General features: G+C 39.3%; 2 protein-coding genes across 2 annotated transcripts; one reads left to right on the plus strand and one right to left on the minus strand.

The window, feature by feature from the left end:
* The first annotated feature begins 28,755 nt into the window (after positions 1-28,755).
* On the plus strand, positions 28,756-30,315 carry LOC113728811 (uncharacterized). The gene has a single exon (XM_027253173.2). It carries the CDS (start codon positions 28,756-28,758, stop codon positions 30,313-30,315), a length of 1,560 nt encoding a protein of 519 aa, XP_027108974.2.
* Positions 30,316-69,255: 38,940 nt separating this feature from the next.
* Positions 69,256-71,904, minus strand: LOC113722276 (uncharacterized). Its single transcript, XM_027245681.2, has 2 exons — positions 71,114-71,904; positions 69,256-70,441 (listed from the first exon to the last, which is right to left on the minus strand). Exons 1-2 carry the CDS (start codon positions 71,902-71,904, stop codon positions 69,256-69,258), a joined length of 1,977 nt encoding a protein of 658 aa, XP_027101482.2.
* Positions 71,905-72,089: the final 185 nt, after the last annotated feature.

Here is a 72,089-nt window from a genome sequence, read left to right on the forward strand (position 1 = left end):
TAAAACCCCAAAAACATCTAGGGAGTTGGTGGCAAAAGCTGCAATAGGAAAACGCAGGAATGGTTTCAATGTTTGCAACTGTTTTTTTATATTTGTTCCAGTAGCTGTCTTCCTTGCATTTCTGTGTAGTCCTGAGGGGTTGTTTAATAGCTTGTTTGAAAGATTTTGGGATGTGTTAACATTAAGTGAGATTTTGGTTGCTGTTTTCCTTTTCACAAAGCATGCATATGTTTGAGAACTTAAGGATAGGGAGCCGTCAGTTTTCTTTATCTTATTTTGGTTTGTCTCATTGGAAATCTGGTCGAAGCTTTAAGCAAATGATCATGGCACTCCATTGCGGTTTTTCATCTTCTTCCTCTCCCCCTTCTCCCAAGTTGTTGTGTTCAAGTTGAGTTGTTGAATCCATTGGGCTGCTTTGTACGAGTGCATCTGGGCTAAATGAAAAAGGTTGCAGAAAGAATGGTGGCTGGAAAATTTGCATAAGCATAAGCTTCATAACGTTGCATGAACTTGCATGAAAACTTTCTGAAAATTGTACTTTGGCCCCCAAGTCTCCCTTGTTTCACTATGACCCAACCAATTGAATAATTTCCTCAATTTGGTCCTTGGCAGTTTGAATTTTACAATTTTTCATTGCTTGTTTGCTTCAATTAATTACCATGCTTTGTTTAAATTGCACTTAATTCATGATTTTAAGGGCTTTATGATCAAGTGAGCTTGTGTTTGCATATTTTCTTTAATACTTGTTAATTAAAGTGATGCCTTGACCTTTTCTTTTATTTTGGAGGGTAAATAAGTAATTTCACTCCATTAGGGCTCCAACTCAAGGGAGGTACACCTGATCCCTTATTTCTCACTTTATTTGACCCTATGTGTCTATGTGATTTATATGCTTAATTGCATGCCTTTTGAATTTTTTCATTTTATTTATATATTTATTTATCCACTTTATTTGTTTTAGTTTTATATAGTTATTTTCAATTTCGATCATTTGAAAGGCACTTGAATGCCAAAGTTGTAATAGTTAGGTTATTATTTCATTCCGTTTCCCCTCTTAGATTGTAGTAGGCTTCCCCCGAATGTAATAGTTAGGGCTTTATTTGCTTTGTTTGCCTTATGTGTGTTTTGCATGTCTATGTGCTATATGTTACCGCTTTCTTAGGGTCTTGCATCTAGATATCATGCTTATGTGTTATGTGTTATATGTGATTTTTGTGTTTACATGCTTTTATTAGGTCTTACATGATTTATTTGATTGTAACCGATGTGTGACGACACCACACTAGTCCAATGCTAGTTGTGGTCAATTTCTCGAATCCACACTAGTCCAACGCTAGTTGTGGCGCTTTGTTCCGACTTTTCTCACTAGTCCAATGCTAGTGGGAAATTGTAGACATGGGCTAGTCCAACGCTAGACTCTTAGGAGTCCCTCTAGCGCTAGATCATGTTTGTATGATTACATTACACTTCATTCATGTTTTTCCATTTTTTAGGATCTTTACCATTTTCACATAATATTTCCCCCTAATAAAATATCCCTTACCCCTATGTATATATAACATTTAGATTTGCATCTCATTTAGGAAATTAGGGGGGTAGATTAGTGCATTTTTGCCTGATTAGACTAGAGATAACCCCTTGAATATGGGATATGAACGAGTTTGACTTTTTAGCCTTAGCATGCTCGTATTCTCTCTATTCAAGGGAAAATTGAGTCACGAGCATTAGTTTCCCCGCACCCATCATGATGCATCCCTTTAGGTCATGCACATTTGTATATTATTATTTTCTTTACTTTTTCTTTCTTTCGAGTCTCATGACTTGCATTATTTGTGACTTCTTCGAATAGTCTTTATTGGGCATCACAATTAATGTGATTGGCACCATTCGAGCTTTGAAGAGAAATTGCGACCCTCCGATACCCTCTTAGGTCTAGGGTATGCATTCATATAGTACATCCAAATGTGTTAAATCTTTAGGTTAAAAAATAAGAAAATCTTTGACTAAATCGCGCAACTAGCCTTGGCTAGGTTGAAAGGGTGCCTTGGATTCTTATCCTTGCCTTCCCTTTCTTCAAATGTGACTCCCGAATCTTTTTCTCTGATTTTCGTAGACTTGGAGTCATTTAAAAAGGGAGGACACCTCAGGCCCTAGAGAATTCTAGAAGAGGATAGGTGGAGGGTGGAAATGAAAGAGGAAGGACGTGAGATGTGGAGCAGCGTCGGATGAAGCGTTTTTGAAAAAACAAGGCTGGCCGCAAGAAGCAAAAGGGAGAGATACCGAAAAGGAAACGGAAAAGGGGTTCGAAAGAAGAGAGAGAGAGAGCTGAGGTTCTATGAGGGGGAGAGAAGAAAAAGCTAGGTTTGCAGAAAAGAGGCGGCTTTGAGGGCAGGAGAGTGAAACAGAGACGAAAAGAAAGAAAAACGGAGAGGTCTGAAGTTTGAGAGAGAAAAACAGTGCGGCGGCTAAGTAGTAGAAGAAAAGCAAAAGGAGGAAAGCAAGGAATAGAGGAAAAGATCCGGGCGACAGAGGAACTTAGGAGATTCAAGGTTTCCGCTGGGAGTTTCTTCATCAGGCTGGTGTTAAGGGTTCTCAAGGTAATCTCGTTTTGTTATCCTCCTTCGCTTACACATTCTCTTTCTCTGCAACCAGAAAGTTCCGCTACTTGATGTTCTTGTTCTTATGATCTGTCTTTATTCTTTCGGTTCTTTCATTTTCATGCGCTAATTGATACAGAAAGTGGTTTCATGTCATGGCATCTAGGTTGTACGTTATTGTGGACCTTAAGACTGTTTGGGTAGAAACTATCTCTGGTTTTTTTTAGCTAAACAACAAACCCATTCCATTTGTAAAAGCTTTATGAACGAATCTGGTTTTGTAATTGTTTTCTCCAACGCAGATCGTCTTTCTTCTGTTAGTTTAATATTGCACTTGGATGATGGATTTAGGGACGATCTATAAGTTTTTTTATCTGATGAGTCTGTGGGATGTTGATGTCTATGGCTGGGGTTCGCATGCCCAAACAAACAGCTCACAAAATGGTATGAGGTGCCGGGCAAATCTGTTCTGAGGTCCCCTTGATTGCTGTTCTATTTTTCTTTTTCCTTTTTCTTTGCATTTAAGTTGCATGCTTAATCGGATGTTTGGCAAGAGGTTTAGGAAAGCTAATTTTCATTGTGATGGCCCTGTAGTTGGGAAACATTCAATCCAAATTTTGTTAGAAAAATGCTTTTGTTTGCGCTGGTTTGGATGCGCTGGTTTCTTTGGTTGTTGCCGTCATTTTTGTTGGTCCTTTTACTCCAGCTTTGCTATCTCTTGTATCTGGCAATGGTTTAGGGTGCTCATATCTAATGGTTTTTTTGTGTTGTAAGCTGAAAACAATGTTTGATGAACCTGTATGCCTGACTTTAGGATGTTTGGGCGCTTAGAGTTGTGCATAAAAATCTGCTGCAACAAGCTGAAAGCTCTCGGCTTGTTGCAGCGGCTTGGACCAAATTCTGTTTCCCTTTTGCTGGGAAGTTTTGAGCTATGCATCTTGTGTTTTCTGGTTTCGTTTGCTTTGGTTAAGAGCAATGCATATTAAATGGGACTAGATTTAGGTTCTGTCAATTGCACACCTTGGCTATTTTTCGTTGCTTTGATTTCATTTCCTCCTGTTTGTGGTTTTGTCCAAAAAGTTGCATTTCATCTTCATGATTTGCTGCTTTCCTTTCTTCCCGCAACAGCCCACACAAGCTGGTTTGGGTCATTTTTGCTAGCTAAATCTGATGTCCAAATAATTACTGATAAGGTTGCATGCTTTGATCCGAAGCTACAAAGGTTTTGGTGTGAATGTTTCACGGTTTGAGGCTGCACAAATAAGAAGAAAACATTGCAGAAGCATAAGCCTCGTAACCTTGCATGAACTTGCATGAAAATTTTCTGAAAATTGCATTTTTGCCCACATATTCCTCCTCATGCTACTAAGGCCCTATTGTGTGCCAATTTATTTCATTTGAGTCCTAGAGTAATTGCAACTTGAACCATTACTCGACCTTTTCTTTACTCTTGGACCCTTGAAGTTCCCAAATAGTTTAATTGGACTTGAAAAGATTTGGTCAATGATTACTTTTGGGATTGATTGGTAATTTTCCTTCTTTGTAATTATGCGTTATTTGATTATTTTTTAAGTTGCAATTGAGGAAGGATTCGATGATTTAGTGGATTCAAATTATCTTATTTACATTTTACCGTTAAATTGGTGCATTAATCCCTTGCTTTGATGGTTTTAGCCCAAGTTATCTCTTTTTCTGGTGACTTTAGCCCAAGTAAAGTCTTGTTCACTTTACTAGCATCACAAACGGGGAGGTATAACTTCTTTTATCTTTTTTGTCTCTCCCCTATGTGATCCAACGTGCTAAGTGAGAATTGCATGTCTACTTTACTTTCCTTGCTTTTCCTTAATTCCTTTCATTTATTTCATTTACTTTTACTTTTTCATTCTTTATTTATGGGGTATGTGTACACCTCTTGGCTTGTAATAGATAGGGCTGTGGAAAGCATTCTTATTCACTTTTCCTCTTCCCCATTTGTTTTAGTTAGCAAATGTAATAGGTTCATTAGCTTGATTGTTTGTTTTGTTGCTACGTGTTAATTTGCTTTATTAGACTCTTGCATTTAGTCGAGCATGCTAAGTGCTATGTGCTACGTGTTTATAGATGATGTGCATGTCTACCTGTTTTCTATAGTCGTAGATGAATATGATGGATGAATGCACGTCACCACACTAGTCCAACGCTAGTTGTGGCTCATTATCCCGTTTTCCACTAGTCCAACGCTAGTAGGAATTCATAGATATGGGCTAGTCCAACGCTAGACCCTTAGGGATCTCCCTCGTTAGTTCATAATCGCATGTATCACTACATTTCATGCATTTTTCTTAGTTTTCTAGTGTCGCGCCCCACTTTTTGAATGTGGAAATGTGTGATGTGATGTTTGTGTAATATGTGAACGTGTGCAAAATGAAAAGTAAAAGGCCATGGGACTTAGAATGCGACGGTTTGGCCAAGTGAAGTTCAAAAGGGTTTTTTGTATCAAAAATGGAGTCGCCACTTGGTATAGAGTTAGGGTGTACCAAGTCACCCCAAAATGACTTTTTGTTTTTGAATAAAAAAGTAAATAAACCCTTTTTGAGAACTTTTGGGTCTACGTAACCAAAAGAGGGATCGGGGGTCACATTTGACGAAGGGGAAGGCAAGGATAAAAATCCAAGGCACCCCTTCGCCCTAGCCAAGGCTAGTTGCGTGACTTGAACCAATTTTTCCTAATTTTTCTACCCAAGGTATGTATCGCGTATTGGATATGTCTATATGAATGCAAAAACCTAGACCTAGGGGGATTGGGGGAAATTTCTCTTCAAAGGTCGAGTGGTGCCAATCACATTAATTGTGAAGCCCAATAATGATCCTTTTGGAGAGGTCACACCTAAACCTAAATGACGTGAAAAATGAGTGGAATGCATGCCATGTGAAAGTGTGAGTTTGTATGAAGTGAGAAAAATGATAAAAGTAATAAGATAAGAGTGAAGGTGTGCAAATGTAGATGAAAGTACTCGTGTGCGAGTGAAGATAAAAATGTTCGTGTGCAAGTGAAGATAAAAGGGTTCGTGTGCAAGTGGAGACAAAAAAGTGTTCGTGTGCAAGTGAAGGTGATAAAAAGGTGCATGTGTGCAAATGAGACAAAAGTGAAAGTGTAATGATAGAGTGGATTGAGAATGCATGAGCCTAGGGAATTCATGCATATTGGGTACGGGGAGACCTAAATCGTGACTTGATTTTCCCTTTGATTAGAAGGCGAAACTAGCGTGCTAAGGCTATCGAGTAGCCACACTCGCTCGTTTCCTTTATCGGAAGGGGACTCTCACGCAAATGTACCCTATAACTAGTATGAGATGCAAAAATCCTAAAATGAGGGGAAAAGGGGCTCGAGGAGCATGCCAGATGATAAAACTAGGAAAAATGCATGATATGTAGTGAACAAGCAAATGATGTGCTAACGAGGGGAAATCCCTAAGAGTCTAGCGTTGGACTAGCCCATTCTATGAATTCCGACTAGCGTTGGACTAGCGGAAACGTACATTCATCCATTTCATTCATTCATGGCTATGAAAGCAAGTAGACATGCCAAAACACTCATAAACACATAGCACATAACATTTAGCATGCTCGACTAGATGCAAGAGCCTAATAAAGCAATTAAACATGTGGCAACAAAAACAAGCAACCAAGGGGAAGGGGAAGTGGACCAGATGCTCTTCGAGCCCTATCTATTACAAGCCAAGAGGTGTACACATACCCCATAAAAACATAAAGGGAAAGGGGAAATGGACCAGATGCTCTCCGAGCCCTATCTATTACAAGCCAAGAGGTGTACACATACCCCATAAAACTTAAATAAAAGTAAAAAAACAAGCAAATGCATGCAAGGAGGTAAGGAAAGCGATATAGACATGCATATTCACATAACACGTAGGAGCACGTAGGGTCAAATGAAGTGCAAATGAGGGATAGAGTGTACCTCCCTTGAATTGACGCCCCAATGAAGTGAAATTATTCAATTACCCTCCAAAATAATAAAAGGGTCAAGGCACCACTTTATTTAAGAAAAATTAAAAGAAATGGGCAAAACAAAGCGCACTTAGCCATAAAGTCCCTAAAGTCATAACTTAAGTGCAATTTAAACTAAGCATAGTAGTTAATTGAAACAAACAAGCAATGAAGTTGCACAAATTAAAATTAACAAGGACCAAAATGATGAAATTCTCTAATTGATTGGGTCATAGTGAAATAAAAGGGGACTTGGGGGGCTAAAGTGCAAATTTTAAAAGTTATTTCATGCATGCAATGCAATGTATCGCAGGAAGACAGATTTCTGCAACAATTCTTATACTCTCAACTTCAAAAACCTTGCCCGTACATTCACACAATCATCTCAAACTAAAACCTAACCTCATGTTCTTGTTAAACTTATCATTCATAAAAGGAAATGGCAGAAAACAAAGTGAGGAAGATTTTCATGCAAACAAGAATGCAGACTAGGCTCTCGGCAAAACAGATTTCATTTCCATTTTTCTGCTGCAAATTCAAATTCCAAACACAAAGTTCCATTCACAGGTTCAATTTTGAGGAGAACTTCACCTACCAAACATCAAACTCTAGACCAAACAAACGAGTATAGAATCTTAACACCTAAACAAGCAAAAAACATAAAGGAACCTCATGCCAAAGATGCAAAGAAACTCATGCATTTCTGCAATTTTCTGGTCAATGTTGCTTCTGCAACTTAAAGAAAACAGCCAGCTGCATTTTTGTCCACAAACTTCGACCATCAAATGCAATCTTTTGGCAAACAAAGTTCATGCAAAACCTTCTAATCATCTCCAATCAAGAACCTTTAACACTCCAACGAATAAACAAAAACTGAAACCATTGCCTATGAATGAAAATTTTCAGCAAACCGAGAGTGAAACTTGCTGAAATTTTCTATTGCAGCAACTCCCTTGCTCAGCCTAAACGAATTCAGGTAGGACAAACCAAATGCAAGAATCTAGAGGCACAAACTTGGGGAAGGGAGAGGGAAAGGACAAAACACCACTAAATGATATGAACACTTGCTGCAAAATTTCAGTCACGACCTTCCTGTTTCGCGAGGGAACGTGAACTAGTGACTTTTGTTCAGGAATTCTCACTCAAACAAATTCAAAACACAACTACCGAAATTATACTAACCAACAAAGCATTCTGCCAACAAACAAAGCATTCAGACGATTACCGTGCTAATCAACAAGGAATCCGCATCCAGTTTTAGAAGAGGCAAACAAGAATGGGGTTTAAAGCTACCTCCTTTACTGCCTTTTTGGAAACGAATCACCGTGGGGGATGCTGGGGTTAGCAAGATCCACCGAACCCAGGTCACAAAGTTCAGTACAGGGCTGTAAAGCCCGAAGCTTTGGCCCCGAAGTCTCCTCCCTTGCTGTCGGCTGCTTCCTTTCAGTTGTTTTCAGTTCTTCCTCCAAAGCTTTCCTCTGGTTCCTTTCTTTTCTTATCCCAGAATCTCCCTCGCTCTCGCTTCTAATGGATGGTCCCCTTGCTCTCTCTTGGACACTTTCTGCCTTCTCCTACTGGTTTTTCTTTTGGCCGTTCCTCCCCCTAATCTCCTCTCTCCCGTATCTTCCAAGAACTTCTCTGTTTTTTTCTTTTTGTTTCCAGCCGTCAGCTTGCTCTCTCCCTCTATCTCTCCCGTCGCCCCTTCTCACAGCCGACCCTCTCAACTCCCCAGACTCCCTTAGTTTCTGCCTTCTCAATCCCGCTTCCCTCTCTTTCTCTCGCTGTTTCCTTTCTATCCCTCAGCTGTTACCCTTAGCTTTTCTTTCGCTGTTTTTTCTTTTCTCTCCCGTCAGCCCCCCCTTGCGGCTGCTGCTGCCTTTTTCTTTTATATCCACTTCCAAATCTCCTAAACCCTTCCTTGAATGGTCAGGATGAAAGCCAGCCTCTGCCTTCATCTTGCCCTTCAATGGCACGTACGAAGCTAACCCTTTGCAAACTGCCAAAAATGCAGCTTGCAGGCCGCGATCCTTTTTTTTTTTTTTTTTTTTTGGTTTTCAAGAAAATTAATTGATTAACATAACTAATTTAACAAAATACATAATAATAAAAGAAAAACTAATGAAGAAAGCTAAATTAAAATGAAATGCTAACGCTAATTATTCTTGTTTTCTTTTCTTTTCTTTTTCTCTTGTTTTTTTTTCAAATTAATAGATGAAATGGTAAAATAAAGTAAAAAAAACAGTAATTTAATTAATCGTCAAGTGAAAATGAATAAACTAAAAATAAAAAGCGGCAAAACCGCTATTTTCTACTTTTCGCTTTCATTTTATTTTCCACTTTCATTTTTTGTTCTTTGCTTCTTTTTCTTCTTTTTCTTTTCTTTTTCAAGAAAGCCTTGAATAAAACAAAAATGATTGAAACATATTTTTGATGTTTTTCCTTTTCTTTTTCCTAAAAAGTCTATGCTAATTTTAAACTTAAAAGCTAAAACTAAAAATTAAAACTAAAAGTAAACAACGAATGCAAGCAATCTAAAATGAAAATCATGAAATAGATGCCACATAAAATTATTCAAAATTTGGTGTCTACATCTAGCATTTGGCATGCCCCTCCAACCCTTTCCCTTTCATTTTAGGCTTTTTGCATCTCCATGCTAGTTATAGGGTACATTTGCTTGAGAGTTACCCCTTAAATATGGGATATAGACGAGTGTGGCTTTTTTAAGCCTTAGCACGCTTGTATTCTCTCTATCAAAGGGAAAATTAAAATCACAAAGTTAGGGGTCATTCCCGTACCCGACTTGATGCATTCCTCTAGGTTCATACACTCTTATTTTTATCATATCACTTTCTCACCTTCTTTATCCACATTCTCTCACTACTTATATTTTTTCTCAATCCACATGCCATGTTTGGACATTTTACTTCTTTCCCTATCACTTATTTATTTTTTACCTCACAAATTGCACCCAATTGCACTTATATGCATTTACTACTATTATACCATATTTTCATCCACTTGCACACAAACACCTTTATTTTCTCAATTGGCACACATGCACTTTTCTTACATTTGCACATATGCACTTTTCTTACATTTGCACACTTGCACTTACATTAGTATTTTTATTTTTATTTTATTTTGCATTCTTCTTACATTTTCACACTTGCACTCATATTTGGGTCTTCATTTGCATTACCCGTGACCTCTATGAGAGTTTTCCTTATTGGCCATCACAACTCATGTGATTGGGACCAAAAAGTCTCATAAGAGACATTTTAGATTTAGGATTTTTTTTCATATCCATTAGTCACATCCAACATGCAAACACATATTTTGGGTAGAAGAATTAGGAAAAGAAGGACTAAGTCACGCAACTAGCTTTGGCTAGGGTAAGGGAGTGCCTTAGGCTTTGCGTTTGCCTTCTCCCTTATCAAATGTGACCCCTGATCCCTTTCTTTGGTTACGTAGACCTAAAAAATTCTTTAAAAAGGGTTTGTTTACTTTTCTTTCCAAAAAAAATCACTTTTTGGGTGACTTGGTACACCCTAACTCTATACCAAGTGGCGACTCCTTTTCTATCTAAAACCCTTTGTTTGGCCAAACCGTCGCATTTCACAATCCCACGGCCTTTTATTTTCATTTTCACACACGTTCACATACATATCCCACACACTACTTTCACAGCTCAAAAAGTGGGGCGCGACAACTTGGCGACTCCACTGGGGAGCTCCTAAGTGGGTCCAAGCATTTGATTTAGCCATTCTTTTCCGTTTTCTACCCTTGTTATGCATAGCATTTGGATATTAGGGTTGCACTTTCCATTTTAGGACCTTTTGCCTCGCGCGCGTATCAAACTACTCCCTCACTCACGTATGTATGATTGGTTGCTTGGATGTATGTTTTACTTGTTTTATCTCGCACTTTGCATTGAATTTGGGGGGGGGGTGTGTCACCTTTAGAGCCTCGCGTTGGGTCTCAACCCTTTCCCTCAAAATAGGGAACACTTCATACGTGCACGTTTATTTACTGTTATCCCATTTTCTTTTATTTTCGTGGGCTCTTTCCCACACCGCCTTGCAGGACTAGGAATGGTTTCTCTAGGTATGTGGATGGTGTGCTCTGCGCCCATAGCAGTACCTAGGGGATCGCTCGAGCCACCGACCGAGGGTCTTGGGATTGATGACCCATTCCCTTAGGTCTGAAGGCTTGGGGACCTTTTTAAACCTTATCGAGTCTAGTTGCATTAGTGAGCCCCAACCTCATGCATCCATGTTAGAGTTTTCCTAGGTTAGAGTCAATCTCACCCTTTTTAAGCACATTAGGCACGAGGAAAGGGGTTCCACCCCTTTTACTTGCTTTTATTGTATTTCTTTTCTTAATTGCTCCCAATATGTTATGTGTACTATCAATTGCACTAACCATTTCGTTGTTTTTTTTTGCTTGCATTCATGTGCCTTAGCAATAAGAGGCCTCTTTGGCTCTCTTTTAGTGACTTACCCACTAGATAACTCACATGTTTAAATTTCAGTTATTACACTTAATTTTCAATAAGTACATTTCATTTTTAGACCTTTTCCCCCCGATGCATTATTTATGTCCTCTAGGCCATATTTGTCACATATTTACATCGCTTTAATAAATGGCATCATGCATTAAACCTTAGAAGGAACGCCATTTAGGCAATTCCATGTTAGGGATAAGCCAACCCTATAATCCCATGGGTATTTAACCCTATTTTTGGGATCTGCACGTTTACCTTTTTTGCAAAATAACCTAAGGGGTAAAATCCCAAGGTAACGGTATCTAAGTGAATTCCCCATCCAGATGACGCAGTGTCGAATGCTCAACCAAGTCCCCCGAGAGCTGAATCAGTGGAAGAATAACCTATCTTATGAGATTGGAGGGCTATTCCAATATGTGGGGCATCTACCAAGCCTTGTCGACATAATACCCAATGTGTCTGCTAACTAAGTATTGATCAATTATTGGGATCCGGATGCCTCAGTTTTCCGGTTTGGAATGTGCGAACTCACCCCAACCCTAGAAGAGTTAGAGGGATTGTTGCAAGTACCGGGAAAAGGCAGTCCTATGATATACCCGAGCGGGGGAACGAGAGAGCAGTTTTGCAGATTTTTGGGATTGAGGAACAATAGCTTAGACCAACACCCCGACGCTAGATCTTGTCCACTGAGGTTTTTATATGACCGGTTTGGGGAAAAGGAGTCCTTTGAGCGCCATCAGATCGATTTCTTAATAACAAGGGGGCAATGGGAAGAGAAGCGTGTGCAAGCTTTTGGTTTGATTTTGATCAACTTATTGCTATTCCCTCAAAGACATGGAAAGGTGACATTTGCAACAATCAACATGATTCAAAGTCTTTTTTTAGGAATTCGTGGAACGACACCAACTTTGATACCCATTGTCATAGCGGACATCTTCTCAGTCCTTACCAATTGCCAAAGGAAAGGGGGTTTCTTCTATGCTTCAAATTTAATACTTCAAATGTAGATCATGGAACATTTGGCGAAGAGATCACTTATGTGACGCCCCCACTTCTCCCTAAGGAGAACCAAAGGGTATCCGCGGGACGCCTGCCCAGCTCTCGCCAGGACTCAAGCAATTTCCGTTCAAGCTTAATACAATACTAGACGTTACGCGAGTGCGATAAAGTACGCACCCGCCCTTATTTTTTTAAAATTCCCAACAATTACCACAATTAAGCAAGTATCAAGAATTCACACACTTGACACTCACCGAGCAATTCAATAGGGATTATTCTTTGGAGATTCAAGTGTCCACAGTGAGATCCTCTTGAAGGTCTCCTTGTGCACCTGGCAATTAATAGAGGATAATCACACAAATAACCCACTTATCAAGGAAGATTGTACTCTAGTACAATCTAAAGATTATTTCACAAAAGGAACCTCAATTACACGCAAATCGAGGTTCAACTAGCCTTTTATTATGTACAATATTATTTGAGTTTTTATCACGAAAAGTGAGGGCAAAACGTTTGAATAATACTAAGAGAATTAAGAATTTTGAAAAAACTCCTTTGCCTTGAAAATTGAGAAATTTTAGTTTTATCCTAAATCTTTGAAAAATCGTAACTCGCTCGGCATAAGTCAAGAATTGGAAAACTTTATACCGTTGGAAACCTCTTAGAAAGTACTATAAGTTCCTAGAAGATACTTTTCCATGAATCAAAGTGGAAAGTGTTCAAAAATGAGCTTGAAGATGCAGGATTGGTTTACAAGGCAGAATTAAGTTGGATTTCGGCCAACTTTGAAAATTCGGCACGATTCACACGTTGCAAACCAGCCTCTGAAATTTGTCACTCAATTAGAGTTGCAAGCGAGGTTTATAAAAAAATAAGCGGATAAAGAATCGGAGTTTCGAGTACCGAGATACGGTAGCTCAAAGTTGGGGAAATTCAAGACTGGAGAAGAATTTCCAGATTTGAACCTCTAACTTTAGTAATTTAATTGGGTATCGAAACGAACTTGGATTGGTACCAAAATTGGCAGTATTTTATTCCCATATGAAAGGTACCGCTCTATCAAATTTCAGGGAAAAATACCTTCGGAAAGATAGTTAATTAGTCAACCAAAGTTCAGGAAAAATTCTAAGGCAATCTGCCTTTTGACTTTCATTTCCCAATTTCCAATCGTTTAACCAAGAAAGCTATCCAACCAGGGTTCATTGGTGAAATAAAGGTCTAAGATACATCCATGATACCTTTGGTAATGGTTTAGCACCAAAATTTCAAGTAATAAGATCACTCCCAAGTTTTTGTCCCAAATCAGTCCAAATATTACGTTTTTCCAAAATAGGGCAGTCCTCTTGTTTTAGTCACAACTCAATCAATTTAACTCGGAATCGAGCATGGCTTATGCCGTTGGAAAATAAATTCATAGAGCTAAAATACCACAGAAGAAATCGTTTCACAATTCGGCACCCATCTGGTTCAAAATCGGGCATCAAGTTGCTGCCTGAACACTTCATTCCAGATAAACGGAGCAACAGGACAGCGAACTTAAAACATTTGGTTTGGCTTGCTCACAAAGAATCAGAACGTGCATTATATACCAAATTAAAGCCAGGAATGTCTAGTTTCAAACGCCACCAACGGTACTTGATTTCGACATCCGAGGACAGAGTTATGGCCGAAATGCTACTGCTCAACAGGGTTACCCGAAAATGATTTTCCAGCTTGCCTAGTTCACGAATAAATTCATTTGCCCATCCAAACGTTAATGTTTTCCAACGAAAATTTTTACACATATAGTATAACATATAAACATCAGGTTCATGCCAATAAATCACCAAAAATTAGCCTTGTCGTGGCCAAACAAAACAGGGGTAGTTTCGGAAATTTCTTGTCATGACCTCAACTTTGAGTTTCCAACAATAATACTCCATGAATCCATCATTATAACCATTAAACTACCATTAAATCCAACATTAATCCTCTAATCAGCAACAACAACCCAAGTGTGGGAATACAAAGAGCCCACTTTCACATTTTACAACCATATCAAGCCATCCATACACATGCACTAGCTTAAAGATGCATTTCTACCATCATAATCCAAGTTTAAGGTGTAGGATGAAGTTATACCTCCTTAGTGCCTTAACCCAGAAATTTTCGGCCCTCAAGAGCTCCAAGAAACCGTGAAAACGCAGCCCTTTAGTTAGCTAAATCCAACCTCCAAGTAGTTTGCTAGATGATCTTCAAGTTTGGTGAAGATTGGTTGAGGTTTTGGGTTGATTTGATGAAGGAAATTGTGAAGCAAGAGAGTGAGAGAGAGAGGGAAGGCTGGTCAGCACTCTTGGTGAGAGAAGAGAGAGTGAATTTTGATCCAAGTTAGCTTCCAAGAGAAGATTAAATGAGTGGTGTAAATTCACTCCAAAGTCAACTCTCATTAGGGCTTGTTTGGCACGTTTTAGGCTCGATTTCTCGCGCGTTTGGTTCACTAGTGCACTAAACCTCCAATGCATATATATTCATGTAAATATTATTCACTCTTAATTGTCCCGAAATAAGGGTCTAAAGTCCCTCAAATAAAGTTGCGCGTGTGAAAACGCGTACCGTCAATTTTAACGCTATAACGCGAATCTTCCGAGAATTTCTTATAACGATTGCACTACTAACTATCACTTGAGTATTTATTCATAAGATTACCTATTTTAGGACCATAGTACAAGTCTCCAATATTCCAAGCTTATTGTGCTACTACGCGGATAAAATCTCCAAGCACTATTCACTATTTTTACTAAACGTACTCCAGGAAATTAATTCTTGAAACAAGTCACTTTAAAAATATAACGAAGCTATATTTCCACGTAATTAGGTTCAATAGGTCTAGAAAATAATACTCGGAATAAATGAACAAGTAAATAATTAAATAAGCTCAAATTAGGGTTTTAATAGGAGTTTTACGAGTCCTCACATGAGTCGAGTATTAACTCCTCAAATCTTCAATAAATTTGTATCCATGCGTCTTTTGGAAAACTATCCACGCGTGAGTAGTATATGCTCACTTAGAACTTATTCACCTTTAACTCTCGATTAACTTTTCTTAATCTGCTATTGTCCGTTCTTAATTTCCCCAGGATAATCATACTCTCGAATACAATATCACCTTGAAACACTCGTGTTCATTATTTCTCACTCAAACAATCCTCCGAAAATTGAAGTTGTTAACGGGACGTTTTAAAAGCATAATGAAGACATTATTCCATACGAATGGATTTAAAATGGTCGTAATAAATTATTTGGGAAAAACAGGTGGATTAATACTTAATTAAACCATTAATATTCGATAAAAATAAGAAATTTTTCGGGTCCTCACATCCTCCCCTCCTTAACAGAATTTCATCCTCGAAATTCACACCTGAGAAAATATCATTCCCTTCATGGTTAAGTCTATCTGATCGATCACCAACGTACGTTTTTCGAACTTACACTTGACAATTTCCATTCATTCGACTAGCAGTCAAACCTTGATTTTTTTTCTTCAATAGGTATTTTAACTTCCAAGTCATAGAGCAACTTAATCGGCCTCATGTCTACCTCATATAGGCAATATCTTCACTTCTTTAAGGCAAATATTGTAGTTATTTACTCCCAATCAGGAGGTGGCTACTTCCTCTCGTAATATTTTAACTTCCTAGAGGCATATACAATCACCTTATCATGTTTTATTAATATACATTCTAAACCATCCTTTGAATCATCTGTGTAAATCACAAAATTACCTCCTACACATGTACACCGATTAACATTCTGCATCTCAAGATTTTCCCTTACATATAGAACCTCAAATGGTTTGCCAAGTCTTGCACTCTTACAAAAGTCCTTGATAACCAAAGGAAGTATTCGGCTAATTCCGAGAATTCCAAACTTCAATATGCTTTTCTGGTCGTTTCCTCTTATACAATCTTTCATTTTAGTTGAGTCAATAATAATTCCTTCCTTAGATACTGTATAACCTAGAAAGGCTATTTCCTTCCAATCGAACTCACATTTGTCGAACTTAACGAAAGTTGGTGCATTCTCGGGGTTTGTAACACATCTCCAAGTATCTTTCATGATCTTCTCAAACCTTAGAGTATACCGATATATCATCAATAAATGCCACCACAGATTAATCCAATTACGATCTAAAACCCCAATGCATTCAGGTCATAGTTGCTACTAGTGCATTGGTCAACCCAATGGCGTAATTGAAAGTTCAAAGTGTCTCTATCTTGAATTGGAAGTGATTTTAAACACATCAGTTTTTAGAGTCCTCAACTGGTAATAACTCTACTTCAAATTCAACTGAAATAATATCACGGCTCCTTGCCATTGGTCGAAATTTCCGACTATGTGAGACAATGGAGCATTTGCTCTTAGTGGACACATCGTTCAAGTCTCGTTATTGTATATATATATATATATATACCCTCAAGCTTCCATTCCAAATGTGATATCCGACTCCTCAATCATTATGCTCGGAAATCTACCAAAGATTTTCTTTCATTAACCCAAGTCTCACAGTATTAATATATCAAATTGGTAACCAAACATTGGATTCCAACTTCAACATCAAGCTCTCGATTTGGTCACGATCCCTAGTCGCCTCCAGACCTTAGGGTGGTCTATATTCTCAAGCACAATCTCGACTATGTCTAATACCGTTCGTGTCTTATTATAAGTCTAAAAGTGTGGGCAAGATTTTGAATATACATGTAAGTCGTAAAACAAATCAAAAGCGGAATAAAGTTTCATATGTCATAAGGATCATAATAGGTACATCAAGTGGGAATAGATTTATCAAATCATTTCAAAAGGAAAAGGGGAAACAATAAGGTCGTAACAAAACGTGCCAAATTGCCAAGATACAAAACAAAAGACTTTTTCCCTTTTTCCACAAGGTGAAATGTCCAAAAGTGCTAGTCTATTCTAGGGTACTACAACCCCTATCCCTTGAGTGCAGTCAAAGCATCCTCACTCGCAAAACTTCCACTACTAGAACCCCCTTCATAACCATTAGTACTAATTACTTCCATCTGGCACTTGATTGCTTTATAGCAGCCTAGCTGGCTGCTGAGTATTTCCTCTTTTTGATAGGGTTACCAGGGCAATTCGAAAACTTATGCTCGGTACTACCGCACTTAAAACATTTTCCTTGCTTTCTCCAGCACCCGGCTTCAGTGTGGTTAATCTTGCCACAGTATCCACAAGTTACATGAGAAGTGACGGCCTGACTAGTTTGAGAATTTCCTTTGTGTTTCTTCTCCAGTTCTACGTTCTGGCGTAGCAACTCAGTTTTCTCTGCATATTCTTGTTTCCACCGTCCTTCCCAGTACTCAACTAGTTTTCTTTGAAATTCTACCTCATTTCGAAGAATATCCATTTCCTTACGCATTTCTTCCAAGGTTGCCATCTCACCGGTTGGTTTAAGTCAAATGCTAGCCTGCCAGGTAGATCAGAGGATCAAAATAAGTAACTATTCATAATGGAAGCTCAAGTCATAGTACTCTTTCATTCTTTTGCTTATAGGTCACCCCGAAATATAAATCTTAGCTATTCTCTGCCGAACATGGATGAGTTCTTAAGTCTCCATAAAATCACTACCATTAATTCAAATTACAACCAGATACGGGGACTTTATTCCTTGATATAAAATTTTCCATGTCTTACTTCAATCTTCGATACTTGTCTATGAAGTGGTTTGAAAAGGGATCAAAATCTCGTAGTCCCATTAGTGCCTTATAGTATCCTTTCAAATCAATCTTACTGTTTCAAGGTTAGGTCCCTCGGGAAACCAAGATAGACGACCTTCAAGAATTATTTCATTTTCACACCTCTCCTGGTTCTTAGGTTGGCTTATTGGTCCAGAGCTTTGGTATTTAACCAACCGTTCTAGGATATCAATCGTATGGTCAATGGTGGGAGCTATGTAGGTGTTTTCCTTCATTTCTAGGATTTCGGTTCAATCCAGTAATCATTCCCTAATTATCCCCTGGAGCTTGGGGTGACATAATCCTTCGCACTGGGCTCTTTTTTTTTTTTTTTTTGGGCCACTCATAACTTTAACAGCCATCTAAACATGGCATAAAATGAATGCACATAAACGAAGTTTGAAAAGTGAGACTTTGATCAAGCTAAACAAATACGAGAATAAAAGGGAAGACGCTAAGATAATCGCAAATACGTACAACCCCCAATCATGGATTTGAAATCATAAAACAGTAAAGTCAAACATGTCGTGAGAAATGTTTAATTGCCTCAAAAGGTAGGAAACATATTGAAACAAGACACAAAATACAACGGCCTTTAAGCGAGCGTCACCCTGTCTATCTTTGGTAAAACTATCAAAATAGTTTAAATCACTAAATTTGTGATTGGCAGAATCCAAAAGTCTTCACTACCTCCGTAGGATCAATTTCATTTTCAGCACTAGGAGTTTTAGATCTCATGTCCCTTATCGAATATCTTGTCATTCTCCACTCATTCGACCAAGGTAACACACCCAGCCACCGACTCATCCATCCTGTCTTTAATTTCGAGCACTACTCTAACAAGTTGGTTTTTAGCTTTTGAAGCTTCTCACTAGGAGCCTTTGTCTTCCTCGCTCCTTAAATATCTCAATCTCCACTTCAGGAATCCTAGTAGTCTAGACATCCGCAATCGCCATCGGTTCTCGATTATCCCCTTGAATCACCCTATTTTCCTCAAATAGCCACTTCCGATGATCGGCCACTATAAACACTCCATTAATTGGGCATGAGTAAGTCCTTTGGAAATAACATATCGTACTAGTTCGGCGAGTTGGATTACACTTCCAACGAGCCCTCCCCTAGGCCCTTCACGGCCATGGTTACCATAATGCATCTCCAAGACGGTGCAATGCCACCATTACTTTCCGCAACTTACAATTAAGATTAAAAGCTTAAATGGGACCAAATACACCAAATAAACTGGATTTGATCATCCCATACTATCCCACATGTATCACACAAGATCAAGACTCCTTATCATCGACTAATTCAAACCTAAGTTCTAGTTTTCGTTCCCACGAGCAGTCACTTAACTTTCCAACCAGTTCCACAGTCCGGCATCTTAAACTTTTAGGCCTAGGACACACTATAAAGATCTGAAGCCTAGGCTCTGATACCAACTGTGACGCCCCCACTTCTCCCTAAGGCGAACCAAAGGGTATCCGCGGGATGCCTGCCCAGCTCTCGCCAGGACTCAAGCAATTTCCGTTCAAGCTTAATACAATACTAGACGTTACGATTAAATATCATAAATACAATCAGTGCGTAAGCATTCAAGCTTATCAATATTCAACATCTACCCAATCAATACATCGGAATCTCGAAATACATCAATATTCAAAATATATATATATATCAATCTCAAGTCTAGCCCCAAAGTGCAACGGAAACCCTAAAAACAAGAGTACGCCAAGAGGGGTTTCTCCAACATTTCTCCAAGTCCAAACCTGTTAAGGAAAACAAATCTACAGGGTGAGCAAAACGCTCGTGAGGCCAAGAACACACATGCAAGCACATTGTTCAAATAGCAATCCCAAATTTATTGCATAAAACCGTGATGTTTCAATAATCAACCATTCGAACAGGAAAAGTAATCAGAAACAATTCAAGGATATAGTAGCTCTCAGGAGCTAAGTTCCACTCGCTCTGCCGATGTCATTCGTATACCTTCCCGCGTTGACCCTCCTGTCAACCGGGTCGGTATTTCCATTTCCGTAGATCACCACTTACTTCCCTCCGTCCACCGTACACCTCCAGGGCCCACAAGTAATTTATAAGGCGATACTCTACGAGTATGCCAAGCAAGACCTCACATTAGGTCGAGCTTATATATCTCATGGCTCGCCTAGCTTCCCGACCAAGCCCATTGCCGGCTCGAGTCCAAGGTTGACCTATGAGTTTGGGCGTCCCCCATTCATTTGAAAGTCGAGGAGGTTCACTCCAACGACATATGTAATCATAACATAACATTTCATTTCATTCATTCATTCAATACATTTCATTCATTTAATACACTTCAATCATTCATTTGAAATTAGAACGAGTGCGATAAAGTACGCACCCGCCCTTATTTTTTTAAAATTCCCAACAATTACCACAATTAAGCAAGTATCAAGAATTCACACACTTGACACTCACCGAGCAATTCAATAGGGATTATTCTTTGGAGATTCAAGTGTCCACAGTGAGATCCTCTTGAAGGTCTCCTTGTGCACCTGGCAATTAATAGAGGATAATCACACAAATAACCCACTTATCAAGGAAGATTGTACTCTAGTACAATCTAAAGATTATTTCACAAAAGGAACCTCAATTACACGCAAATCGAGGTTCAACTAGCCTTTTATTATGTACAATATTATTTGAGTTTTTATCACGAAAAGCGAGGGCAAAACGTTTGAATAATACTAAGAGAATTAAGAATTTTCGAAAAACTCCTTTGCCTTGAAAATTGAGAAATTTTAGTTTTATCCTAAATGTTTGAAAAATCGTAACTCGCTCGGCATAAGTCAAGAATTGGAAAACTTTATACCGTTGGAAACCTCTTAGAAAGTACTATAAGTTCCTAGAAGACACTTTTCCATGAATCAAAGTGGAAAGTGTTCAAAAATGAGCTTGAAGATGCAGGATTGGTTTACAAGGCAGAATTAAGTTGGATTTCGGCCAACTTTGAAAATTCGGCACGATTCACACGTTGCAAACCAGCCTCTGAAATTTGTCACTCAATTAGAGTTGCAAGAGAGGTTTATCACAAAACAAGCAGATCAAGAATCGGAGTTTCGAGTACCGAGATACGGTAGCTCAAAGTTGGGGAAATTCAAGACTGGAGAAGAATTTCCAGATTTGAACCTCTAACTTTAGTAATTTAATTGGGTATCGAAACGAACTTGGATTGGTACCAAAATTGGCAGTATTTTATTCCCATATGAAAGGTACCTCTCTATCAAATTTCAGGGAAAAATACCTTCGGAAAGATAGTTAATTAGTCAACCAAAGTTCAGGAAAAATTCTAAGGCAATCTGCCTTTTGACTTTCATTTCCCAATTTCCCAATTTCCAAGTTTTTGTCCCAAATCAGTCCAAATATTACGTTTTTCCAAAACAGGGCAGTCCTCTTGTTTTAGTCACAACTCAATCAATTTAACTCGGAATTGAGCATGGCTTATGCCGTTGGAAAATAAATTCATAGGGTTAAAATACCACAGAAGAAATCGTTCCAAAATTCAGCACCTATCTGGTTCAAAATCGGGCATCAAGTTGCTGCCTGAACACTTCATTCCAGATGAACGGAGCAACAGGACAGCGAACTTAAAACATTTGGTTTGGCTTGATCACAAAGAATCAGAACTTACATTATATACCAAATTAAAGCCAGGAATGTCTAGTTTCAAACGCCACCAACGGCACTTGATTTCGACATCCGAGGACAGAGTTATGGCCGAAATGCTACCGCTGGACAGGGTTACCCGAAAATGATTTTCCAGCTTGCCTAGTTCACGAATAAATTCATTTGCCCATCCAAACGTTAATGTTTTCCAACGAAAATTTTTACACATATAGTATAACATATAAAAATCAGGTTCATGCCAATAAATCACCAAAAATTGGCCTTGTAGTGGCCAAACAAAACAGGGGTAGTTTCGGAAATTTCTTGTCATGACCTCAACTTTGAGTTTCCAACAATAATACTCCATGAATCCATCATTATAACCATTAAACTACCATTAAATCCAACATTAATCCTCTAATCAGCAACAACAACCCAAGTGTGGGAATACAAAGAGCCCACTTTCACATTTTACAACCATATCAAGCCATCCATACACATGCACTAGCTTAAAGATGCATTTCTACCATCATAATCCAAGTTTAAGGTGTAGGATGAAGTTATACCTCCTTAGTGCCTTAACCCAGAAATTTTCGGCCCTCAAGAGCTCCAAGAAACCGTGAAAACGCAGCCCTTTAGTTAGCTAAATCCAACCTCCAAGTAGTTTGCTAGATGATCTTCAAGTTTGGTGAAGATTGGTTGAGGTTTTGGGTTGATTTGATGAAGGAAATTGTGAAGCAAGAGAGTGAGAGAGAGAGGGAAGGCTGGTCGGCACTCTTGGTGAGAGAAGAGAGAGTGAATTTTGATCCAAGTTAGCTTCCAAGAGAAGATTAAATGAGTGGTGTAAATTCACTCCAAAGTCAACTCTCATTAGGGCTTGTTTGGCACGTTTTAGGCTCGATTTCTCGCGCGTTTGGTTCACTAGTGCACTAAACCTCCAATGCATATATATTCATGTAAATATTATTCACTCTTAATTGTCCCGAAATAAGGGTATAAAGTCCCTCAAATAAAGTTGCGCGTGTGAAAACGCGTACCGTCAATTTTAACGCTATAACGCGAATCTTCCGAGAATTTCTTATAACGATTGCACTACTAACTATCACTTGAGTATTTATTCATAAGATTACCTATTTTAGGACCATAGTACAAGTCTCCAATATTCCAAGTTTATTGTGCTACTACGCGGATAAAATCTCCAAGCACTATTCACTATTTTTACTAAACGTACTCCAGGAAATTAATTCTTGAAACAAGTCACTTTAAAAATATAACGAAGCTATATTTCCACGTAATTAGGTTCAATAGGTCTAGAAAATAATACTCAGAATAAATGAACAAGTAAATAATTAAATAAGCTCAAATTAGGGTTTTAATAGGAGTTTTACGAGTCCTCACATGAGTCGAGTATTAACTCCTCAAATCTCCAATAAATTTGTATCCATGCGTCTTTTGGAAAACTATCCACGCGTGAGTAGTATATGCTCACTTAGAACTTATTCACCTTTAACTCTCGATTAACTTTTCTTAATCTGCTATTGTCCGTTCTTAATTTCCCCAGGATAATCATACTCTCGAATACAATATCACCTTGAAACACTCGTGTTCATTATTTCTCACTCAAACAATCCTCCGAAAATTGAAGTTGTTGACGGGACGTTTTAAAAGCATAATGAAGACATTATTCCATACGAATGGATTTAAAATGGTCGTAATAAATTATTTGGGAAAAACAGGTGGATTAATACTTAATTAAACCATTAATATTCGATAAAAATAAGAAATTTTTCGGGTCCTCACAACTTAACCCTTTGGGTTCTTGTCTCTTAGTTGAGAATTGGATTGATTCACATCGAGAGAGAGTCAGCCGCTACTACCGCGTGATGTCGTCAAGCCAGTTTATTGAGGAGTTTGTGACGCCCCGAAAAAAAAAAAAGAGTTTGAGAACCCGGAAATTTTCTAAATTTCTAGGGTTTATTGCTTTATTAGAAAAATTCTCCACATAAAGTTTATGAGCAAAGACAGTTTTAAAATGATTTTTCTAGTATCGGTTAGTTTTTGACAAATTAAGAGCGTATTTTGGACGTGGGACCCGCTAGTGCGGTAAATGCATTATATTTTTGACAACTTGTTGGAATTTTGTATTAAGTGATATTATTTTACAAAGTGTTAAGATATTTGTATTGGAGAGACAAAAAGATAAGTTTTAAACCTAAAGGTGACAAGTGTCACCATAAGATTAAGTCTTGGACTTTGACTACACTATTCACTACTTTACCAAATAAATAAAAAAATTGCCAAAAATCATCCTTATTTCTAAAGCTTCATAGCCAGCTCTCTCTCAAAGGAAAAGAAAGAAAAACTCTCAATTTCTTCCTTCTATTTCTTGCTCAATCTTCAAATCCAACCAATAAAACTCCAAATCATTCCATAAAATCCCTTTGCTAAGTGGTCTTGAGGTGTTTTGTGGAGTTGTTTGGAAAGCTAAGGTGACTAGTTGCTCTATCTCTTGTATTGCTAAGGTGAGTTGTGAAGGACCCCTCTCCTTCCTCTAATGATGTTCAATTCATGATTGGTGGTGGTATGAGATGCAATATTATGGATTATTTCTTGATTTGTGGTTGAAGTGATGAAGTTTTATTATTTTTGGGGATTTTTCTGTTTTAATATAAGCATGGTTGTATGGCTATCTATGATGATTGGAAATGGTATATAATGATTCTAGAAGGTGGAAAAAGTGGACAATTGCAATCAATTTCTGTTTTGGAAGAAATTTCAGAAAATTAGGTTTTGTGAATGAACATTCTGCCCGAATTTTTAGCTCCTAGTTATAGGCCGAATTGGCCTTGGCTCAAAACATAAAAGTTGTAGGGAATGACATTTTAGAGGTGCCTACAAAATTTCAGGTCAATCGGAGTAGCATAGATTGAGAAAAGTTGAAATTACTATTGCTATTCTGGTTTTACCCGAATGTAAGAATTGCACCTGTAATTGGTTGTTTTGGTCAGGATTGCTTCCGAATTAGTTGTTGAGGCCTGCTGATGAAATTTAGCCCTGTTTCTTAGATATCAGCTGGTTTTGGAATTTCTGGATTTGGACTTGGAGAGCCTGAGTTATGATGTTTCCGCTAGAATGCGTTCTGTGAAGATATTTTTGTGATTCTGGTGTAGTTTCTTGTGTTTTTGACCTGGTTACACTCGAAACTAGGTTGAGTGACCTTCTGAAATATTGTAGCCCTATCTCTTAGCTTCGAAACAGTGGGTCTTGCACCTTCATCCGATGATCGTAGTGCCTTTGGTACCATTACCGCAAAATGACGTCAAAACATGTTTTTCTGGTTTTAACTTAACTTTCATTTCCGGACTTTTTCCTAGCTTGACTTGTCTTTGTACTACTTGGAGCTTGCTGAATGGCTATTGGATGAACTTGTTGTTGTGTGTGTACCTTTGGGACTGGCTGAGGAAATAATGAAGCCATGATGGCTGGAAAAGTAAGCAAATTTAGGGGAAGTGCTGTCCGAACTTTTAAAGAAGTTGTTTGCATTGAATTTGTGATCTAAGACTTGGATTTGAGCAAGGCAATGATGTATGATGGATGGTTTCTGAGCCATGGAGGTGAGTGACCTCAAACTATTTCTGAAGTTATTTATGAACCGTTTCCTGCATTATTTACTTTTGAGCTGTTTCCAAAGTTACTTTTGTACCGTTTTCTTGCATTATTTACCTTTAAACTATTTCCAAAGTTACTTTTGAACTGTTTTCTTGCATATCATGCGTGCTTGCATGTGAGTGTTCCTTATTTGCTATATTTTCTTGACTTCATGGCTTGTATTATTGATTGATAACGTGTTAAGTGCTTTGAATGATTTCCAAAACGAGCTTTCTAGGCGAGTGTGTACTTTATCGTACTCGGCCTAAATAACTGTGCAATTTTCAAGGATTTAATTATTGAAATGCTAGTTGCGCATGAATGTAAGCCATTTGGCTGAATTGGCCACTACCCTTTGTTACCGATCGACTCGAGCCAGAAGCGGACTCGGTCGGGCGATATGGTGACCCTGGGTGAATTTGGTATACTCGAGTATTACCTTGTAGTCCGGCTACGTCCGGATAGGTGGAATCCGGCCAATGGTCGGATGGGTGGAGTGCAGTCAACGTCCGGAAAAGGGGATGAACGAACAAAAGGATGAACGAGAGATTCTACTTACAAAACAATGTATTTTCAAACGATTGGAGGAATAAGGGGAAATGTCAAGGGAACGAACGAACAAACGAATAACTCCATGTGAGCTCGTATCCTTTTAATGAATGTTACTATCGCTTTCCATTGTAGATGTTTCTTGAATTATTGATACTCCATTTTAATGTATTGTAAATGTTCATTTGATTTATGACATCATTGAAATGAACTATTGTGAAACCGATTTAATTACTGATTTTAATGGTTACTCGCTGAGCTTCTAGCTCACCCCAAAAATATTTTATTCCCCTCCACAGGGCTCATGGCGAAGGAAGGAATTGTAGTACTTGTTCACGTGACTGGATGGCATATATCTTGTATAATTTGGATTTGGAATCATTTTATGTATAGTTGAGAATTGTTTCCGCTTCGCTTATGACATGTAAATATTGGAGATTTATATTGTAATATTTGAGGTTTATTCTTGTAATTCATTTGAGAACTGTAGTGAACGACTGAGTCCCGGCGAGAGCTGGGCAGGCGGTCCGCCGAACCCTTTGGTTCGCCCTAGGTAGAGGTGGGGCCGTCACAGAGTTCAACAATTTGACACCAGAAAAAGTGCAGTGGGTTCTAGATTGGACCAGGGTTAGAGACCCAGCTTTTAGGACCACTCAACATGACTTCATCCCTCTAGCTGGAGTTAATGGTCTAGTCGCCTATATTCCACAAAGGGTTATGAGACAGTTTGGATACCCGCAAAGCATTTCTACAGTACAAGGGGTTGAAGATCTCAGATTAGGTACGGTGACCGAGAGTCGAAATATGGTATTAGAGGCTTGGGGAAATTTGCAAGGTCTTAAGAATTTGCAGTTGGAATTGGTAAACAAGATGGCACCTGCAGTTATGCCTGGGTACAATGAATGGATCAAACAAAGGGTGGAACATGATAGGGCAAGGCAACAATCAGCATCAGCCAGTCCCGGAGAACAAATGGAGAAGTTAAGGAAAGAATTAGAGGAATCTCAATCCCAGCTTATATTGGCCAACAGAGTTTTAGAAGATACCCAAGTGCAGTTGAGGAGGGAGAAGAAGAAGAATGAGAAACTAGAGGAAGCCATAGACGCCCTTGATAGGATTAGGGAAGGAGCTCGTAAGCTCAGTTTAGGGAGCTCTAGAGAGTCACAAAGTACAAGTCTCTTGAGACATAGGGATTTTGTAAACATGGTTACTAAGACCATTGACGAGATTGTAAAGAAAGATTGAACTCTTCCACATTTTATGAGAAGCTTTCCATTTCAAAGTTCTAAATTCACTTACAGGTTTGGAAATGGGATTTTACCCCGAAGGCTTGCATCATGCTAGGCCTACCCTTGGCACAAAAAGGGTCCCCCCATAGGACATGCATCTGAATTGTTTGAACAATTACTAACTCATGTCTTTTTCTTTTTCTCTTTTGAATAAGTTGCAGAAATCTAGTAACGATTGGTTTATCTAAAGATGTCTTTTGCATCCTCAGGGTAAAGTTTCAAAATAGCTTCTCGGAAAAGCCCCATTATTACGCGATCTCGAAGTAAAGCCCAAAGGAATCGTGTAGACATGAGTACTCAGCCAGAATCATCTGATAAGACCGCTGCAACTATCCAACCGGAAGCCACAAGTCCCGGGGTTCAGTTGACTGAATTACTCACCAAATTTGGGGAAATGGCATCTGAAATGGCCGCCCAAAAGAAGTTGATCGACGAGCTCATTAGTAGCGGAGTGCAGCCCGAGCCTGCGCCCGTCAAACAACCGGAATCCGAACCATTTGTCATTCCTCTAATTCAAACCACTTTTGAGGGAGTTTTCAACCCGCAGTATACTTATACTCAAAATCCTCCGTTCTATCCTCCCTATGGGCAAGGATTTTAGCCTCAAGGTGGTCCAAACATGCCTCTGGATCCACAAGCTTTTTATCAGACTACCGCAGAGCCTGTTGTGCCAGAGCACACTGTTCAAACCAAGCCAGAAGTGGGAGAGTCGTCTGCCCTGGTAGATATGAAGTTACTTAAACGGTTGGATCGTTTCGATGAGTTCATCAGGAAAAGCCAAGGTTTAAGCAAACAAGGGGTGTTAGACTACGATGATCTGTGCCTGTTTCCAAATGTACAGCTGCCCGTAGGGTTCAAGACCCCGAAGTTCAATAAATATGATGGTACAGGCAACCCTAAGACACACTTGCGTTTGTTTGCCAACAAGTTGGACAGACCAGTGGATGATGAAAATTTGCCATTAAGGTTATTTCCAAAGAGTCTAGAAGGAGACGCCCTGGATTGGTATTCCAACTTAAAGCCAGAGGAGGTGAAGACTTGGCTTGATCTATCCAACGCCTTCATCAGACAATACAAATATAACTGCGAGCTAGCACCGACCAGAACTACTTTGGAAGGCACAAAGAGGCGACCATCTGAAGATCATAAGACATACGCCAAAAGATGGAGAAAGATAGTTGCCAAGGTTGAGCCTCCGATGACCGAAGATGAAATTGTTCGCACTTTCATAAAGGCGCATGATCCTCCACACTTTGAAGAAATCTTCCGTATGACCGGATGTTCATTTGCTGCGATTGTGAATAAACTCGAAGAGTATGATGATTTTGTGAGATCCGGAAAAAATTGTTAACGTCTCTGCCTTAAAATCACAAGTAGAAGCTTTGCAAGGGCAAGGGAGTAGTGGAAAGAAGCCGCAGTTTAAAAAGAAAGAGGGGGATGCAACTTTTATCTGGAACCAGAACCCTTCACCCAAACCCCGATACCAACACAATCTAACCTACCAACCACATTACCCTTATTATTCAAACCTGCAACATGTATATACTACCAATATCCACCACCCTCGACCTCGCCCAAGCTATCCTAACCCACCTTTAGCTCCTTTTCAAATTTCTCAACCAAATCCACCCTAAAACCGACCTCGCCCTCCATATAACCCAAGATTTCCTCCCCCAAATAGACCTGTTTATAGCCATCCTCAACCTCCTGAACCTTCCAACCAAGCCCGTAGCCGTACATTTACCGATTTAGGCAGGCCTCTAGACCAATTGTATGACCAGTTGAAGGCCGTCGGAAAAATTGGTATGGTACCCCCTCCGACCTATCCATATGGCATATTCGCTGGGTATAACCCACAAGCCGTCTGTGCTTATCATTCAGGGGCACCCGAACATTCAACTGTTGATTGCAAGGCTCTTAAGCATAGAATTCAAGATATGATTGAAGCTGGAGAGATTGTAATCAGGAAAAGGGAGGCACAAGGGCCGAATATAAATAGGAACCCCTTGCCGGAACACACTAATACCATTGGGGTCATTCCGGACGACGCAGAGTATGAGGAGCAAGTCCAAAAATTGGCAAGGGAAGCTGAGGTGTTTGGGGTCACAGACCAACCATTTGTAATAGAGGTGCCGTTTAAGGAAGATAAAAGGCCTTTTATTTTGAATTTCACTCCAGCTGAGAGCGAGGCTTTGGAGCCAGTGGTCATCGAATTCCCAGAGCAGGAGCCTGTTCTAAGTTTGCAGCGAGTGCCATGGAACTACGATGAACCTGTCATACAAATTGGAAAAAAATCAGTTGCCAAAGAAGAGGTGTCAGTGGTCACTAGATCAGGGAGAATTGCAAGTCTGTTTGGAGCTACCGTTCCGATTCAAACAAATAACCCCAAGCTGCCCGCTAAACCAATAATTACTGAGAAGGAAGCCTTGAATTTTCTTAAAAGGCTCCAAAGAAGCGAATATAATGTAGTCGAGAAGCTAAGCAAGTCGCCCACCCAAATATCCATGTTGAATCTGCTCTTTTCTTCGGATATGCATAGGGATGCGTTGCTCGAAGTGTTGACTAAAGCTCAAATCCCTAAGGACATTTCGGTTGTTAATTTCTCACATATAGTTGGGAGTGTGTTATTTACAAAACAAATCACTTTCTCTGATGATGAATTACCGGCAGAAGGCATTGGACATAACAAAGCTCTGTACATAGCTGTGAGGTGCAACGGAAAAATGTTGCTAAAGGTGTTGATTGACAATGGATCTGCGCTTAATATCTGTCCTTGGAGTACCTTGGAAAAGCTAGGGTTGCAAGATATCAAGCTAAGGCCTTCAGGGACCATAGTTAGAGGTTTTGATGGAGCACAAAGAGAACCTATAGGAGAAGTGGATTTAGTAGTCGAGATGGGGCCCGCACAGTTTCAAATAGCCTGCCAAGTTATGCACTTTTCTAATATTTACAATTTTTTGCTTGGAAGGCCGTGGATTCATAAGTCCGGGGTTGTGCCTTTTTCATTGCATCAATTGTTGAAATTCATAGTAAATGACAAATTGATAACTATCTTTGCCGAGGAGGATTGCCTCGTAATTGCTGATTCTGGGTCCGAAGAAGTTGGTAGCCGAAACGCCACAGTGACCCCACATTGCACAGCTGATATCGTCTCCGTAAGTTGGATAACAAAAGAGGAACGAGCTCTGTCAAAGGCCAGTGTCATGATGGCTAAGGAAATGATCCGCGGAGGATATGAGTTTGACAAATGGCTGGGACGTGATCTACAAGGAATTCTGAAACCAGTGAAAATTGTGGAGAAAAATGATTCATACGGTTTGGGTTTCCGACCAACCGCTAAAGACATCAAAGAAATGAAGGAATGAAAGAAAGCAGAGAAAGAAGGCAGGCAAAAGGCCTTTGATATTCCACCACTGCATTATACTTTTCCACGACCAACCGAGGTGATCACGTCAGAGATTAACCCAGTTGACGAAATTGAAACTAGTTTGGCCCAATTGTTCGTTGGGGCAACATTTGAAGACAGTTTCCCAGATGAGGCCGAGTTTCCCGACATCCCTGAAAGATCAATTTCCAATTGGACAGCCGAGTTTTTGCCCATTCAGAAGGAGTTTCGGTAAAACTAAAGCGGTTTGTCATTCATGCGAATTCATGAGAATATTTCTGCATTTGTAAATAGCTAATGAAAGCATCTTTATCTTTGACTAAAATTTGCACATGTAAATATTGTTTCCGCTTGCTTTCTTTTTGTTTTCGCTTTCAATCAAAGGTTTTATGAAAATTCACAAGTGGTTCTTGTCATGTTGTTTTGTTTATTCGTTTGTCATATTGTATATTCATTTGTTTGTTGTATGTTTGTTTGCTTATTATCCCACATTCGTTAATTCTTTCAGATGGCCAAAAATAAAACTATTTGACCCTTTGGATATCACTATTCTGGAATTCAATAATGGCAATCTCTATATCACTCACGACTTAGAGGTCTGGGAATCTGAGCTTCAAAGCGAGAGTGATAATGAGGAGGTATTCGATTCTTTTGCAAAGGACTTTGAACAATATGAGGAGAAATCAAAATCGAACCTGGAAGAAACAGAAAAGGTTAACATTGGCACTAAAGATGAAGTTAAGGAGGTGCAAATTAGTATTCATTTGAATGAGAGGCAGAAAAAGGAGATGCTTGAATTCTTGACTGTGTTCTAGGATGTATTTGCATGGTCCTATGATGATATGACTGGTATTTCAACTGATGTGATAGTGCATAAGTTGCCCACAGACCCTACTTTTCCACCCGTAAAGCAAAAATCACGAAAATTCAAACCAGATATGAGAATTGAAAAACAGCTCAAAACCAACATTATCATTGTTTTCCATTACCCTATTTGGCTTTCGAATCCAGTCCCTGTTCCAAAAAAGAATGGAGAGGTGCGAGTTTGTGTTGATTATAGAGACCTCAATAAGGCCAGTCCTAAAGATGATTTTCCTCTGCCAAATATTCACATTCTCCTGGACAATACCGCTGGGCATAAGATTGAATCTTTTTGTGATTGCTTCGCTGGATACCAACAGATTTTGATCGCAGAAGAGGATAGAGAGAAGACTGCTTTTATCACCCCTTGGGGCACATTTTGCTACCGAGTGATGCCCTTTGGTTTAAAGAATGCCGGAGCTACGTATCAAAAGACCATGACCACCCTGTTTCATGATATGATCTACCGGGAGATGGAGGTCTACGTGGATGACATCATAATCAAGTCTAAAAGGGCAGAGAACCATTTGATTGATTTGAAGAAGCTGTTCGAAAGGTTGCGAAAGTACAATTTGTAACTAAATCCGGCAAAGTGCGCCTTTGGGGCACCAGCTGGTAAGTTGTTGGGTTTCATTGTTAGTAAAAGAGGCATAGAGATAGATCCAGCGAAAATTAAAGCAATTCGAGATATGCCAGTGTCGAAAACTCAGAAGGACGTGAAAAGTTTCTTAGGAAAGATCAATTTTATTGGGAGATTCATTGCCCAACTAACTGCCACATGCGAGCCGTTGTTCAAATTGTTGAGAAAGAATGTGCCATTGTATTGGAGTAAAGAATGCCAACAAGCTTTTGATAAGATCAAGGATTATTTGTTACATCCGCCAGTTTTGGTGCCACCCAAGCCGGGTCGACCATTAATCATGTACTTATCTGTGCTTGAAGAAACAGTTGGTTGTGTCCTCGGGCAGCATGATGACTCCGGAAGGAAGGAGCAAGCCATTTACTATCTAAGCAAAAAGTTCACGCAGTATGAGGCTAATTATTCATTCATTGAGAAAAGCTGCTGTGCATTGGCCTGGGCAGTTCAAAAGCTGAGACACTACCTGTTGAGCCATACCACTTATCTTATTTCCCGATCTGATCCTTTGAAGTATCTCTTGGAGAAGCCGATGCTAACTGGACGTCTGGCTAAATGGCAGATAATTCTCTCAGAGTTCGATATTTTTTTCACTTCACAAAAGGCTGTCAAGGGGCAAGCTATAGCGGATCATTTGGCAGAAAATCCAAAGGATGATGATTATCAACCACTTCATACTTATCTCCCTGATGAGAAAGTCTTATTTGTAGGTGCCACAGACGATATAAGTGAGCAAAGCCCTGAATTGTGGCTTTTCTTCGATGGAGCTTCGAATTCTCTCGGAGCTGGAATTGGAGCTGTTTTGGTTTCACCCGAAGGGAAGCACTACCCTGTCGCTGCCAAATTGCAATTTGCTTGCACAAACAACATGGCTGAATATGAAGCCTGCATTTTTGGTCTCAAAATAGCTTTAGAAATGAAAATCAAAGAGTTGATAGCTTTCAGTGATTCAGATTTGCTCGTGCACCAAACCTTGAAGCAGTGGATAACCAAAGATTCAAAAATTCTGCCCTACCATTGTAGTCTGCTCACTCTGGCCAAGCAATTTCAAAATTTGGAGTTCAGACATCTCCCGCGAGTCCGAAACGCATTTGCTGATGCTTTGGCCACCTTAGCTTCTATGATCCAATATCCAGATAAATTGAGGATCGAACCAATCCAGATTCAACTTCAACACAAGCCTGCCCATTGTTGGGTTGTAGACAAGTCTCTGACAATATTCCTTGGTATAATGATATTAAGGAGTTTCTCAAAACTGGGTCTTACCCTCTGCATGCTAGTACAAAGGACAGGAGTTTTCTGCGTAGAATGGCTTCAAAATTTTTCTTAAGTGGAGAAGTTTTGTACAAAAGAACCTCAGATTTGAACCTTTTAAAGTGCATTGATGAAGACGGAGCTCAATACATGATGAAAGAAGTGCATAGTGGCGTTTGTGGACCTCGCATGAATGGCCATTTGCTAGCAAAGAAAATCATGAGAACCGGATACTTCTGGTTTACTATAGAGCGTGATTGTATAGATTTTGTCCGGAGATGTATAAAATGTCAAATGCACGGTGACGTTATACGCGCTCCACCCACTGAATTGCATAGCATAACCGCCCCATGGCCCTGTTCAATGTGGGGTATGGACGTGATTGGTACAATTGATCCTCCTGCTTCAAATGGACATCGATTTATATTGGTGGCAATTGAGTACTTTACTAAATGGGTTAAAACGGAGTCATTCAAACATATAACGAAGAAGATAGTTGCCAATTTCTTGAGAGATCACATCATCTGTCGCTTTGGAGTACCCGAAACGCTTATTACAGACAATGCTAAGAATCTGAACAATGACTTGGTAGATGGACTATGTGAGCAGTTCAAGATCAGACACCACAACTCTGCCATTTATAGGCCTCAGATGAATGGAGCTGTAGAAGCCGCAAACAAGAATTTGAAGAAGATTATCCGCAAAATGACTGAAAGGCATCGCGATTGGCATGAAAAGTTGCCTTATGCATTAATGGCGTATCGGACTTCTATCCGGACATCGACCGGGGCAACACCATATTCACTCATGTATGGAATGGAAGCTGTATTACCAGCTGAAGTTGAAATTCCTTCGCTACGAATCCTCGTGGAAGCTAAATTGGAGGCGGCTGATTGGATGAAGCAGCGCCATGAGCAATTGACTTTGATCGATGAAAAGCGGCTCAATGCTATCTGTCATGGTCAGTGCTATCAGAAACGTGTGGCCCGGGCTTACAACAAAAAAGTCCATCGGCGTGCATTCGAAGAAGGCGACAAAGTACTAAAGCGGATTTTGCCAATGCAAGATGAAGCTAAAGGCAAATTTGCTCCAAATTGGCAAGGGCCGTTCATTGTCCAAAAGGTATTACCTAGCGGAGCACTTATTTTGGCAGAAATGGATGGACAAACATTCCCTCAACCATCAACTCAGACATGTGCAAGAAGTTTTTCATTTGATCATGCAAATTTTCTTTAGAAATTCATGCAAACGGCAAAATGCAAGTCAGACCATCTTCTTTTACATTTAAAACATTTTATCTCTACTTGTCCCCTTTGAGCCATCAGAATTGACAAATTTTCTCTTGATAACCCCTGAGAATTGCAAACCCCACACTGGGGCAAATTTAGTTTTTTTAAAAAAAATGCAAAAGTGAGGAAAATGCAATGAAGAAAATGCAAAGAGAGAATATTCGATCAAACTGAGGCAAATTTTCCTCAGTTTCGTTCAAAATTGAAGACGATTTCAAAGTAGTGCAATCTCAAGTCATTTCACACCTCGCTTCAAAATTTGCTTTCAAGCCTCAACTTTTCTTGAAAAACACCCCACCTGACCTCATTACAAAGCCCAAAGTCCTGGCTTTCGTCACTTGTTGTATTTCTATTAGGAAATTTGTTAATCAACTGGCAAGTGATGCCCATAATGCCTTCGCCTAATCTCACAAGGGAAGTGCATTTTACTGATGCCAGAAATCTTTAACTCATATTTCTGAGTCGATCATGGTCGAGATATTTCATTGTTCTTTAGGTGAAAACCCGAAAGGGCGCCTCAAAATAAAAAAAAAAAGGAAAAGAAAAGAAAAAGAAATGGAAAAAAAAGAAAAAAAAAAGAGAAAGAAAAGGAAAAGAAAAGAAAAAGAAAAGAAAAGAAAAGAAAAGGAAAAAAAGAAGAAGAAAAGATCAAACAAAAACAAAAAGGGTGGGGGCAACCTTGGTGAAAACCCGAAAGGGCGCCAAGGCAGGTTTTCTCAACAGATGAGCACGAGAAGGAACAGCTGGTGACCTGGTTCATTTTGTGAGAACTCGCAAAAAAAAAGCCCTTTTATTTGGAATTATTATTTATTAAAGCCCTACTACCCAATTATTCTCTAATAAGTGCAAATGAACCTAGAAAGTAGGGTTTCACTCTTTGTTTTCAAGATTGGAGCAAATTAGGGTTTTCGCGATTTTCGCCGAATGATTTTTCGGTACGGAGCAAGGACCAAATTTGGTGATTAAAAGTGACTTTTAAGTGAGAAATAATATGTAATTAGGAGCAATGATATAAGGTTACTGAATAGGAAGTAAAAACCCTAGTATACGTGATTTAAGAAAAATCGGCTCGAACAGACGGGTACCGTTTGTTACCGGGTAAACACATCACTTGACCCATACTTTATTACCTTAATCTTCTCATTTTATTTCAGCTAATTAACCCTCAAAATATCTCATACACCAGCCACAATATTTGACCAAGAAAACAAGAGAAAAGAAAAAATTTTGACTACCAATCAACTTGTGACACTTGTCACCTTTGACCCAAATCAATTCATATCCTTTTAACCTTCTTTGAAGCTTCAATTGCACTTCATTTCAGCCTCTATTTCTGCCATATGAACCGTGAGAAAGAGAGGGAAAAGCCAAGAGAAAGAAATCATAATCCATCTTGAGTTTGGTCCACTTAAGTGAGAAAACAAGAAATCTAAACCGATTAATCAATAGTTTGAGAGCTTGGGAAGCTTAAGGAACCAGAAATTTCAAGAGGAGGTGAAGTATTACTCTTGCAAGCCCTTTTATTGAGGTATAAGGTCTGACCCATGGCTTTGGTTCTTTTATTTTTGTTTAAGATGTTATATAGCTCGTGTTTTGGTTAGATTAGTAGCTATACAAGTTGTTGTGATGATTTTGGGGTGATGTATATGACTTTGGGTTTGACTGATTTCCTTCTTATACTTGTTGTAGAAGTGGTATATGATGTATATAGGCTTGTATAAGAGGTTGTGGTAGTGATTGAATCAAGAAAATGAAGAGATTGCCCTTGAAATCCCAAATTTCCAGATTTCTGGAAAATATGACTTCCATTCTGTCTGGTTTTATTGCACCATGTTAGAGACCGAATTGGCCTTAGGTCAAAATATAAAATTTGTAGATTATGGTATTTTATAGCTGCCTACAAAATTTCAGCTCAATCGGAGCAATGTAGCTTGTGGAAAGATGAAAATACCCTCGCTGATCTAGGTCACTTCCAGAGTTCCGCGTGGGCAGTTAGTCTATTTGATTGCATTTATTCATTATAATCCGTTTAGATTTAGCCTTTCACCAAAACATGAGAGTTTTATTGCCCTGTCTTAGCTTTGTAACGCCACCAAGAACGTCTTAAACGGACCTCGGTAGACTGAGATATGGTCACTTGAATACAGTATGGTTGATTAGCCGAATAGTTGAAACCAGGTTATATGGATTGGGCATTTGATCAGGTTCCACTGGAAATTATACTAAGTACTCTTCATGAAAGTTGTAGGCCTTTGTCTTAGTTTCGAAATGGTATAAGCTGCGTATCAATCTGATAAACGTAGCCTCGGATGTGTTATTTCCGCAAAACCCATTAAAACTGTCTTTTGATAAGTTTCATTTCCGCACATGATATTAGCTTAATCTTTGCTCTTGTATTGTTTTGAGCCTATGGAATGGCTAATGAACTGAAATTATGTTAGGGATTATGTTGGGTTGGATTGAGTAAGAATTTAAGCCTAAATGGCTGGAAATTGGGTAAACACAAAGGGCATGCTGCCCAAATTTACGCTCGAGGACTAAAAGACTATACTTATACTTTGTACTAGTAGTTATTCGGATTTTCTTTGATTTACTTAAACTTTGGAGGGGTTTAACTGTAATATTTTCTCTTGGCTATTATTAGGGTTTCTTGGCAATTGAGAGTGTTATTTGGGAGGATACTTTGGACATTATTTTGCTTAAATAGGTGAGTGTTCTATATACTCTTTGTTTCTATGACTATGAGGATTGTTGTGACTATGTGATTATTTGTGAACATTTGATTAAATGTTAATTATTTTCTACGATTTCTAAAATAAACTTTTGCTAGGTGAGTGTGTACTTTATCGCACTCGACTTAAATAAATATGAGATTCTTGGTGTTTAAATGTTGAAATATTAGTTGCGCATGAATGTAAGCCTTTTGGCTGAACTGGGCCCTTGCCTTTGTTACCGATCGACTCGAGCCAGAAGCGGACTCGGTCGGGCGATTTGGTGAACTGGGTGTGTCGCGCCCCATTTTTTGATAAATGAATAAATGGTTTAAAAAATATATTTTTGTGATTGGAAAATGACTTGTGATTTAAAAGAAAAAATGGGTCTAAATGGGGGGTTGAAAATGCGACGATTTGACCCAAAATTATAGTTTAAAAAGGGTTTTTGAAATAAAAATTGGAGTCGCCACTTGGTAATGAGTTAAGGTGTACCAAGTCACCAAAAAATGAATTTTTAAAGAAAAAATAGGAAAAAAGTAGTAAGAAACCCCTTTTAAACGACTCCTAATCCACGTAAACCAAAGAAAAAGGTTCGGGAGTCACATTTGACAAAGGGGAAGGCAAGGATAAAATCCAAGGCACCCCTTTGACCTAGCCAAGGCTAGTTGCATGATTTAATCAAATATTTTCTTGTTTTAATCAAAGAATTTATTACATTTGGATGCACTACATGAATGCAAACCCTAGACCTAGGGGTATTGGGGGAAATTTCTCTTCAAAGGTTGAGTGGTGCCAATCACATTAATTGTGAAGCCCAATAACGATCCTTTGAAGAAGTCACGAATAATGCGAGTGGGATGCAAATGAATGGAATGCATGTATGCAATGTGAGGACATGAGTTTGAAAAAGTAATAAAAGGCAATAATATGTAAGTGAAAATGTGCATGTGAGTGGGCAAAGTACGGTATGTGAAATGATAATATGAAGTGCATGTGTGCAAATGATGATAAAAGTGTTCGTGTGCAAGTGAAGAAACATAAAGGTGCACGTGTGCAAAATGGGAGGAAAGATGAAAGTGTAATGATAGAGTGGATTTAGAATGCATGAGCCTAGGGAATTCATGCATATTAGGTACGGGGAGACCTAAATCGTGACTCAATTTGCCCTTTTATAGAGGGAATACAAGCGTGCTAAGGCTTAGAAAAAGCCACACTTGTCTATATCCCATATTTAAGGGAACTCTCAAGCAAATGAACCCTATAACTAGCATGAAATGCAAAAATCCTAAAATGGAGGGAAAAGGGGTTCGAGGGGCATGCAAAATGATAAAACTAAAAAAATGCATGAAATGAAGTGAAACATGCAAACATGTACTAATGAGGGGAAATCCCTAAGGGTCTAGCGTTGGACTAGCCCATTCTATGAATTGCGACTAGCGTTGGACTAGCGGAAACGTACATTCATCCATCACATTCATTCATGGCTATGAAAAGCGAGTAGACATGCCAAACACATAGCACATAACACTTAGCATGCATATCTAAATGCCAAAACCTAAGAAAACGATTAAACATATAGCACATAGACATGCAAGACACATAAGGTGATTAAGGCCCTAACTATTACATTTGCTAGCTAGGCACAAGTCTTCAACAGCTCTTCATCGAATGCTCCTCCAAACCCTATCTATTACAAGCCAAGAGGTGTACACATACCCCATTAAAGAAAAAAAACTTAATAAAGCAAAAGTAAATGAAAGGAATGAAAGGAATTAAGGAAACGTAAAGAAAGCGAAGTAGACATGCAATTCACTTAGCACATTGGATCACATAGGAGAGATAAAAAAAGGGGTAAAAGAAATTATACCTCCCTTGGAATAGTGCCTTAAATGGAGTGAAATCACTTATTTATTTTCCAAAATAAAAGAAATGGTCAATGTACCAATTTATTTGAAGAAATTAAAGAAAATAGGCAAACACGAGCTCATTCGGTCATAAAGCCCCTAAAGTCATGACTTAAGTGCAATTGACAAAGCATGGTAGTTAATTGAAGCAAAACAATCAATGAAATTGCAAAACTAAAGCTGCCAGGGACCAAATTGAAGACATTATTCAATCGGTTGGGTCATAGTGGAATAAAGGAAGACTTGTAGGGTTAAAATGCAAACTACAAAACCTTTTGCATGCATGCAACGAAAGAAACATTCATCTGCAATTTTTCAACCATTTTCTGCAATTCTTGTGTTCATCCTAATGCAATCTTTCCATCCAAACTAAGCTAATATTTTTAACCCAACATCGCAGCCTTGATTCCAAAAACAACAAATTCACAAATATCAACATCCAAAACAAACCAAAAGAGACAAAGAGAAATGTAAGAATGGGAGCATGCGATTTTCTGAAAAAATTTCCTGCTATTGCTACCATGAACAAATGAATCAACATTTTTGATCAACGACACAAGCACAATCCATCTAAAATGATACAACGTGAACTGAACATTTAAAAAAAATCAGCAGCAAATGGCCAAGCATAGAATCTGAATATTCATTTGTTTCTAGGTCCCCAACAAGAAAAATCTAGACCCATCTTTGTTAGAAAACGTTTGCAACATCTTAAACAATCAGTAAATAAAAACAAGATCATCAAATGAGCAACCCAAGAGAGAAAAACCGATTTTTCCTGTACTGCTGTATCGAGTCGAGCCTTAAGTTTGTTGCAGCGAATTTTGTGCTCGACGCTTAGTTTAAGGCAAACTGAAGCCCAGGTGATAGGATCGGCAAGTGTTTTCATACTGTTTTGGTAGAAAGTTCTGGAGTTTAAACACCAAACCAATGGATCAAAAGGCATATGAAAATCTGGAATATTTCTGTCATTGTTGCTAGTTTCTATTGCCATGTTCACAAGTTCCACATAATAGCTTGCTACCTATACTCGTCATTTTCGAAACCCAACAATAACAACCCAGAAATGGATAACCAGCAGCAGATAGCTACAACACTCATCAAACCCACTCAACTTTCATGCTTATGAATCCGACCTCAGCTATTAGCACACGGGCTCTGACCAAACTCGGTCTAGTCAGAGTTTCTTTTGAAAGCATTAAGACTGACTCTTTCAGCTCAGGATTGTCACTTTAAGGCAATTTATCAGACAAACAACAAGCATGAGAGGATTCAATAATGCATAAATGAAAGAACAACAAAGAAAAGTTACCTCCGCTCCTTTTGGTAGCAAACAGCGCTTGAGTAGCAGAAACGATGAGCTTCAGCGCGGGTTAGAGGAACCTGGAAGATGTTCCACCTTCGGCTTCGGCTGTTTTCGATGGAGGTTGAATGCGGCGGTGGTGATGGCGAACAGCAGCAACCGTGGATGAGGACTAGTGGTGGCTCGGGCAGATGTGTGAGGAAGAAGTTGTTGTTGGAGTGGGTAATGCTCAGAATGACCAAGGAAAAGGAGTTACTTGATCTGACTCGATGGATCCACCTTGTCAACGGTCGATTATTAGCGAGAGCCGCCGCTCGTTATCTAGACGAAATGCCAAAGCTGTTCCTGCCCTCCTTGGTCAACGGGAAGGAGCTGATAATATTTGCAAGAGGGTTCATGCTTGGAAATCACCCTCCCCTCCTGTTGAATCAGACGGCTACTTGGATGTTGATGGCATTCGTTCAGAGGACCAAAAAGACGATTTCGTCGTTATTGGCAGGGAAGACAAGCGGAGGGAGGTGATTTCTAGATTGCTGGCTGCTGATGACGCCCTCAATATTACTGGGATATACGGAATGGATGGAATCGGCAAGACAACTCTCGCCTAAAAGGTATATGGGGATTCTTCCGTCCACCGCCATTTTGATTGCTTTGCCTGGGCTACGGTGGGGAAGGACTTCCGCACCAGAAGAATTCTTCTGCAACATGTTTGCCGAGCCAGGGATGACATGGCCTCATTTCTAGACTTGGACTTGGCTCAGAAGCTTTACGAGTTCCTGCAGTCCAAGAAATTCTTGATTGCTTTGGATGATGTATGGTCTTCCGATGCTTGGGAGTGCCCCCCGCGTTGCATTTTCGTCTCGAGAACCAACCGCCAGCAGAGTGCTGTTCACCGCTCACCACTCGGAACGACGGAGTTGCGGAGAAGATTTCTTCTTCATCAGCCGAGAACTTTCTCGGTTCCCTTTTTTCTGCTTAGTTTTCTCCAACCCTCTCTCAGCCGTTCTTCCTTCTCTTTCTGGTTTTTCTTTCAATTTCAGCCCTCAGCTTTCTTCTTCACGGTGGTTCCTCCCCCCTCACTCTCTAACTCTCAGCCGCCGTTTTTCTTTTTTTTAGCCAAAAACCTCCTCTATACTCTCTACTCCGTTGCTGTTTTCTTTTCCTTTCTTTTCCAGATTTGCGGCCCTCTCCTCTCTATCCGTAGCTTTCTATTTATACTGCAGCCCCACCTTAAACCCTCAAGCATCTCTTCCATATTTGCAGCTAAGGGGCTGCTAAGAGCCCTTCCTTGCAAGCTGCAAAAACGCAGCTTGCAAGTCGCGTATCCACCCCTTTTTTTTTTCAAAAAACTTAAACAAAATTAAAATAATAAGAATAAAAAACAGAAACACCTTAATTAACATTGGATGAAAAAGTAAATGAACTAGAAACCACAAAAAATGCAAATTCCACTTTTCCCTTTTTTATTTTCCATTTTCATCATTTTTCCTTTTTTTCTTCTTTTTTTTCTTTTTTCAATAAAATATTGAATTTGAGTCAAAAACAATTAAAGCATGTTCTTTTTTTTGAATTCTTTTTCTTTTCTTTTCAAGAAATTCTATGTTAAAAACTTAAAAATAATGATAATAACACAAAAAACTAAAAAACTAAAAACTAAAAAGTGAAAAAAAACAAGCACAGACTAAAAAAATAAATAGTAAATGAAATTACACCAAAATTTGGTGTCTACAGTTTGCCCCTCTCTGTCTGAGTTTTGGAAAAACTTGAGACAAAGAAATAGACACCAAATGCTCACCTGTGTTATTCGGCTACGGCTACTCGAACGACTGCTGTTATTGTCATGAGGACTGACTCCTTTTAATGAGACTGACTCGGACGAGAAATTTAAAACGGGATAGACCCGAACTGGAAGTTTAAAACAGGACTGACTTGAACAGGAATTTAAAAACGGGATAGACCCGAACTGGAAGTTTAAAACAGGACAGACCCACGGGATAGACCCGGACAGAAATGTAAAATTGGGATAGACCCACGGGATAGACCCGAACAGAAATTTAAATTGGGATAGACCCACGGGGTAGACCCGAACAGAAATTTAAATGGGATAGACCCAGACAAAAATTTAAATGGAATAGACCCACGGGATAGACCCGGACAGAAATTTAAATGGGATAGACCCAGACAGAAATTTAAATGGGATAGACCCACGGGATGTTGTGAAGTTGGCGGAACGAAGTCCAGGCCCAACGGGATTTTTGGAATATTGGCGGCATTAAATCCAGGCCCAACGTGATTTTTGGAATGTTGGCGGTACGAAATCCAGGCCCAACGTGATTTGAAATGTTGGCGGCACCAAGTCCAGGCCCAACTTGATCTTTGTGATGTTGGCGGCATTAAATCCAGGCCCAACGTGATTTGGAATGTTGGCGGCACCAAGTCCAGGCCCAACTTGATCTTTGGAATGTTGGCGGCATTAAATCCAGGCCCAACTTGATTTTTGGAATGTTGGCGGCACCAAGTCCAGGCCCAACGTGATTTGGAATGTTGGCGGCATTAAATCCAGGCCCAACTTGATCTTTGGAATGTTGGCGGCATTAAATCTAGGCCCAACTTGATTTTTGGAATGTTGGCGGCACCAAATCCAGGCCCAACGTGATCTAAGCGGTCAGCGGGATAGAACCCGGTCCTGCCGAGGATAGAATAAAACACACGCGTTAGTGAGATAGACTCGATGCTAACGGTGGCAGGATGAAACACACACGTTAGTGAGATGGACTCGATGCTAACGGCGGTAGGATGCAAACACGCACGTTAGTGAGATAGACTCGATGCTAACGGCGGTAGGATGAAACGCACACGTTAGTGAGATAGACTCGATGCTAACGGTGGTGGAATGAAAACACGCACGTTAGTGAGATAGATTCGATGCTAACGGCGGTAGGATGAAAACACGCACGTTAGTGAGATAGACGTTAGTGAGATAGACTCGATGCTAACGGCGGTAGGATGAAAATACGCACGTTAGTGAGATAGACTCGATGCTAACGGCGGCAGGATGAAACGCACACGTTAGTGAGATAGACTCGATGCTAACGGCGGTAGGAATGAAAACATGCACGTTAGTGAGATAGACTCGATGCTAACGGCGGTGGAATGAAAACACGCACGTTAGTGAGATAGACTCGATGCTAACGGCGGTAGGATGAAATGTGGTTGTCAAGAGTGGGGAATGGAAGGGTGCGCGGCGGGCATTGAAGCTTCGCCCACAAGAAATCAATTTTGATTTTTCAAGAATTTGAACTTGATGTTTGACTTTTGAATTTTTCTGATTGATTTTTTGATTTTTTTTTTTTGAGAGAGAATTTTCCAAAAATAATTTGCCCCAAGTGTAGGGCCCTTTTCCCTTCTTTCTTCTCTTTCTTCGGCATCGGCCTCCCACATCACCAGATGCTTTTCTGTCATTTTGAACCATGAATTCCTGTACAAGGGATTCATCAAAATATGACATGCATTCAAATTTCTTATTTGGAAAGAACAGCGTGATTGGTTTGATATCCTCAAATGTATTAAAAACTTTTGCCCCAGTATGGATTTATTTCATGAAATCTTACAAATAAAATTTTGCCCCAGTATGGATTTATTTCATGAAATCTTACAAATAAAATTTTGCCCCAGTGTGGGTTCCCTTAATTGCAAAAATTCGTTCAGATGATTTCCCATTTATTTGAACAAAGAAAAGCCGCACTTTTGCCCATTTAGAAAAGAATGCACATATACAACAATGTGAAGAAACTTTAAACGTCAAGTTTCAACTCATGCAGAAATTTCATGATGAATTCCTCGAAATAACACCAAATTCAAGAAGATTTCTTCCTCACTTTTAGCATTGGTGCTTAGGGTAACGGGTCACCACTTCTGGCTGACTCATCCTTTCAGGAGCAATCAAGTGACTTTATTTTTGAAATGGCTAAGGAAATGGGAGGCCAAGACTTGTCTTATTTTGTGCCCCAATTGCAATTTAATCTATTCAATATCACATCTTAGTGAAAGCAAAGAGTTTGTCACTCTTATTTCTTAAGAAAACTTAGTCAACGTACAAGCTTTATAGGCTTGCAACAAAAATGGATAGAATCGATAACTAAACCCGTGAAAAAGGGTTATACCCTTATGATCACAAATGATTTGATGAATTTCTTATGAGCATGATCCTCCCTTTGGATTGTCATGAAGGAATAAGTCAACGATGGACTTTATTAGCTTGTAACGTGGTTTGAAACGATAGTTGAAGGATAAGACTTTCAAGGACATTGCACCACAGATCGCATTTTTCCAAAATTGCCCCTATTTTGAACTCGAAGATTCTGAACTTTGTTTGATCACTCAATAGGGACTTCACCATCGAATCTTTTGTATTTCATTTTTCCTTTTTGGTTTTCCGTTTTTTCCTTTGATCTGGTGGGTTTTCCATGGTGAGTAGCGTCAACCTCATACTCAAGCAATTCAGAAATACAGCTAAAATTTTCCGGCATCAGAAATTTTCTTGACAGGGCCATTGCAAAGAACAGAAGTCAGGACTTTTGGCTTTTGTAATGGGGTCTGGTGGGGTGCTTAGAAAAGTTAAGGCTCGAAGGCAGATTTCAAAAGTGGTTTAGGTAATCTGAGATCGCATTGTTACGTCAACCCTATTTTACGGTTAAATCAGAATTTGCCAGAGCTTGTGCTCAATTGAGGCTTTTTCTCTTTCATTTTCTTTCTTTTTTCATTTTTCGGCCTTCTGCCATTTTTTGAAACTTTCACAAAAATTTGCCCCAGTTTATTTTTGAACTGAGGTTCTCTTTCCTTCTTTTGCTTTTGATTTTGTGACTTTTCACTTTTTCACTTCTTGAATTTTTCCTTTTCAACTCAAAACTGCCCCTAGTGTGGGGTTTGCGATTCTCAGGGGTTGCCAAATGAAGTATTTTATTCTGATGGCTCAAAAGGGATAACTAGGGATAGAATGTTTGATTGGAAAAAGAAGAGGGCCTGACCTTTGTTCCGTCCCTTACAATAACTCTGAAAGGAAACTTTCGTTAATGCGAAATTTTTTGCATGTATCTGAATTACTGACTGAGGAAGACCCTTATTCATCCATATTTGTGACACATAGGCGGTCCGTGCGGATAAATCTCTTCCTTTTCTTCTTTTCAAAATTGGAACCCAAGTAGAATCAAATTTTTCCAATCTGCGGTTCCCTTTCCCCTTTTTCTTTTTTTTCCTTTTTCAAAATTCCCCAATCTCCTTCCCCAATGTGGGGTGCGATCATATGTGCACTCGAAAAGAACCACCAATTTTTTTTGGCTCAAATGAGGATGCAAGGGATAAATGGTGTTTAGGTCGTAGAAACGATGGCCAAAGTATCATTCTTACACCTCATGACAATCAGAGTAACGCAATGCTCATTGAAAATCCACTCCCTTTTGATATTTGAAAATTTTCCATGTAGGGTAGTGATCATCAAGGCGCTTATTTAAAACGAAATTATTCTTTTAAAGGCTCAAACGGGAGAGCAAATGATAAACTCTGTATAGATAGAGAAAAGACTGCTCAAAGTATCATTCCAACTTTTCAAAACAAACAAGAATAATGCACATTTTTGCTTTCACTTAGATGTGAATTGAATCGGTTAAACACAATGGATATTTTCAAGCAAAGATGGCCCCAATTTGCAATTTATCAATCAATGTGACTGATTTTATTCTGGGGTTAAGTGAAGAAGAGAAGGTATCTCATCGGGCTTTTTGAGTGGCCATTCACCTTTTTTCCTGAGCACTCTTATTGTGTAGCTCGAATCACCGATCAAGTGTAAGGATTTAGGAAGCATACACTTGTGAATTTTCAGGCTAGAGGTTGAAAAAAAATCTCAATTTGTTTTATTTCTCAAAATTCATCATGAAATCTCCAATGAATAAGAATAAAGAATGAAATGTACATAAATATACACAAAACAATGATTGTCCAAAAATTTTATTGCTGAAAAAGTTTGAAACAAAAATTCTCATTCAATTATGATACAAATGAGAAGAGAGAAACTTGTAAAGAGCTCCACATATACACTTTTTGTCTCCTTTTCTTTTTGGAACAAAATGTATTAACAAATCAAATATACAAAATTTTCCTTTGGAAATAATTACAAAATCTCTCAGATGCTTTAGCGTAGAGCTTCCAGATAGATCTTTTGTGTTTTCATTATAAGATCTGCCCAAGAATCAAATAACACTTGCAGTTTTCAAACCTTATTGGATTAAAATTATCATCAAATATAGAAGAATATTTTCGTCTTATTGAAACATTTTTATGAATGCAAGGGAGGGGGAAAACAAAAGAAAAATACCCAGAGTTAGTAAACAAGAATATAAAACCGATATGCATGTCCTATGGGGGGACCCTTTTTGTGCCAAGGGTAGGCCTAGCATGAAAATGCAATCCTCTAGGATAGGCACTATACAATACCTGATGGATCTGATCAACTCATTGAGTGAGAAATAATTTTGAAAGAATTTGGTCAATTGAAGTGAGAAGAGACGTTTGTCAAAATGAGGACCTCGTCCGAAGGGATTGATCACTTTTGATCGATACAAGAATTTGCAAAAAACGTACGGGTTTGACCTTGATGAACTTCCTATCGAAGAGATTGAAATTCGTTGACAAATTTTCACAGTGAAGTACGGGTCAAAACTCCAACTGATCAAATGGCTGGATGCCATGGATGTTTTTCTCAAAATCGACTAGGTTTTCCATTTTGAAATTCGACATTGAAATCCTAATTGGTCAAATGAAATTGACAATTTATTAAAAATCGATCGGATTACCCTAAAAAGGGAAACAGGTCAAATGAATTGAATGAAATTTAATTTATCCAAAATTAATCAGATCACCCTAAAAAGGGTAAATTGATCAAATAGATTGAACGAAACTTGATTTATTCAAAATCGGCTCGGTTGCCCTAAAAATGGGTAAATTGGCCAAATGAATGAAATTGAATTAGTGATTTATTCAAAAATCGGCCGAATGACCCTAAAAAGGGTAAATTGGTCAAATGAATTGATGATTTATTCAAAATTGACCAGGTGACCCTAAAAAGGATAAATTTGTCAAATGAATTGACGATTTATTCAAAATCGACCAGATGACCCTAAAAAGGATAAACTGGTTAAATGACCCTAAAAAGGGTAAATTGGTCAAATGAATTGACGATTTATTCAAAATCGACCAGTGGACCCTAAAAAGGGTAAATTGGTCAAATGATGGTTTATCGAATGAATCGGCAAAATGGATTGGTTGAATTGTCCGGCCATTGGTTATTTCAAAATTATTGAAGTGCATTAGTCTATGACCTTCTAAAAATCAAATTTTGGCCTTAATTTATTTATCGTCTCAATAGGAGGAATCATTTGTGAATCTCTTCAAATTAATGTCCTTCATGCAAGGGATTTTTACCAATTTTTTATAAAATGGCCAAAAAGTGATTATTAGATGCTCATATTCCAAAGACCACTCTATGAAAATGATCGGATCCTACCTTACCTTGTGCACTACCCCTTTGGATGGTACAAAATGTAAACGTGCAAGTCTCACTGGATTAAGTATCCGAAACACAAGGTGGTTTATTCCTAACACGGGATCCCCTAAATGGCATTCCCTTTCTAGGGTTTATGCATGATGCCAGTTTATTAAAGCGATAAAATGTGCAATTCGAAATGAAACGTGACCTAAGGAACCCTTTATTTGCCAGGGTAGGCCTAAAATGCTATGCAATTACCAAAATCTATGAATGCAATATACCAAAATCTTTAAACGTGCAATAACCTATCTACGAGGGTAGGTTCTAAAAAAAGGTCATGCCAGACCTCTTATTTGATAGGGTTTGTGAATGCAATGGGGACATAAAACCAAGAAAAGTTAGTTCAGCCAGATAAATACACATAACACATTGTAGCAACGAAATCAATACAAAGAAATAAAGCAAGAAAAGGGAGAAAGGGGTTGGACCCCTCCCCTCGTGAATAGTGTCCCTAGCTCAGGATAAGGCCGACTCTACCCTAAGGCAATTCTAATATGGATGCATGAGTCTGGGGTTCGCTAATGCATCTAGACTCGATAAGCTCAGGTCCCCGAGCCTTCAAACTTAGAAACCAAGGGTCATCAATCCCAAGGTTCTTTGTCGGTGGCTCGAGCGATTCCCCAAACACCGCTACGCACACATCGTGTCGCGGCTACGTGTTTGAGTGAATCTATCAAAATCCTCAACCTTCGACTAAAAGCTAAAGGCTATCAACCCATAGCTTAAAGCGGAAGATTGAGTGACCCATTGGATCATGCTACACACACATCGTGTCGTGATCACATGTCCAAGTGGATCGCCTAAAATCCTAATAGGGTGGAGTGGCGTGACAAGCCACTAAAAGAAAAATAAATGAGGGGTAAAACTAATTAAAGCGTATGCACGTATGCTAGTGCTCGTTTGGAGGGGAGGGATCAAGAACCAACGCGAGGCTCTAAGGTGAAGTCCCCCACCCAAAATGCAATGCAAAGCGCGGAATCACATACATAAACCATTCATCAATCAAAACGATCGTACGCCAAATGAGTAAGTGAAGGAGTTGGTACGCGTGAAATGCAAAAATCCTAATAGAAGGAAAAATGCAATCCTAAACACCCAAATGTGATATATGAAAAGATTAAAAGAAGAAAAAGGTTGATTAAATCAAATTTGCTCGGACTCTCGAATGTCCCCAGTAGAGTCGCCAACTGTCGCGCCCCATTTTTTGATAAATGAATAAATGGTTTAAAAAATATATTTTTGTGATTGGAAAATGAATTGTGATTTAAAAGAAAAAATGGGTCTAAATGGGGGGTTGAAAATGCGACGATTTGACCCAAAATTATAGTTTAAAAAGGGTTTTTGAAATAAAAATTGGAGTCGCCACTTAGTAATGAGTTAAGGTGTACCAAGTCACCAAAAAATGAATTTTTAAAGAAAAAATAGGAAAAAATAATAAGAAACCCCTTTTAAACGACTCCTAATCCACGTAAACCAAAGAAAAAGGTTCGGGAGTCACATTTGACAAAGGGGAAGGCAAGGATAAAATCCAAGACACCCCTTTGACCTAGCCAAGGCTAGTTGCATGATTTAATCAAAGATTTTCTTGTTTTAATCAAAGAATTTATTACATTTGGATGCACTACATGAATGCAAACCCTAGACCTAGGGGTATTGGGGGAAATTTCTCTTCAAAGGTTGAGTGGTGCCAATCACATTAATTGTGAAGCCCAATAACGATCCTTTGAAGAAGTCACGAATAATGCGAGTGGGATGCAAATGAATGGAATGCATGTATGCAATGTGAGGACATGAGTTTGAAAAAGTAATAAAAGGCAATAATATGTAAGTGAAAATGTGCATGTGAGTGGGCAAAGTACGGTATGTGAAATGATAATATGAAGTGCATGTGTGCAAATGATGATAAAAGTGTTCGTGTGCAAGTGAAGAAACATAAAGGTGCACGTGTGCAAAATGGGAGGAAAGATGAAAGTGTAATGATAGAGTGGATTTAGAATGCATGAGCCTAGGGAATTCATGCATATTAGGTACGGGGAGACCTAAATCGTGACTCAATTTGCCCTTTTATAGAGGGAATACAAGCGTGCTAAGGCTTAGAAAAAGCCACACTCGTCTATATCCCATATTTAAGGGAACTCTCAAACAAATGAACCCTATAACTAGCATGAAATGCAAAAATCCTAAAATAGAGGGAAAAGGGGTTCGAGGGGCATGCAAAATGATAAAACTAAAAAAATGCATGAAATGAAGTGAAACATGCAAACATGTACTAACGAGGGGAAATCCCTAAGGGTCTAGCGTTGGACTAGCCCATTCTATGAATTCCGACTAGCGTTGGACTAGCGGAAACGTACATTCATCCATCACATTCATTCATGGCTATGAAAAGCGAGTAGACATGCCAAACACATAGCACATAACACTTAGCATGCATATCTAAATGCCAAAACCTAAGAAAACGATTAAACATATAGCACATAGACATGCAAGACACATAAGGTGATTAAGGCCCTAACTATTACATTTGCTAGCTAGGCACAAGTCTTCAACAGCTCTTCATCGAATGCTCCTCCAAACCCTATCTATTACAAGCCAAGAGGTGTACACATACCCCATTAAAGAAAAAAAACTTAATAAAGCAAAAGTAAATGAAAGGAATGAAAGGAATTAAGGAAACGTAAAGAAAGCGAAGTAGACATGCAATTCACTTAGCACATTGGATCACATAGGAGAGATAAAAAAAGGGGTAAAAGAAATTATACCTCCCTTGGAATGGTGCCTTAAATGGAGTGAAATCACTTATTTATCTTCCAAAATAAAAGAAATGGTCAATGTACCAATTTATTTGAAGAAATTAAAGAAAATAGGCAAACACGAGCTCATTCGGTCATAAAGCCCCTAAAGTCATGACTTAAGTGCAATTGACAAAGCATGGTAGTTAATTGAAGCAAAACAATCAATGAAATCGCAAAACTAAAGCTGCCAGGGACCAAATTGAAGACATTATTCAATCGGTTGGGTCATAGTGGAATAAATGAAGACTTGTAGGGTTAAAATGCAAACTACAAAACCTTTTGCATGCATTCAACGAAAGAAACATTCATCTGCAATTTTTAACCATTTTCTGCAATTCTTGTGTTCATCCTAATGCCATCTTTCCATCCAAACTATGCTAATATTTTTAACCCAACATCGCAGCCTTGATTCCAAAAACAACAAATTCACAAATATCAACATCCAAAACAAACCAAAAGAGACAAAGAGAAATGTAAGAATGGGTGCATGCGATTTTCTGAAAAAATTTCCTGCTATTGCTACCATGAACAAATGAATCAACATTTTTGATCAACGACACAAGCACAATCCATCTAAAATGATACAACGTGAACTGAACATTTAAAAAAAATCAGCAACAAATGGCCAAGCATAGAATCTGAATATTCATTTGTTTCTAGGTCCCCAACAAGAAAAATCTAGACCCATCTTTGTTAGAAAACGTTTGCAACATCTTAAACAATCAGTAAATAAAAACAAGATCATCAAATGAGCAACCCAAGAGAGAAAAACCGATTTTTCCTGTACTGCTGTATCGAGTCGAGCCTTAAGTTTGTTGCAGCGAATTTTGTGCTCGACGCTTAGTTTAAGGCAAACTGAAGCCCAGGTGATAGGATCGGCAAGTGTTTTCATACTGTTTTGGTAGAAAGTTCTGGAGTTTAAACACCAAACCAATGGATCAAAAGGCATATGAAAATCTGGAATATTTCTGTCATTGTTGCTGGTTTCTATTGCCATGTTCACAAGTTCCACATAATAGCTTGCTACCTATACTCGTCATTTTCGAAACCCAACAATAACAACCCAGAAATGGATAACCAGCAGCAGATAGCTACAACACTCATCAAACCCACTCAACTTTCATGCTTATGAATCCGACCTCAGCTATTAGCACACGGGCTCTGACCAAACTCGGTCTAGTCAGAGTTTCTTTTGAAAGCATTAAGACTGACTCTTTCAGCTCAGGATTGTCACTTTAAGGCAATTTATCAGACAAACAACAAGCATGAGAGGATTCAATAATGCATAAATGAAAGAACAACAAAGAAAAGTTACCTCCGCTCCTTTTGGTAGCAAACAGCGCTTGAGTAGCAGAAACGATGAGCTTCAGCGCGGGTTAGAGGAACCTGGAAGATGTTCCACCTTCGGCTTCGGCTGTTTTCGATGGAGGTTGAATGCGGCGGTGGTGATGGCGAACAGCAGCAGCCGTGGATGAGGACTAGTGGTGGCTCGGGCAGATGTGTGAGGAAGAAGTTGTTGTTGGAGTGGGTAATGCTCAGAATGACCAAGGAAAAGGAGTTACTTGATCTGACTCGATGGATCCACCTTGTCAACGGTCGATTATTAGCGAGAGCCGCCGCTCGTTATCTAGACGAAATGCCAAAGCTGTTCCTGCCCTCCTTGGTCAACGGGAAGGAGCTGATAATATTTGCAAGAAGGTTCATGCTTGGAAATCACCCTCCCCTCCTGTTGAATCAGACGGCTACTTGGATGTTGATGGCATTCGTTCAGAGGACCAAAAAGACGATTTCGTCGTTATTGGCAGGGAAGACAAGCGGAGGGAGGTGATTTCTAGATTGCTGGCTGCTGATGACGCCCTCAATATTACTGGGATATACGGAATGGATGGAATCGGCAAGACAACTCTCGCCTAAAAGGTATATGGGGATTCTTCCGTCCACCGCCATTTTGATTGCTTTGCCTGGGCTACGGTGGGGAAGGACTTCCGCACCAGAAGAATTCTTCTGCAACATGTTTGCCGAGCCAGGGATGACATGGCCTCATTTCCAGACTTGGACTTGGCTCAGAAGCTTTACGAGTTCCTGCAGTCCAAGAAATTCTTGATTGCTTTGGATGATGTATGGTCTGCCGATGCTTGGGAGTGCCCCCCGCGTTGCATTTTCGTCTCGAGAACCTACCGCCAGCAGAGTGCTGTTCACCGCTCACCACTCAGAACGACGGAGTTGCGGAGAAGATTTCTTCTTCATCAGCCGAGAACTTTCTCGGTTCCCTTTTTTCTGCTTAGTTTTCTCCAACCCTCTCTCAGCCGTTCTTCCTTCTCTTTCTGGTTTTTCTTTCAATTTCAGCCCTCAGCTTTCTTCTTCACGGTGGTTCCTCCCCCCTCACTCTCTAACTCTCAGCCGTCGTTTTTCTTTTTTTTAGCCAAAAACCTCCTCTATACTCTCTACTCCGTTGCTGTTTTCTTTTCCTTTCTTTTCCAGATTTGCGGCCCTCTCCTCTCTATCCGTAGCTTTCTATTTATACTGCAGCCCCACCTTAAACCCTCAAGCATCTCTTCCATATTTGCAGCTAAGGGGCTACTAAGAGCCCTTCCTTGCAAGCTGCAAAAACGCAGCTTGCAAGTCGCGTATCCACCCTTTTTTTTTTTCAAAAAACTTAAACAAAATTAAAATAATAAGAATAAAAAACAGAAACACCTTAATTAACATTGGATGAAAAAGTAAATGAACTAGAAACCACAAAAAATGCAAATTCCACTTTTCCCTTTTTTATTTTCCATTTTCATCATTTTTCCTTTTTTTCTTCTTTTTTTTTTCTTTTTTCAATAAAATATTGAATTTGAGTCAAAAACAATTAAAGCATGTTCTTTTTTTTGAATTCTTTTTCTTTTTTTTTCAAGAAATTCTATGTTAAAAACTTAAAAAATAATGATAATAACACAAAAAACTAAAAAACTAAAAACTAAAAAGTGAAAAAAAACAAGCACAGACTAAAAAAATAAATAGTAAATGAAATTACACCAAAATTTGGTGTCTACAGGGTGCACATTTGGTATACTCGAGTATTACCTTGTAGTCCGGTCAACGTCCGGATGGATGGAGTCCGGTCAACGTCCGGATGGGGGGGAAAGCCTGGCCAACGTCCAGGAGGAGGTAAACAAGAATGAACAAACGAACGTCAAAAAAAAACGAGGGGTTTTACTTACACAGATGCAATTTTAAATAATTGGAGGAATAAGGAAATGAATAGGGAACGAACAACGAATTGCTCCTCGTGAGCCTGTATCCTTTTAATGAATGTATTATAATTGCTTTATATTGGACATGTTTTCTGGATTATTTGTTATTACATGATTAATGTCCCTGTTCAATTACTTGTTTTTGTATATAGAATCTCACTGAGCTTTTAGCTCACCCCTTTAGTTTGTTTTCCTTAACAAGGGAAGGCGAGTAAGGACGAGAGCTCAGTTTAGACTAGCCTAGACTAGTTTTTGGTCTTGTAATGGTTCTCGCCCTAGTGCTTGGTACAGGTTGGATGTGTGGTGAACTGAGAACCTTTGTATATTCGATGTTTGTACTCCCTTTTGAGATAGTAATGTACATAAGTTTTGCGTTAAGTTTTCGATCGTCATTATATTTATTCCCGTGATTTATTTCGATTTTAATTGAGGATTGAAGTGAACGAGTGAGTCCTGGCGAGAGCGGGGTAGGCGACCCGCCGAACCCTTTGGTACGCCCTAGGGGGAAGTGGGGTCATCACACATTTAGACTTTTCCTCATGTTTGTGATACTTCTGCCAGAATCGAATTCCGAAGCAAATATATCCAAAGTCTTGAATATGATATTCGTTGGCCAAATTTGTATTTCTCTTTACAAATATTCTTTTGCAAAATGTATCTTTATAAACCTCTTGTTTTCTCTCGATTATTTGCGTTCGACTGCTTGTGGTTGTCTGCATTCTTTTGCATGCTCATCTTTGCCTGACATAGGAAATCATCTTGCATATATCATTGATTTTTATATGACAAATTTTTCATGCATCCTTCTTTCACCATTGGATTCGAATGGATGATAAACCCTAAGGTTTGTGCAAGGATAGGGGATTCAATCATCTATTAAAGTGAGTAAAATACAACAAAGCTGCTACATAGATTTGGTAACGTGGTAAATACGTACTTTATCAGTCTCAAGAATTGAAAGGTTTCAAAATTACAAGTTCGACTAAGCCAGACGCCACAGAACAGAGGTAAAAGCATCACAAGACCCATGTTTACATGATTCTCAAGGCAAACCGGATCAAATGATGGTGGCAAGTCCATTATTTCTTCTTTTCTTGCAGGAACATTGCGTTTACAAACGAAAATAACCACTCTCCTTTTCGCACCTAAATCGATGTCAGAAAAAGCTCCCCAGTAAGCAAAGACGAAGTGATAATGTTATTGGCAAAGCTTGATCATAAGAAACAACATCAGCTATCGCTTCAGCTACAGAGATCAAATCTCCCTCTTGGTACAAAAGTTCGAACTACTCCCAGGTAAAAACTCAATTCATTGTTTAAACCTTTCCAGTGAAGTCCCGTTTTAAATTCCTGTTTGGGTCAGTCCCATTTTAAATTCCTTGTTCGGGTCAGTCCCGTTTTAAATTCCTGAGTCCCGTTTTAAATTCCTGTTCGGGTCAGTCCCATTTTAAATTTCTTATTCGGGTCAATCCCATTTTAAATTTCTTGTTCGGGTCAGTCTCGTTTTAAATTCCTTGTTCGGGTCAGTTTCGTTTTAAATTCCTGTTCGGGTCAGTCCCATTTTAAATTTCTTGTTCAGGTCAGTCCCATTTTAAATTCCTGTTCGGGTCAGTCCCGTTTTAAATTCCTGTTCGGGTCAGTCCCGTTTTAAATTTCTTGTTCGGGTGAGTCCCGTTTTAAATTCCTGTTCGGGTCAGTCCCGTTTTAAATTCCTGTTCGGGTCAGTCCCGTTTTAAATTCCTGTTCGGGTCAGTCCCGTTTTAAATTTCTTGTTCGGGTGAGTCCCGTTTTAAATTTCTGTTCGGGTCAGTCCCGTTGTAAATTACTTGTTCGTGTCAGTCCCGTTTTAAATTCCTGTTCGAGTCAGTCCCGTTTTAAATTCCTGTTCGGGTCAGTCCCGTTTTAAATTTCTTGTTCTGGTCAGTCTCGTTTTAAATTCCTGTTCGGTTCGGGTCAGTCCCGTTTTAAATTCCTGTTCGGGTCAGTCTCGTTTTAAATTCCTGTTCGGTTCAGTCCCGTTTTAAATTTCCTGTTCGAGTCAGTCCCGTTTTAAAATTCCTGTTCTGGTCAGTCCCGTTTTAAATTCCTTTTCGGGTCAGTTCCGTTTTAAATTCCTTGTTCGGGTCAGTCCCGTTTTAAATTCCTTGTTCGGGTCAGTCCTATTTTAAATTCCAGTTCGGGTCAGTCCCGTTTTAAATTTCTTGTTCGGGTCAGTCCCGTTTTAAATTCCTGTTCGGGTCGGTCCCGTTTTAAATTTCTTATTCGGCTCAGTCCCGTTTTAAATTCATGTTCGGGTCAGTCCCATTTTAAATTCCTGTTCGTTGGAATCATTTTGTGGCCAAACAACACATGTAAGTATTTAGTGGCTATTTCTTTGTCTCAAGTTTTTCCAAAATCCAGACAAAAAAGGGCAAACTGTAGATACCAAATTTTTGAACCGTTTTATTTATTATTTTACTTTTATTTTATTTTTATTTTATTTTATTTTAGTGATAATTATTATTTATTAATTTCATAATTTTGTAGCATTTTTATTATTACTATTATCTTCTTTCTCTTATATTCATTTGTTACTCATTTAGTTGGCCTTAAATGTAAAAAAAAAAAAAAATTTACATGCAAGCTGCGTTCGTCCGCAGCTTGCAAAGAAGAGTTGTAGCAAGGCCCTTGAGGGCAATTTAAGTGATGAATGGCCAGGTTTCTAGGACACCTCAGGCCCTAGAGAATTCTAGAAGAGGATAGGTGAAGGGTGGAAATGAAAGACGAAGGACGTGAGATGTGGAGCAGCGTCGGATGAAGGGTTTTTGAAAAAACAAGGTTGGCCGCAAGAAGCAAAAGGGAGAGATACCGAAAAGGAAACGGAAAAGGGGTTCGAAAGAAGAGAGAGAGAGAGCTGAGGTTCTATGAGGGGGAGAGAACAAAAAGCTAGGTTTGCAGAAAAGAGGCGGCTTTGAGGGCAGGAAAGTGAAACAGAGATGAAAAGAAAGAAAAACGGAGAGGTCTGAAGTTTGAGAGAGAAAAACAGTGCGGCGGCTAAGTAGTAGAAGAAAAGCAAAAGGAGGAAAGCAAGGAATAGAGGAAAAGATCTGGGCGACTGAGGAACTTAGGAGATTCAAGGTTTCCGCTGGGAGTTTCTTCATCAGGCTGGTGTTAAGGGTTCTCAAGGTAATCTCGTTTTGTTATCCTCCTTCGCTTACACATTCTCTTTCTCTGCAACCAGAAAGTTCCGCTACTTGATGTTCTTGTTCTTATGATCTGTCTTTATTTTTTCGGTTCTTTCATTTTCATGCGCTGATTGATACAGAAAGTGGTTTCATGTCATGGCATCTAGGTTGTACGTTATTGTGGACCTTAAGACTGTTTGGGTAGAAACTATCTCTGGTTTTTTTTAGCTAAACAACAAACCCATTCCATTTGTAAAAGCTTTATGAACGAATCTGGTTTTGTAAATTGTTTTCTCCAACGCAGATCGTCTTTCTTCTGTTAGTTTAATATTGCACTTGGATGATGGATTTAGGGACGATCTATAAGTTTTTTTATCTGATGAGTCTGTGGGATGTTGATGTCTATGGCTGGGGTTCGCACGCCCAAACAAACAGCTCACAAAATGGTATGAGGTGCGGGGCAAATCTGTTCTGAGGTCCCCTTGATTGCTGTTCTGTTTTTCTTTTTCCTTTTTCTTTGCATTTAAGTTGCATGCTTAATCGGATGTTTGCCAAGAGGTTTAGGAAAGCTAATTTTCATTGTGATGGCCCTGTAGTTGGGAAACGTTCAATCCAAATTTTGTTAGAAAAATGCTTTTGTTTGCGCTGGTTTGGATGCGCTGGTTTCTTTGGTTGTTGCCGTCATTTTTGTTGGTCCTTTTACTCCAGCTTTGCTGTCTCTTGTATCTTGCAATGGTTTAGGGTGCTCATATCCAATGGTTTTTTTTGTGTTGTAAGCTAAAAACAATGTTTGATGAACCTGTTTGCCTGACTTTAGGATGTTTGGGCGCTTAGAGTTGCGCATAAAAATCTGCTGCAACAAGTTGAAAGCTCTCGGCTTGTTGCAGCGGCTTGGACCAAATTCTGTTTCCCTTTTGCTGGGAAGTTTTGAGCTATGCATCTTGTGTTTTCTGGTTTCGTTTGCTTTGGTTAAGAGCAATGCATATTAAATGGGACTAGATTTAGGTTCTGTCAATTGCACACCTTGGCTAATTTTCGTTGCTTTGATTTCATTTCCTCATGTTTGTGGTTTTGTCCAAAAAGTTGCATTTCATCTTCATGATTTGCTGCTTTCCTTTCTTCTCGCAACAGCCCACACAAGCTAGTTTGGGTCATTTTTGCTAGCTAAATCTGATGTCCAAATAATTACTGATAAGGTTGCATGCTTTGATCCGAAGCTACAAAGGTTTTGGTGTGAATGTTTCACGGTTTGAGGCTGCACAAATATGAAGAAAACATTGCAGAAGCATAAGCCTCGTAACCTTGCATGAACTTGCATGAAAATTTTTTGAAAATTGCATTTTTGCCCACATGTTCCTCCTCATGCTACTAAGGCCCTATTGTGTGCCAATTTATTTCATTTGAGTCCTAGAGTAATTGCAACTTGAACCATTACTCGACCTTTTCTTTACTCTTGGACCCTTGAAGTTCCCAAATAGTTTAATTGGACTTGAAAAGATTTGGTCAATGATTACTTTTGGGATTGATTGGTAATTTTCCTTCTTTGTAATTATGCGTTATTTGATTATTTTTTAAGTTGCAATTGAGGAAGGATTCGATGATTTAGTGGATTCAAATTATCTTATTTACATTTTACCGTTAAATTGGTGCATTAATCCCTTACTTTGATGGTTTTAGCCCAAGTTATCTCTTTCTCTGGTGACTCTAGCCCAAGTTAAGTCTTGTTCACTTTACTAACATCACAAACGGGGAGGTATAATTTCTTTTATCCTTTTTTGTCTCTCCTCTATGTGATCCAACGTGTTAAGTGAGAATTGCATGTCTACTTTGGATTCCTTACCTTTCTTTAATTTCTGTCATTTATTTCTTTTACTTTTACTTTTTCATTCTTTATTTAAGGGGTATGTGTATACCTCTTGGCTTGTAATAGATAGGGCTGTGGAAAGCATTCTTATCCACTTTTCCTCTTCGCCATTTGTTTTAGTTAGCCAATGTAATAGGTTCATTAGCTTGGTTGCTTGTTTTGTTGCTACGTGTTAATTTGCTTTATTAGGCTCTTGCATTTAGTCGAGCATGCTAAGTGCTATGTGCTACGTGTTTATAGATGATTTGCATGTCTACCTGCTTTCTATAGTCGTAGATGAATATGATGGATGAATGCACGTCACCACACTAGTCCAACGCTAGTTGTGACTCATTATCCCGTTTTTCACTAGTCCAACGCTAGTAGGAATTCATAGATATGGGCTAGTCCAACGCTAGACCCTTAGGGATCTCCCTCGCTAGTTCATAATCGCATTTTTCTTAGTTTTCTAGCATTTGGCATGCCCCTCCAACCCTTTCTCTTTCATTTTAGGCTTTTTGCATCTCCATGCTAGTTATAGGGTACATTTGCTTGAGAGTTACCCCTTAAATATGGGATATAGACGAGTGTGGCTTTTTTAAACCTTAGCACGCTTGTATTCCCTCTATCAAAGGGAAAATTAAAATCACAAAGTTAGGGGTCATTCCCGTACCCGACTTGATGCATTCCTCTAGATTCATACACTCTCATTTTTATCATATCACTTCCTCACCTTCTTTATCCACATTCTCTCACTACTTATATTTTTTCTCAATCCACATGCCATGTTTGCATATTTTACATCTTTCCCTATCACTTATTTATTTTCTACCTCACAAATTGCACCCAATTGCACTTATATGCATTTACTACTATTATACCATATTTTCATCCACTTGCACACAAACACCTTTATTTTCTCAATTGGCACACATGCACTTTTCTTACATTTGCACACATGCATTTTTCTTACATTTGCACACTTGCACTTATATTAGTATTTTTATTTTTATTTTATTTTGCATTCTTCTTACATTTTCACACTTGCACTCATATTTGGGTCTTCATTTGCATTACCCGTGACCTCTATGAGAGTTTTCCTTATTGGCCATCACAACTCATGTGATTGGGACCAAAAAGCCTCATAAGAGATATTTTAGATTTATAATTGCATTTTTTTCATATCCATTAGTCACATCCAACATGCAACACATATTTTGGGTTGAAAAATTAGGAAAAGAAGGACTAAGTCACGCAACTAGCTTTGGCTAGGGTAAGGGAGTGCCTTAGGCTTTGCTTTTGCCTTCTCCCTTATCAAATGTGACCCCCGATCCCTTTCTTTGGTTACGTAGACCTAAAAAATTCTTTAAAAAGGGTTTGTTTACTTTTCCTTCCAAAAAAATCACTTTTTGGGTGATTTGGTACACCCTAACTCTATACCAAGTGGCGACTCCTTTTCTATCTGAATCCCTTCCTTCCGGAGTCATCATGCTGCCCGAGGACACAACCAACTGCTTCTTCAAGCACAGATAAGTACATGATTAATGGTCGACCCGACTTGGGTGGCACCAAAACTGGCGGATGTAACAAATAATCCTTGATCTTATCAAAAGCTTGTTGGCATTCTTCACTCCAATACAATGGCACATTCTTTCTCAACAATTTGAACAAGGGCTCGCATGTGGCAGTTAGTTGGGCAATGAATCTCCCAATAAAATTGATGTGAGAACCCGTAAAACCCTAATTATTTTCCTAGGGTTTATTTCCCCCTTAATTGCATGTTTTCTGCATTTTCGGGCCTAGGAATATTTTTCTGGTAGATTTTATGAGTAATTATAGTTTTTAGATGATTTTTCTAGTATTGGTGAATTTTTAGAAAATTAAGAATATATTTTGGACGTGGGACCCACTAGTGCGAAAAGTACGGAAAAATTCGGCCAATAAGGTTAAGTTTCGGATACTGGTGGAAATTTATCGGGTGTTAAGAGATAAGTAGAGGGTGACATGGCATTGATGTGAGAGGAACCAAGTGATAGGAAGGCATTAAATGAAGTGCCAAGTGGCACTATGTGATTGGTCCACTTGTTGGACATTTTTGACTTTTCTTATCATGGATTAAATATCTCAAAAATTGACTAAAAATTCATTCTTTCTTACCTCTTGTTGGCCGATTCTCTCTCTTGGACAAGGAAGAAAAACTTCTTCAATTTACAAGCTTCAAACTATCTCAATCTTCCATTCCAACCAATTAAACTTAGATTTGCTCCATAAAATCACTCCATTAGGTGCTAGTAAGTGACTTGGTGAAGTTTTTGGAGAAGCTAAGGTGTTCCACCACTATCTCTCTCTTGTTTACTAGGTAAGTGGTACTTGAACTTCCTCCTACACTTAATGATGTTTAATTTGTGCCTAATGGGAGCTAAAGTGATGGATTATGTGATTTATTTCTTGGTTTGTGATGAATTGGTGAAGTTTTTATTTTTTTGAGGAATTTTCTGGTTTAATATGATCATGGTGTTGTGGTTGTTTATGATGGTTGATAATGAGGGGTAATGACTATGGTAGGTGTGAATGATAGATAATTGCAACCAATTTTGGATTTGGAAGGAAAAGTGAAAGTTAGGGTTCTATCATCCCTAATTCTGTCCGGTTTTAGAACATAGGGTTAGAGGCCGAATTTGACTTTTCTCAAAACATGAAAGTTGTAGGTATTGATGTGTATGAGGTGCCTGTAAAATTTCAGGTCATTTGGATGAGTGTAGAGTGAGTTATGCCGTTTTTACTGTAGCTGTTCTGCTTTGATCAGAATGCGAAAACTGCGATAGTAATTGGCCCTTTTGACTGGAATTGGTTTGGATTTTGAAGTTGGTGTCTTCTGATGAAATGTAGCTGAATGTCTTAGCTAACATATGCCTTTGGAATTTCGGCATTTGGACTTGTATGGACTGAGATATACCGATTACAGTTTTCTGTGTTTTGCAAACCTGTTTTGGGAATTCTGGGTTAGTATTTGGCATATTTGACCTAGTTGTGTTAGGAACTGGATTGAGTGGCCTTCTACATTGTTGTAGCCCTGTTTCATAGCTTCGAAACGGTGGGTCTTACACCCCCATCCGATAACCGTAGAGAATTTGACACCATTACCGCATAGTAAGGGCAAAACAGTTTTCTATTTGGGGCCAAGACTAAGGCCATTTTCTAATTTCTGGTTTGCTAGCATGCTTGTATATGTTTATAAAACCCTATTGGGGTTGTAATTGGTATGGCTATATGACTCGTTATCGAGTCTCTTTTAGGGCTTGCTTTCATTTCGGTTGTTTCCTAGCTAACTTTTGTACTTGTACCACTTTGAGCCTAGTGAACGGCTTTTGGGAAATGAGATGAATTTTGTGTGAGATGTTGGGACTAATTTGAGGATAGAATGAAGCCTTAATGGCTGGAAAAGTAAGAAATTTAGGGGAAGTGCTGCCCGATTTTCTAGGCCGTTTGGTTCCTTTAAGTTGGGTTTACCTTTTGGTAAAATGAAAGGCTTTTGGGTTGTTTGCGCCTAGGTCTTCATGCTACCTTTTCGTTTCCAAGAAAATCATGTTTTGCACCCTTGCATTAGTAATTATTTGGCGAGGCATACGACTAGTAGTCGAGCCTCACATGTGCATTCTGTTTACTCGATTCTGGAAGTAAAACCTTCAATTGGTTTATTTTGATTATTTTAGGGTTTCTTGGCGATTAAGGCCAATCTGAAGTGAAAACTTTTGAAGTTGAGCCGGTGAGTGTACCACTCCCCTCCATTGCTGTTTAACTTGATTTCTGCTCTGCAATCTGTTTATTTGTTCGAGACGGGGGTGTACTTTATCACACTCGTTCTCTAGTCTGTTCATATGCCAATTTACTATGCAAAATTTGAATCTGTTATCTGTGTCTGCATCTGTTCGGATTTCTATGACCTATGAGCTCAATCCTGTGGCTAAGTTATTCGAGTCGGGCCGGCAAGGGCCTGGACGATTAGATAACGAACCACGGTAGTCTGTTCGGAGATTTTTGGGTATTGAGACCCTTGATTCCGGTATACTCGAGTATTACCATTTCTGTTCGGTTACGGTGAGCGGGCCCGGTAAAGGGGTGTTTGGTGGACGGAATTCGGTGTAAAGAGGGGTCTACGGACGTTTGGTTCTATATACGTTGACGGAGAGTCAACCGGTTTGGATCAAGTACTGCGCTGGAAATTTGGCTCCTGAGAGCCACCCGTATCCTTCTGATTTGAATCATTGGTTCCTTTGCTTTACATCTGGCATGTGTATCTGATTTGTTAAATGTGAAATGCCATGATTTTGCTGCTATATGTTTGGTACCTCAATGAGCGCAAGCTCACCCCTTTCTGTTCCCTTTTGTTTTCCTTACAGGAAAATAAACACTTTTGGTCTGGACTTGACAAATGGCTGCCAAATTGAGCTAATTGAACATATCTTTTGTATAGCTCATGTATTAAAACCCTAAGTGTACTTTTGGGGCGTTTTCTCTTCTGATTTGGCAAACCGTGTATATGTATCAACTTTTGAAAACTTTTGTATGTCCTTTTGGATTGTAATCGCTAAAGTTCAGATGTGAATGTTTGCGTGCTCTTTCGGTTGCGTTCTGACGGGTCGGTTACTATTCATGGCCGACTCCGGATTTCATTTTTTTGTTTTGGGTTATTTTACCATCTTGACTTGTTTACGCTCGTTTGTAAGTTCCGGATCGCTATTAATAGCTCTACTCTGATCCGTAGTCCTGGCGAGAGCTGGGCAGGCAGTCCGCTAACCCCTTTGGTTCGCCTTAGGGGAAAGTGGGGCTGTTACAATTGATCTTTCCTAAGAAACTTTTCACGTCCTTCTGAGTTTTCGGCACTGGCATATCTCGAATTATTTTAATTTTCGCTGGATCTATCTCTATGCCTCTTTTACTAACAATGAAGCCTAACAATTTACCAGCTGGTGCCCCAAAGGCGCACTTTGCAGGATTTAGTTTCAAATTGTACTTTCGCAACCTTTCGAACATGTGACGCCCCACATCTCCCTAAGGCGGACCAAAGGGTATCCGCGGACGCCTGCCCAGCTCACGCCAGGACTCAAGCAATTCCATTCAATTTCAAACCGAACTAATCACTTCGATGAGAACAACATGAATACAATAATGCGGAAGCGTTCAAGCTTAATAAGTCACTTAATGTATAACCAGCACATCGGGTAATCATGAAACGACTTAAATTCAAAGTACACATCAGGGCCCAAACTTTTCAAGTTTACAATTTCCAAAAGTACAACCCAAACCAGGGCCTAGTCAAAATATATAACAGGAGTCTTAACAAAATTACAACGGATGGTTTCTCCATATTTCTCCAAGAGTCGGTCCTGTTAAGGAAAACAAAACTATAGGGTGAGCGAAACGCTCGTGAGGCCAAAAACACACATGCAAGCACTTAGTCAAATAACAAACCCAATTTAATAAATAAAACCATGTCTTTTCAATAATCAATTATTCAAACAGGAAAAGTAATCAGAAACAATTCAAAGATATAGTAGCTCTCAGGAGCTAAGTTCCACTTGATCTGCCGTTGTCATTCGTATACCTTCCCGCATTGACCCTCCTGTCAACCGGGTCGGTATTTCCATTTCCGTAGACCACCACTTACTTTCCTCCGTCCACCGTACACCCCAAGGGCCCACAAGTCTATTATTGGGCGATACTCTACGAGTATGCCAAGCAAGACCTCTTATTAGGTCGAGCTTATGTGTATCTCATGGCTCGTCCAAATCCCCGACCAAGCCCATTGCTGGCTCGAGTCTAAGGACGGCCTATGAGTTTGGGCGTCCCCCATTCATTTGAAAGTCGAGGAGGTTCACTCCAACGACATAAGCATTCATGACATAACATTGCATTTCATTCATTCATTCAATACGTTTCATTCATTCATTTGAAATTAGAACGAGTGCGATAAAGTACGCACCCGCCCTTATTTTTAAAACTTTCAACAAATACCACAAATAAGCAAGTATCAAAATTCACACACTTGACACTCACCGAGCAATTCAATAAGAATTATTTTCCGGAAGTTCAAGTGTCCACGGTGAGATCCTCTTGAAGGTCTCCTTGCGCGCCTGGCAATTTAATAGTGAATAATCACACAATTAACCCACTTATCAAGGAAGATTGTACACTAGTACAATCTAAGAATTATTTTGCAAAAAGGAACCTCAATTACACGTAAATCGAGGTTCAACTTGCCTTTTATTAGGTACAATATTATTTGAGTTTTTATCATGAAAATCGAGGGCAAAACGTTTGAATAATACTACGAGAATTAAGAGTTTTGGAAAAACTCCTTTGCCTTGAAATGTGAGAATTTCAGTTTTATCCTAAATCTTTGAAAAATCGTAACTCGCTCGGTATAAGTCGAGAATTGGAAAACTTTATACCGTTGGAATCCTCTGAGAGAGTACTATAAGTTCCTAGAAGACACTTTTCCATGAATCGAAGTGAAAAGTGGTCAAAAATGGGCTTGAAGACGCAGGGTTGGTTTTCATGGCAGAATTAAGTTGGATTTCGGCCAACTTTGGAGATTCGGCACGATTCACACGTTGCAAACCGGCCTCTGAAATTTTCAGCTCAATTAGTGTTGCAAGTGAAGTGTATGACAAAACAAGCGGATCAAGAATCGGAGTTTCGAGCACCGAGATACGGTAGCCCGAAGTTGAGCAAATTCAAGACTGGATGAGAATTTTCCAGATTTGAACCTCTAACTTTAGTAATTCAATTGGGTATCGAAACGAACTTGAATCGGCACCAAAATTGGCAGTGTTTCAATACTATATGGAAGGTATCTCTCTATCAAATTTCGGGGAAAAATACCTTCGGCAAGGTAGTTAATTAGCCAACCAAAGTTCAAGAAAAATCCTAAGGCAATCTGCCTTTGACTTTCATTTTCCAAATTTCCAATCGTTTAACCAAGAAAGTTATCCAACCATGGTTCATTTGTAAAATAAGGGTCTAAGATACACCCATAATATCTTTGGTAAGTGTTTAATATCAAAAACATCAACTAACAAGTTCACTCCAAGATTTGGTTCCAAACCAGTCCAAACATTAGGGTTTTCCAAAACAGAGCAGTCCACTTGTTTCAGTCACAACTCAGTCATTATAGCTCGAAATCGAGCATGGCTTACGCCGTTGGAAAATACATTCATAGAGTTAAAATATCACAGAAGAAATCGTTTCCAAATTCGGCACCCATCTGGTTCAAATTCGGGCATCAAGTTACTGCCTGAACACCTCATTCCAGATGAACAGAGTAACAGGACAGCGAACTTAAAACATTTCGTTCGGCTTGCTCACAAAGAATCAGAACATGAATTATATACCAAATTAAAGCTAGGAATGTCTAGTTTCAAACGCCACCGACGGCACATGATTTCGACATCCGAGGACAGAGTTATAGCCAAAATACTACTGCTGGTCAGAGCATACGCGAATCAGTTTTCCAGATTTGCTGGTTTCTAAAAAAAATTCATTTGCCCATTCAAACCTCATTATTTTTAAATGAAATTTTTCACACATCTAATACATCCTACAAAAATCCAATTCAAGCAATTAAACCATTAAAAATTGGCCTGGAAATGGCCGAACATGGCAGGGGCAAAATTGGAAATTTTAGCTTCTTACACCCAATGAAGTTCCTACTAATTACCCACCACTAATGCATCATTATAACCACTAAACCAACAATATAATCACCATCAATCATCAAATCAGCAACAACAACCCAAGTGTGGGAATTCCAAGAGCCCACAATCACATTTTTACACCATAATCAAGTAACTAAGTGCATGCATGAGCTTAATCTTGCCATATAATCTCCAAAAGATAAGAATCCAAGGGTTGATCATTACCTACTCCTTTGGTTTGCAAGGTCAGAATTTTCGGCCCTCTTAAAGCTCCAAGAAACCGTGATTTCCAGCCCTTGTTTGCAGCTCAAGATGATCCTCAAGTGTCAAGCTAGGTGTGGTGCAAGTTTGGTTAAATTTGGAGATGATTTGGGGTGGTTTTGAGTGAGATTAGTGAGCAGAATTTTTGAAGCAATTGTGTTAGAGAGAGGAGGGAGTTTGGTCGGCTGTGAGGAGAGAGAAAATGGAGGGAAATCTGACTTCCTTTAGCTTCCAAGAGAAGGTGAAATAAGTGGTGGTAATTCACCCAAAAGTCAACTCTCATTAGGGGCCGTTTGGTGCGATTACGGCTCGATTTTCTCGCGCGTTTGGTTCACTAGTGCACTAAACCTCCAAGGCATATATATTCATGTAAATATTATTCACTCTTAATTGTCCCGAAATAAGGGTCTAAAGTCCTTCAATTGAAGTCGCGCGCGCGAAAACGCGTACCGTCAAATTTAACGCTATAACGCGAAACTTTCAGAAAATTGTTATAACGATTGCACTACTAACTATCACTTGAATATTTATTCATAAAATTACCTATTTTAGGACCATAGTACAAGTCTCCAATATTCCAAGCTTATCGTGCTACTACGCGGATAAAATCTCCAAGTACTATTCACTATTTTTACTAAACGCGCTCTAGGAAATTAATTTTCGAAACGAATCATTCTAAAAATATAACGAAGATATACTACCACTTATTTAGGTCTAATAAGACTAGAAAATATTCCTTGGAATTAAAACCCAATTAAATAATTTATTAAACCATAAATTAGGCATAAAATAATAGTTTTTGCGAGTCCTCACAGAACAGCTTCTTCAAATCAACCAAATGGTTCTCTGCCCTTTTAGACTTGATTATGATGTCATCCACGTAGACCTCCATCTCCCGGTGGATCATATCATGAAACAGGGTGATCATGGTCCTTTGATACGTAGCTCCGACATTCTTTAAACCAAAGGGCATCACTCGGTAGCAAAATGTGCCCCAAGGGGTAATAAAAGCAGTCTTCTCTCTATCCTCTTCTACCATCAAAATCTGGTGGTATCCAGCGAAACAATCACAAAAAGATTCAATCTCATGCCCAGCGGTATTGTCTAGGAGAATGTGAATATTTGGCAGAGGAAAATCATCTTTAGTACTGGCCTTATTGAAGTATCTATAATCAACACAAACTCGCACCTCTCCATTCTTTTTTGGAACAGGGACTGGATTTGAAAGCCAAATAGGGTAATGGGAAACAATGATAATGTTGGTTTTGAGCTGTTTTTCAATTTGCTCTTTTATTTTGAGGCTCATATCTGGTTTGAATTTTCGGGATTTTTGCTTTACGGGTGGAAAAGTAGGATCTGTGGGCAACTTATGCACTACCACATCAGTTGAAATACCAGTCATATCATCATAGGACCATGCAAATACATCCTGAAACACAGTCAAGAATTCAAGCATCTCCTTTTTCTGCCTCTCATTCAAATGAATACTAATTTGCACCTCCTTAACTTCATCTTTAGTGCCAATGTTAACCTTTTCTGTTTCTTCCAGGTTCGATTTTGGTTTCTCCTCATAATGTTCAAAGTCCTTTGCAAAAGAATCGAATACCTCCTCATTATCACTCTCGCTTTAAAGCTCAGATTCCCAGACCTCCAAGTCGTGAGTGATATACAGATTGCCATTATTGAATTCCAGAATAGTGATATCCAAAGGGTCAAATAGTTTTATTTTTGGCCATCTGAAAGAATTAACGAATGTGGGATAATAAGCAAACAAACATACAACAAACAAATGAATAACCAATATGACAAACGAATAAACAAAACAACATGACAAGAACAACTTGTGCATTTTCATAAAATCTTTGATTGAAAGCGAAAACAAAAAGAAAGCAAGCGGAAACAATATTTACATGTGTAAATTTTAGTCAAAGATAAAGATGCTTTTGTTAGCTATTTACAGATGCAGAAATATTCTCATGAATTCGTATGAATGACAAACCCCTTTAGTTTTACCGAAACTCCTTCTGAATGGGCAGAAACTCGGCTGTCCAATTGGAAATTGATCCTTCAGGGATGTCGGGAAACTCGGCCTCATCTGGGAAACTGTCTTCAAATGTTGCCCCAACGAACAATTGGGCCAAACTAGTTTCGATTTCGTCAACTGGGTTAATCTCTGACGTGATCACCTCGGTTGGTCGTGGAAAAGTATAATGCAGTGGTGGAATATCAAAGGCCTTTTGCCTGCCTTCTTTCTCTCCTTTCTTGCGTTCCTTCATTTTTTTGATGTCTTTAGCGATTGGTCGGAAACCCAAACCGAATGAATCCTTTTTCTCCACAATTTCCACTGGTTTCAGAATTCCTTATAGATCACGTCCCAGCCCTTTGTCAAACTCATATCCTCCGCGGATCATTTCCTTAGCCATCATGACACTGGCCTTTGACAGAGCTCGTTCCTCTTTTGTTATCCAACTTACGGAGACGATATCAGCTGTGCTATGAGGGGTCACTGTGGCGTTTCGGCTACCATCTTCTTCGGACCCAGAATCAGAAATTACGAGGCAATCCTCCTCGGCAAAGATAGTTATCAATTTGTCATTTACTATGAATTTCAACAATTGATGCACTGAAGAAGGCACAGCCCCGGACTTATGAATCCACGGCCTTTCAAGCAAAAAATTGTAAATACTAGGAAAGTGCATAACTTGGCAAGCTATTTGAAACTGTGCGGGCCCCATCTCGACTACTAAATCCACTTCTCCTATAGGTTCTCTTTGTGCTCCATCAAAACCTCTAACTATGGTCCCTGAAGGCCTTAGCTTGATATCTCGCAACCCTAGCTTTTCCAAGGTACTCCAAGGACAGATATTAAGCGCAGATCCATTGTCAATCAACACCTTTGGCAACATTTTCCCGTTGTATCTCACAGCTATGTACAGAGCTTTGTTATGTCCAATGCCTTCTGCCGGTAATTCATCATCAGAGAAAGTGATTTGTTTTGTAAATAACACACTCCCAACTATATGTGAGAAATTAACAACCGAAATGTCCTTAGGGATTTGAGCTTTAGTCAACACTTTGAGCAATGCATCCCTATGCATATCCGAAGAAAAGAGCTGATCCAACATGGATATTTGGGCGGGCGACTTGCTTAGCTTCTTGACTACATTATATTCGCTTCTTTGGAGCCTTTTAAGAAAATTCAAGGCTTCCTTCTCAGTAATTGTTGGTTTAGCGGGCAGCTCGGGGTTATTTGTTTGAATCGGAACGGTAGCTCCAAACGGACTTGCAATTCTCCCTGATCTAGTGACCACTGACACCTCTTCTTTGGCAACTGACTTTTTTCCAATTTGTATGACAGGTTCATCAGAGTTCCATGGCACTCGCTGCAAACTTAGAACAGGCTCCTGCTCTGGGAATTCGATGACCACTGGCTCCAAAGCCTCGCTCTCAACTGGAGTGAAATCCAAAATAAAAGGCCTTTTATCTTCCTTAAACGGCACCTCTATTACAAATGGTTGGTCTGTGACACCTAACACCTCAGCTTCCCTTGCCAATTTTTGGACTTACTCCTCATACTCTGCGTCGTCCAGAATGACCCCAATGGTATTAGTATGTTTCGGCAAGGGGTTCCTATTTATATTCGGCCCTTGTGCCTCCCCTTTCCTGATTACAATCTCTCCAACTTCAATCATATCTTAAATTCTATGCTTAAGAGCCTTGCAATCAACAGTTCAATGTCCGGGTGCCCCTGAATGATAAGCACAGACGGCTTGTGGGTTATACCCAGCGAATATGCCATATGGATAGGTCGGAGGGGGTACCATACCAATTTTTCCGACGACCTTCAACTGGTCATACAATTGGTCTAGAGGCCTGCCTAAATCGGTAAATGTACGGCTACGGGCTTGGTTGGAAGGTTCAGGAGGTTGAGGATGGCTATAAACAGGTCTATTTGGGCGAGGAAATCTTGGGTTATATGGAGGGCGAGGTCGGTTTTGGGGTGGATTTGATTGAGAAATTTGAAAAGGAGCTAAAGGTGGGTTAGGATAGTTTGGGCGAGGTCGAGGGTGGTGGATATTGGTAGTATATACATGGTGCAGGTTTGAATAATAAGGGTAATGTGGTTGGTAGGTTAGATTGTGTTGGTATCGGGGTTTGGGTGAAGGGTTCTGATTCCAGATAAAAGTTGCATCCCCCTCTTTCTTTTTAAACTGCGACCTCTTTCCACTGCTCCCTTGCCCTTGCAAAGCTTCTACTTGTGATTTTAAGGCAGAGACGTTAACAATTTTTCCGGATCTCACAAAATCATCATACTCTTCGAGTTTATTAACAATCGCAGCAAATGAACATCCGGTCATACGGAAGATTTTTTCAAAGTGTGCAGGATCATACGCCTTTATGAAAGTGCGAACAATTTCATCTTTGGTCATCGGAGGCTCAACCTTGGCAACTATCTTTCTCCATCTTTTGGCGTATGTCTTATGATCTTCAGATGGTCGCCTCTTTGTGCCTTCCAAAGTAGTTCTGGTCGGTGCTATCTCGCAGTTATATTCGTATTGTCTGATGAAGGCATTGGATAGATCAAGCCAAGTCTTCACCTCCTCTGGCTTTAAGTTGGAATACCAATCGAGGGCGTCTCCTTCTAGACTCTCTGGAAATAACCTTAATGGCAAGTTTTCGTCATCCACTGGTCTGCCCAACTTGTTGGCAAACAAACGCAAGTGTGTCTTAGGGTTGCATGTACCATCATATTTATTGAACTTCGGGGTCTTGAACCCTACGGGCAGCTGTACATTTGGAAACAGGCACAGATCATCGTAGTCTAACATTCTTTGTTTGCTTAAACCTTGGCTTTTCCTGATGAACTCATCGAAACGATCCAACCGCTTAAGTAGCTTCATATCCACCAGGGCAGACGACTTTCCCACTTCCGGCTTGGTTTGAACAGTGTGCTCTGGCACAACAGGCTCTGCGGTAGTCTGATAAAAAGCGTGTGGATCCAGAGGCATGTTTGGACCACCTTGAGGCTGAAATCCTTGCCCATAGGGAGGATAGAACGGAGGATTTTGAGTATAAGTATACTGCGGGTTGAAAACTCCCTCAAAAGTGGTTTGAATTGGAGGAATGACAAATGGTTCGGATTTCGGTTGTTTGACGGGCGCAGGCTCGGGCTGCACTCCGCTACTAATGAGCT

This window comes from Coffea arabica, chromosome 9c, assembly GCF_036785885.1.
Source record: "Coffea arabica cultivar ET-39 chromosome 9c, Coffea Arabica ET-39 HiFi, whole genome shotgun sequence".
Classification (NCBI taxonomy): domain Eukaryota; kingdom Viridiplantae; phylum Streptophyta; class Magnoliopsida; order Gentianales; family Rubiaceae; genus Coffea; species Coffea arabica.

Coding starts and splice junctions, on each gene's coding strand:
- LOC113728811 (XM_027253173.2), top strand. CDS start 28,756: ATGGTACCCCCTCCGACCTATCCATATGGCATATTCGCTGGGTATAAC.
- LOC113722276 (XM_027245681.2), bottom strand. CDS start 71,904: ATGCCTCTGGATCCACACGCTTTTTATCAGACTACCGCAGAGCCTGTT. Junction 70,442..71,113: donor CAAGGGAGCAGTGGAAAGAG/GTCGCAGTTTAA, acceptor AAAATTGGCAAG/GGAAGCTGAGGTGTTAGGTG.